At 42.0% G+C, this 69,182-nt stretch overlaps 1 protein-coding gene across 1 annotated transcript; it reads right to left on the bottom strand.

Annotated features, from left to right (window-relative positions):
• Nucleotides 1-21,981: 21,981 nt before the first annotated feature.
• LOC136520714 (achilleol B synthase-like) lies at nt 21,982-46,877 on the bottom strand. Its single transcript, XM_066514359.1, has 18 exons — nt 46,680-46,877; nt 46,310-46,498; nt 46,073-46,162; nt 45,680-45,865; nt 36,340-36,424; nt 35,324-35,490; nt 33,650-33,838; nt 32,293-32,406; nt 28,864-28,986; nt 28,663-28,785; nt 28,457-28,549; nt 27,885-27,941; nt 26,160-26,206; nt 25,928-26,071; nt 25,672-25,849; nt 22,955-23,029; nt 22,634-22,717; nt 21,982-22,098 (listed from the first exon to the last, which is right to left on the bottom strand). Exons 1-18 carry the CDS (start codon nt 46,875-46,877, stop codon nt 21,982-21,984), a joined length of 2,259 nt encoding a protein of 752 aa, XP_066370456.1.
• Between the last annotated feature and the right edge of the window lie 22,305 nt (nt 46,878-69,182).

Here is a 69,182-nt window from a genome sequence, read left to right as displayed (position 1 = left end):
GTCAAATCTCATATATAGTTACAAATAAGGGTAATATTATAAGATAATGCTTATTACATAGCGTATTAGTATAAAGAATACAACCTCAGAGTATAGACAGCGGAAAGACAACTCCGATCTCTAGGTGAAGACTCCAATTCCACAGGAACAACTGACTGGTTGACTGTAACACCCAAAAATTTCAGTCTTTTGAAATAAGAAAATTTGATTTAATTATGTTATTATGTGTGCATTCAAATATATAGGAAATTAATAATTTTTTGGGAAATTAAAATCAAATATAAGGTTAGTAACCTTTTTATGCATACATACTGCTGCACTTTCATCTTTGTAATGATTGGTTTTGATCAAATTTGAATTTGGATACAAAACCAATTTGAAAATGGTTTGCTAAAACTTTGGAAAATAAAAAGAAAAAGGCTTCTTCATTTCTCTCCCCTCTCTTCCTCATTCGGCCCGCAGGCCATTTTCCCGCTGGCCTAGCTCCCCTTTTCTCCCTCCGCGCCAGCCCAGCTCGGCATCCTCCCTTGCGCACTGCGCCAGCCCAGCTCAGCATCCTCCCTTGCGCACCGCGCCAGCCCAGCAAGGCGCCGGCCCACTCGGGCGAGCTGGTAACCGCCACCGCACCCTTCCCGTGCCTCAGCCGCTGATGGCTCGGGCCCACCTATCAGCGCCGCCCCCTCCTCCCGCGCGTCTCGCGTCCGCTCCCGGTCAAGGCAGAACTGCCTCCACACCCACGTCTCGCGCCGTCGTGGGAGCATCCTCCGCGCCCCTGCCTCTACAAAAAGGAAGCCCTGCCTGAGCCGCTCCCCCTGCTGTGTTCCCTGCTCCCTCTCGCGTTCACCCGTGCCTGTAGAAGCAACAACCGCCGCATCGGAGAGTGCCGTGGTTCGCCGTTCGCCCCTCCGCGCGACCCGCCGTCCCTGAGCCTCCTCCGTCTTCATTTTCATCCGTGGTGAGCTCCGTTGTCCTCCCCTCCATCTTCCCGTGCTTTCAATTTCTTGTTTCACGGTCTCTAGGGTTCTATCCGCGAGCGCCATCGACCTTCCGGCCGCCGGCCATGGCCACCACCGCCACGGCCGCACCCTCTGTCCGCGCTCTAGGCCTGGCCGAGTTCGCCTGTCCCCTCTCTCTCCCGGTGCTCTCGGTTCATCGAACCATGGCCCGTAGATCGAGTTCCGCGCGCGCCGGTGACCTCTATGTCACCGACCATGGCTGCGCCGCCACCAGAGTTACTGTTCCCGGCCGGCTCCTTCTCTCTTCCCCCAGATTCTAATCTGATCCACCCGTTTTTGATCCAACGGTTCACTTAAGCCGGTACCCCTTCGCGTGGTGATCTTGTTAAAGAACCCCTGGGTTATTCCAAAATCCCGCCCGCAGTCCATAGCGTACACCGGGTTTCTGAAAGCGCGGATCTCCTTTATTAGTTTCAAAATACGTTTTTAGTATTTACAGAAATGCCATTGCACTGTTTTGCTCATAGAATCGTCGTTTTAGCTCCGAATCGACCCGTTCAAATTGCGTTAGTTTCGTAATTTCATAATATACGTGTTAGTACTACTGTTAATCATGTTTGCAACTTTTAAATTTCATGGTTAGATTTAATTAAATAAATTGCTATAGGAAATCCCGTTTAAATCATAACTTTCGCGTTTTAGCTCCGTTTTTTGTGAACTTCGCGTTGTCGTGATCGTAGCGAGACGTAGATTCTTTTCATAAACATTTTAATTTGTTTTCTATACTGCTGGTGTACTGTTCTAACTATAGGATTATTGGCTTTGCATGAATGTTCCTAGAATGTTGTATGTTGCCGTGTTGGTCGTGTTCAGACGGTGAGGAACACGTTGGTGACCAAGAGTACTTTGACGACCAGCAGGATCAGCAGGAGTTTGCTAACCAAGGCAAGTATAGCATGGGATCTACCTTGATGTCCTATTCACTTTAATCATTCACTCATGTGCATGTGTCCAACTTTGATAACCATAAGGACATCCTAGTTATTTGATGACATGTTTCCTTGACTCCTATGGGTTAATTGCATATGGGTAGATTGCTAGTGCTCTAATTGAACATGATCTATACAATGGTTAATGGTTCTATGGAACTAAAAGTAAAACATGCTTTATAACAACTGATCCATAGGGCGAAGGTGCAAATGACTTTTGATCATGATGCTCCCGGCCCTCCATAAGGACTTATCTGTTGACAAAAGCTAGGACTGACAGTGCAACCATGAGGGTCACATGGCTCTGACTTTAGCTCAGTAATAGGACATTTTCTAGCTTGTTAGAGGTTACCTTTATGGCGCAAAAGGGGCTTGCCACGTTGGGTATAGGGCTGCCTCTATTCCTATGTGTATAGCCGCGATGGATATGTGCCATAGGAAAGGAGGGTTCCTACATCTGCCTGCCGAGGAAACCTAGCGGCCCTAACTTGTTAGAGAAACCTTTGAAATGACTTCATAGTGTACCCTGCCCGCTCACCTTGGCAGTGATATGGGAGTAATTAACCCGGGCATATGGGAATCACGACTCGCGGTGAATGTGCACCACCTCTGCAGAGGGTTACAAACTATTATAACAGCCGTGCTCACGGACATGAGCGGCCTGGAAAACTCACAGAATAATTGGTTACTCATTGTTGTTCATTTATGATGGTATACGATGATAATATGATGCAAATGATTCCGATATCTGATTATGTGAGTATAAATGGGAGCTTAAGCATAACTTGATAATACTTGATAATAAAATCTTGACTTACTAAAAGTGCTAACTGCAGTAAACCCGTGTCATCCTTTTTAAGCTACATAACCCCATGTTATCTTGTTAAGTACGGGAAGTACTTACGCTTGTTTACTTTCTATATTTGGATAAAAGTCCCGGATGGATAACAGATGACAACGTGTATGAGGAGTTTCCTAAGGACTTTTAGGCTTGTGGTCAACCAGTTGACCTTCCCTGTGATGGAGTTCCATGAGAGAGTTATCTTTTTATCTTCCGCTGTGTTGTGTAAGACCATGTGATGTTATTAATCGTGATGTAAGATACACCGTGATGATACTTTATATAATTTGTCAACTTGTGTGTGTGACTGATCCCTGGGCACACATGAGTTTTGTGCATTCAATTTTATCCTTAAAATTGGGTGTGACAAATTGGTATCAGAGCCGTGTTGACTGTAGGACGCAAGCCTAGTTAGAAATGGTCGTTTTAGCATCTTTGCTTCTCTGGTTTCATGCTTACTGTCTCATTCTTGTTATTTTATTAAAATATTTGTGCTTTTCATACCTTAATCTATTATATAAAATTATTGATTCTAATTCTATCTCACTTTAAATCTATAGATGTCTCATAACCCGAAGACCGCCCGCCTCAGCACTGCAGACTACCGTGCTATGTTCACCCCCCATGCTCCTTAGGTGGAGAAGGAGATCGTGGTCATCTCTGATGATGAGGAGTGGATGGCTACCCCGACACCTACACCTGCTCCTACTCCAGCTGTTGCACCTGTCTATCCTACTATAGCTACCCCAGCGGAGTCATCAGCTACTTCACCTACGCCTGTGCCATCCCCAGCTGTTCCTATGGTGGATGAGGAGATAGACTGGAAGTGCAAATACTACTTCAAGCCAGCCCCAAAGACGGCCTACTACCACACCCTCCTTACTCATGTGCTAGATGACTACTACCCTGATCTGCACGCCTCCATCAGCTATCATTGTGTAGAGTACCAACATCCTTTGGAGGCAACCTTTTGGAAGGTAGAGCTAGTTGTCACTGCTTAGAATGACATAAATAATGGACATGAGGTGGATATTGTCCACCGTGCCACTGTCAGACGGGCCCATGCATTGGATGGCATGGAAGATGCAGCGCAGGACGCCTACATCTACTACCATGGTCGTCGTTTTGAGGCCATGAAGGAGGATCATTTTAGGTACCTTCCTCGCAATGATCATGAGGGTAACTGGCAGGTCCTGGCTCCACCAGAAAGTGATCCAACTCTGGAAGCAACAGTGCAACATGTCCATGCCATGCAGGGGGTAGATGAAGAGGTCAAGGGAGAGCTACGTGCATCACAGAGGGCCGAGAGGCGCCTCCAGAAGCAAGTTGATGAACTATGTGCTCAACTTGGGCTACCACCGATCTACAAGAAGAAGCGCCGGTCGTTCACCATGATTGACACCGCCCCCATAGGTGTTAGGTGCCTTGTTTAAAGTTACTACGTTGTTAGTGCGTGGGTCATGTCTAGTCTTGTTTGGTCTTGTGAACTTTAATGATTAGATGTTTTTAATTGTGAACTTGGATGATTTGGAGTTGTTTGATTGCTGGAGGTTTGTGGGTATGTCCACAACTTCCTTAGGTTTGAACCTTAAGCTTAGATGATGGTCTTAATGTAGATGGGTTTGCTTTATCTTATCTCTGCTGTGCTGTTTTATGGAGCATCCTATGTTCTTTATCGTGTATCTCGAGATCTGGGCTGTCAAAAATTCTGAAATTTTTGTGGAGATATCTAGACTTCTGTATCTTTTCAATGTCTTTGGAATCACGTCAATATATGTTCAGGTTTGTGAGATCTAGCTGTCACAAGTTGATGTTCCTGTGCAGACTGGAACCCAGAACAGATTCGGTTTAGCTATGTTTTTGACCATGTGTACGTCAGAATCTGTAAAAGTGATCTAAATAAAAGTTGTAGCTGATCTCCTAAGCTTTCCAACCGTTCTTGGTACATCTCTGTGGGATCTCTAAAACTCAAGTTATGACAGATTTACCGAACTGCTGTAATTGAGTCTTGTCGAGAAAGTTTTCAGCATTGTTCATTATCTTTCATAAGCTTTTTATAAATTGGAAATCTCTAAAATTTTGCGCATTTGTTGGAAAACAGATGGCCGTAAGAGGAGGAAGAGGCAGAGGCCATGGTTGTGGATGTGATGCTCTCATAAATCCACCACCACCGCCACCAGTGACTATGGAACAATTGATGGGAATGCAAGCGCAGTTGATGCAAGCTATGATGCAACGCTTGGATAAGGAACCTGCAAGAGGACCACCGCCTGTTCAGGTCAGAGATAAGCGTGGAGAGTTTATGAAGGGTCGCCCATAGGTGTTCACCCATGCCTCAGACCCTATGGAGGCAGATGATTGGTTGCGTGCTGTGGAGAAGCAACTTAACATAGCACAATGCAATGATCTTGAGAAGGTGTTGTATGCTTCTGGTCAACTCTAGGGAGCAACTCAGGATTGGTGGGATTCTTTCCAGTATGGATGCCCCAACAATGCTCCTGCTATCACCTGGCAGGAATTCAAGGATAACTTCTAGTCATATCATATCCCCGATGGACTGGTGGAATTAAAGCAAGAGGAATTTAGATCCCTTAAGCAAGGATCCATGACTGTGGTGGAGTATCATGACAAGTTTGCTCAACTGTCACGCTATGCTCCAAATGATGTAGCTGAGGATAAGGAGAAGCAATGCCATTTCCTCAAGGGACTTTATGATGGCCTACAGCTCCAGCTGATGTCCAACACCAACCCTAACTTCCTATCCTTGGTGAACCGTGCTATTGTGATTGATGATAAGTGCAAAGAGATGGAAGCCAAGAAGAGGAGGCTCCAAGGGCAAGCTTCTGGAAGCAACACCCATCCACGTGCCTATCCCTAGTAGGGTTTTCAGCAGAGGAATCAAGGACCATCTAACCAGGGAAATCATGGTTAGTATCCTCAGCGTAACCAGTTCCAGCAACGCCCTCAGTACCAGCAACAGTATGGTAATCAGCGTCCCCCGCAACATACCGGCAATCTGGCAACACGCCAGGGAATGCCCAACAATGCTCCTATGAAGAGTGGTGCACCCAATAACCCCAATGCATGCTACCATTGTGGAGAAGTAGGCCACTATGCTCATCAGTGTCCAAAGAAGCAGAACTAGCAAGCTCCTCAGAACCAGAGTGGCAATCAGAAGTTCAACGCCCGACCACCTCACACTGCGAAGGTGAACTATGTGTCATTTGATGTAGTTTAGGAGATGCCTGAGGCCATGTTGGGTACATTCAGTGTCAACTCAATCTCTGCTACCATACTTTTTGATTCTGGTGCTTCGCATTCTTTTATTTCCCAAGCTTTTGTTAGAATGCATAGCATACCTTTATGTGCCATGAAAACCCCATACTAGTAAATTTACCAGGAGGTAGTATGCCAGCTTCTTATTGGAGTCCCTCAGCTAGTATTTCCTTAAGGGGGGTAGACTTCAAAGTGAAATCTATTGTGTTGAGAACAATGGGAATTGATCTTATTCTGGGAATGGATTGGATGAAACAACACCGGGCAGTGATTCAGTGTCAGGAGAAATCTGTTGTTGTGACATCATCCAATGGAGATAGAATCTGTGTAGAAGTGGTAGTGCAAGCTCAGCCAACAACCACTATGAATCAGTTGGATGGTGATGCCAATGAACAAGATCGGGTTGTGGAGGAGTTCCCGGATGTCTTCCCCGATGACTTGCCAGGTATGCCACCTAACCGAGACATTGAAATTATTATTGAATTTTTACCTAGAACTGCACCAATAGCTAAACGTCCATATAGAATGGGGGTTAATGAATTAGAAGAGCTTAAGAAACAACTAAAAGAGTTGCAAGAAAAAGGTTTCATACGCCCCAGTTCTTCCCCATGGGGGGCACCTGTGATCTTTGTGGATAAGAAGGATGGTAGCCAATGGATGTGTGTGGATTACCGCTCACTTAATGAGGTTACTATCAAGAATAAATACCCTTTGCCTAGGATTAATGATTTGTTTGATCAGTTGAGAGGAGCCTATGTGTTCTCCAAGATTGATCTCTGCTTAGGTTATCATCAGTTTAAGATTCGAAACTCGGACATACCTAAGACATCATTCACTACACGGTATGGCTTGTATGAGTATACCGTTATGTCTTTTGGATTGACCAATGCACCTGCATACTTTATGTATCTAATGAATAAGGTGTTCATAGAGTTTCTTGATAAATTTGTGGTGGTATTCATTGATGACATACTAGTATTCTCTAAGACCAAAGAAGAACATGCTGAACATATAAGGTTAGTCTTGCAAAAGCTTAGAGAACATAAGTTGTACGCTAAGCGGAGTAAGTTTGAGTTTTGGTTGAAGGAGGTCTCTTTTCTGGGTCATGTTGTCTCCAATGGTGGAATAACAGTGGATCCAGGCAAAGTACAAGATGTGTTGAATTGGAAACCACCAATCAATGTAAGTGAGATTCATAGCTTTTTGGGATTGGCTGGATAATACAGGAGGTTCATTGAAGGTTTTTCCAAGCTTGCTAAGCCTATGACAGCACTGTTGGAAAAGAATGCTAAATATGTATGGTCTGATAAACCAGGCAAACTTTGATGAGCTAAAGAAAAGATTGACTACAACTCCGGTGTTGATTTTGCCAGATTTAAGCAAGAACTTCTCTATATATTATGATGCATCTCGTTTGGGCCTTGGATGTGTGCTTATGCAAGAAAGAAGAGTGGTGGCATATGCATCTAGACAATTGAGGAAGCATGAGTTGAATTACCCTACTCATGACTTGGAATTGGCAGCTGCGGTTCACGCTTTGAAAATCTGGAGACATTATCTAATTGGGCATAAGAGTGATATCTATACAGATCATAAGAGTTTGAAGTATATCTTTACCCAGTCAGATCTGAATCTGAGACAATGTCGTTGGTTGGAATTGATCAAAGACTATGATTTGGAAGTGCATTATCATCCGGGAAAAGCAAATGTCATAGCTGATGCACTTAGCAGGAAAAGTTATGCCAATGGACTTCGGATGACATTTATGCCAGCAGAGTTGTGTGCTGAAATGGAGCATCTCAACTTGAGCTTTATCACTAATGCAATGGAATTGGTGATAGAGCCTACCTTGGAGCAAGAGATACACAAAGGTCAATTGGAGGATGAAAAACTTAAGGAGATAGTAGAGAATAAAGTGCTTGGAAAGGCACCAGGATTCAAGATGGATGAGAATGGTACTCTTTGGTTCAAGAAAAGGATATGTGTACCTGAAGTGAAGGCTATCCATGATGCAATTCTACAAGAGGCCCATGAGTCTGCTTATTCTATACACCCCGAAAGTATGAATATGTATTTAGATCTCAAAGAGAAGTATTGGTGGTATGGTTTGAAGAGAGATGTGGCAGAGTATGTGGCTTTGTGTGACACTTGTCAAAGAGTGAAAGCTGAGCATCAATGACCTGTAGGGTTGCTACAACTAATGAAGATTCCTGAATGGAAATGGGAAGAAGTTGGTATGGATTTTATCGTAGGTTTGCCCCGCACTCAAAGAGGTTATGATTCAATATGGGTAATAGTGGATCGACTCACCAAGGTTGCTCACTTTCTACCAATCAAGACTACCTATATAGGTGCAAGGTTAGCAGAGTTGTACATGGAAAGGATAGTGTGCCTACATGGTGTTCCCAAGAAAATTATGTCTAATAGAGGCACTCAGTTTACATCGCAATTCTAGCAGAAAGTACATAGATCTTTGGGGACAAAGTTGAATTTTAGTTCTACTTACCACCCACAAACTGATGGACAGACTGAAAGGATCAACCAGATTTTGGAAGATATGTTGAGAGCTTGTGCACTACAGTATGGTAATAGTTGGGATAAGAGTCTGCCATATGCGGAGTTCTCGTACAACAACAATTACCAGAAGAGTCTTAAGATGGCACCTTTTGAGGCGCTATATGGACGTAAATGTAGAACGCCCTTGTTCTAAAATCAGACTGGTGAAACTCAAGTGTTTGGACCCGATATCCTTAGAGACACAGAAGAACAAGTGAGAATGATTAGAGACAACTTGAGAGTGGCTCAGTCCCGATAGAAGAGTTACGCTGATACTCGTAGAAGAGAGATGACTTTCAAAGTTGGTGATTATGTGTACCTGAAGGTGTCACCAATGAGAAGTATGAAAAGATTCAATATGAAGGGAAAGTTGGCACTGAGGTATATTGGACCTTTTAAGATCCTAGAGAGATGTGGAGAAGTAGCCTATCAGTTGGAACTGCTTGAGAGTTTGTTAGGTGTACACGATGTGTTTCATGTTTCTCAGTTAAAGAAGTGTTTGTGAGTACCAGAAGAGCAAATTCCTTTAGAAGAACTTGCTGTTAAGGAAGATCTCACATATGAAGAGTATCCAATAAAGATCTTACAGACGACAGAAAGAGTTACAAGGAGCCGAGTTATAAAAATATGCAAGGTATAGTGGAATCGGTATACAGAGGATGATGCTACTTGGGAAAGAGAATAGGAGTTGCGAAAGTCTTATCCCCAACTGTTTGAGTAAGGAATCACCCGAATCTCGAGGACGAGATTCATCTTAAGGGGGGTAGAATTGTAACACCCAAAAATTTCAGTCTTTTGAAATAGGAAAATTTGATTTAATTATGTTATTATGTGTGCATTCAAATATAGGAAATTAATAATTTTTTGGGAAATTAAAATCAAATATAAGGTTAGTAACCTTTTTATGCATACATGCTGCTGCACTTTCATCTTTGTAATGATTGGTTTTGATCAAATTTGAATTTGGATACAAAACCAATTTGAAAATGGTTTGCTAAAACTTTGGAAAATAAAAAGAAAAAGGCTTCTTCATTTCTCTCCCCTCTCTTCCTCATTTGGCCCGCATGCCATTTCCCTGCTGGCCTAGCTCCCCTTTTCTCCCTCCGCGCTAGCCCAGCTCGACATCCTCCCTTGCATACCACGCCAGCCTAGCAAGGCACCGGCCCACTCGGGCGAGCTGGTAACCGCCACCGCGCCCTTCCCGCGCCTCAGCCGTTGACGGCTCGAGCCCACCTGTCGGCGCCGTCCCCGTCCTCCCGCACGTCCCGCGTCCGCTCCCGGTCAAGGCGGAACTGCCTTCGCACCCACGTCTCACCGGCCACGCTCTAGGCCTAGCCGAGTTCGCCTGTCCCCTCTCTCTCTCTCGGTGCTCTCGGTTCATCAAACCGTGGCCCGTAGGTCGAGTTCCACGCGCGTCGGTGACCTCTATGCCGCCAGCCATGGCTGCGCCGCCACCGGAGTTACTGTTCCCGGTCGGCTCCTTCTCTCTTCCCCCCAGATCTAATCTGATCCACCCGTTTTGGATCCAACGGTTCACTTAAGCCGGTACCCCTTCGCGTGGTGATCTTGTTAAAGAACCCCTGTGTTATTCCAAAATCCCGCCCGCAGTCCATAGCGTACACTGGGTTTACGCTTTCACTTTCGAAAAGCGCGGATCTCCTTTATTAGTTTCAAAATATGTTTTCAGTATTTATAGAAATGCCATTGCACTGTTTTGCTCATAGAATCGTCGTTTAGCTCCGAATCGACCCGTTCAAATTGTGTTAGTTTCGTAATTTCATAATCTACGTGTTAGTACTACTATTAATCATGTTTGCAACTTTTAAATTTCATGGTTAGATTTAATTAAATAAATTGCTATAGGAAATCCCGTTTAAATCATAACTTTCGCGTTTTAGCTCCGTTTTTCATGAACTTCACGTTGCCGTGATCATAGTGAGACGTAGATTCTTTTCATAAACATTTTAATTTGTTTTCTATACTGCTGGTGTACTGTTCTAACTATAGGATTGTTGGCTTTGCATGAATGTTCCTGGAATGTTGTATGTTGCCGTGTTGGTCGTGTTCAGACGGTGAGGAACACGTTGGTGACCAAGAGTACTTTGACGACCAGCAGGATCAGCAGGAGTTTGCTAACCAAGGCAAGTATAGCATGGGATCTACCTTGATGTCCTATTCACTTTAATCATTCACTCATGTGCATGTGTCTAACTTTGATAACCATAAGGACATCCTAGTTATTTGATGACATGTTTCCTTGACTCCTATGGGTTAATTGCATATGGGTAGATTGCTAGCGCTCTAACTGAACATGATCTATACAATGGTTAATGGTTCTATGGAACTAAAAGAAAACATGCTTTATAACAACTGATCCATAGGGCGAAGGTGCAAATGACTTTTGATCATGATGCTCCTGGCCCTCCATAAGGACTTATCTATCGGCAAAAGCTAGGATTGACAGTGCAACCGTGAGGGTCACATGGCTCTGACTTTAGCTCAATAATAGGACCTTTTCTAGCTTGTTAGAGGTTACCTTTATGGCGCAAAAGGGGCTTGCCACGTTGGGTATAGTGCTGCCTCTGTTCTTATGTGTATAGCCATGATGGATATGTGCCATAGGAAAGGGGGGTTCCTACATCTATCGGTCGAGGAAACCTAGCGGCCCTAACTTGTTAGAGAAACCTATGAAATGGCTTCATAGTGTACCCTGCCCGCTCACCTTGGCAGTGATATGGGAGTAATTAACCCGGGCATATGGGAATCATGACTCATGGTGAATGTGCACCACCTCTACAGAGGGTTACAAACTATTATAACAGTCGTGCTCATAGACACGAGCGGCCTAGAAAACTCACAGAATAATTGGTTACTCATTGTTGTTCATTTATGATGGTATACGATGATAATATGATGCAAATGATTCTAATATCTGATTATATGAGTATAAATGGGAGCTTAAGCATAACTTGATAATACTTGATAATAAAATCTTGACTTACTAAAAGTGCTAACTACAGTAAACCTGTGTCATCCTTTTTGAGCTACATAACCCCATGTTATCTTGTTAAGTACGGGAAGTACTTACGCTTGTTTACTTTCTATATTTGGATAAAAATCCCGGATGGGTAATAGATGACAACGTGTATGAGGAGTTTCCTATGGACTTTTAGGCTTGTGGTCAACCAGTTGACCTTCCCTATGATGGTGTTCCACGAGAGAGTTATCTTTTTATCTTCCGCTGTGTTGTGTAAGACTATGTGATGTTATTAATTGTGATGTAAGATACACCATGATGATACTTTATATAATTTGTCAACTTGTGTGTGTGACTGATCCCTGGGCACACATGAGTTTTGTGCATTCAATTTTATCCTTAAAATTGGGTGTGACATTGATCACAAGCCTAATTTCTCCAAACTCTAGCAATCTGGTACCCATCTGGGATTTTTCCAAAGATTTAAAAAATAAAGCAAGCGTAAGCACATGTCATACTCAACAAATATAACATAGGGTTCATGAGGCTCAAAAGGCTAACACTGGTTTAACTACAATTAACTTTTAATGAGTTATCTTTTAGCAATTGGGTGGCAACAAGTTTATCACAAGCCCATAAACACATGATCAGGTAATCATGAATAATGAATAGCATAAACAATTAACCATTAGTGAGCATCTTCATCATCCATATCATTAGTGTTCATCATCTATTCCATAAGGGTTCCAAGGCCACTCGTGACTGTGAGCACGACTGATATATCAATTTTACACTCTATAGAGGTTGTACACTTTCACCATGAGTCGTGATACCCATATGTCCGGGTTTGCAACTCCTAAAACACTTTCAAGGTGAGCAGGCAGGGTACACTATGAAACTTTTCCCCGGTCGTTCTAATAAGGAGCAGCCATTAAGGATTCCATCTCCCAAGTGTTATGGAGTCATCTCCAGAAGTGGCACTTATATGCGCAGTATAGTACACACCCTGGGGATGAGGCCCATACCCAGCCTGGTATGCCCCTCTTGCCCTTTCGGTAAACTGCTACAAACTCGAAAGAGCAAGGTACTAGACTAAGACCAGAGCCACATAGTTCTCATGGTTGTACTGTAAGTCCCGGATGATCACTTACAGATAAGTCCTTAGGGAGGGGAATCTAGAGCACCATAAAATAGCCCAATGCTCTAGCCTCCTTGTTCCATGTTACTAAAAAACATCTTTTAATGTTTATTGCATATACCATTAGTGAAGTTACAAGATCATGGTTGTAGTTGAGCACTAGCATCATACTACCCAATGCAATACCCTATAAGTATCAAGGCACAAGGTACAAAGTACTAGGGAATCCTTAGTGGTAATCAAGGTAGACACATGCAGTATGATAAGTGATTAATGGTGTATAGGACAAGAAGGAAGATTACATGCTATACTTGCCTTAAAATTAGATCCTTCTTCAAGTCTAAAACTTCAAAGATCTGCTTCTTGATTCACCACGTATAACTCACCGATTGGACAAGATCATAAAGCACCACACAAGCATCCATGCAATCATACATGAAGCAAACAATAGATCTAAATTAGAATAATACATCAATCATAGAAAAATAAGTAAAAGAGTTTGATATAAAGCCGATCTAGATCAATTCCAATCGGGCGAAGTGATATTGCTATAATTAAATAAATAATGGAAGCAATAAGCAATATCGGTAACTTAATGAATCTATCCGAAGGAATGCCACTCTTAGATAGAGCCGATAACTTGACCTTAATCTAGTTCAAGCAGTGGAGGTCGACCGGATTGATGCGGCCGTACTTGAACTAAACAAGAGTCGATAACTAGCTTATACCAGAGTCACAGTGGAGGTCGACCGGATCGATGCAGCCGTATGAACAGAAGCATAAGCCATGATGGTACTTACAGACAAGACAAAGGTCAGCCGGATTGATGCAGCCCTGCTCGCTAAAGAACTCGCCGAGATCTACTCTACTCCTACTCCTAAGGGGTGTCCGGAGCCGAAAAAAGTAAGGAACTTATATTTGATTGATTGTGTGTCCTCTTACAATAGCCGAGGTTCGATATTTATACCTGGGACCTACGTATGACTCCTACTTAAGCACGACTCATCACAATTTTGGGCCTAAGAGAAAACATTCCGAATTTAAGATAACTTGGACCCTAATCTTTCCATTTTTGTAGAGTCCAACATGTTTTTCCCAGCACCGATCGTAGCCTTTGTCGTTATCTGTTGGCGCTATCTGAGGAAAGCTGATTCCAGTGTTGCATTCGAATAAGCTGACACCGACCTGCATGCAATTGATTCCTTGATGATATGATCTTAGGGGCTTTCGAGTCCCTACAAGTCTTCTTCCAAATTTTGGTGTAAACATCTCCACGCCACCACGGACCCACACTCCTCCGCGGGAAGCAGTTAGGTGAGCTCGCCGTTCTCTTCTCCACTTCCCCAATCCTTTCGTTGAAGCAATCGACACTAGAATCACTGTTCCGACGAAGCTCTATCGCCATCAATGGCCACCACCGCCGCCGTCTTCTCTTTCCGACGGCCAGCTCTCTCTCTCCCCCACTGATCCAATCTGAGCCACTCCTCTCTAATCTAACGGTCCAGATCTCCTCGTACCCCTTTGCTGCTAGATTTGTAAAAGATCCCTTATAAATATTTGAGACTTAACCCACAGTCCAAAACATCTTTTCAGATTTTGTTTTCTTCTTTTGAAAACATATTTTGTTTTGGTTAAGTCTAAAATACTTTTTTAGCTATTTATAGATTTGCCACTGATTTTGTTTTAGCCATAATTTCTCTGTTTTAACTCTGATTTGACCCGTTCAACTCGCGTTAGGTTTGTAATTTCATAATATACATGTGCATACTATTATTAAGTATGTTTTAAACTTTAAAATTCATGATTAGATTTAATCTATTATTTTATTAAAGGAAATCTTGTTTATTTCATATCTTCTGTGTTTTAGCTCCATTTTGACCCATTCAAGTTGTGTTAGATTCATAGCAATGAGATCTACGTGTTAGTAACAATGTTTATCATATTACTATTTCTAGAATTTCATGGTTTAAATCATATCTTGATTAATAATTATGCAACTAGATTTTAAAGATAAAATATGATTTATTTTACTTTAGTTTTATAATTCGAATCTAAATTTGATTTAATTCAATTTATATAATCTTTTATATAGTTAAAATAAATGAAGCCTATAGTTTTCTTTTCCGCGTATAAAGCAGATCTATCGGTAGATGTATCTTTTTCACCGAAGCTCCGATTAGCGTGCTTTTCGCGTCTATGTGTTCATAGCGAGATGTAGATTCGTTTTACAAACCTTTCATCTTGATTTTATGTTTGGTGTACTGTTCTAATTTAGTTCTATTGTTTGCTTTGTGTATGATTGCATGGATGCTTGTGTGGTGCTTTATGATCATGTCCAGTCGGTGAGCTATACGTGGTAAATGAAGAAGCAGATCTTTGAAGGTTTGGACTAGAAGGATCAGAGTTTTAAGGCAAGTATAGCATGAGATCTTCCTTGTTGTCCTATACACCTTTAATCATTTAATTCATACTACATGTGTCTACCTTGACTACCACTAAGGATTTCCTAGTACTTTGTACCTTATGCCTTGATACCTATGGGGTATTGCATTGGGTAGTATGATGCTAGTGCTCAATTAAAGACCATGATCTTGTAACTTGACTAATGGTATATGTAATAAACACTAAAAGATGCTTTTAGCAACATAGAACAAGGGGGCTAGAGCATTGTGCTGTTTTTATGGTGTTCTAGATTCCTCTCCCTAAGGACTTATCTACAAGTGATCATCTAGGACTTATAGTACAACTGTGAGGGCTATATGGCTTTGACTTTAGCTCAGTATAAGGACCTTTTCTAGCTTGTTAGTGGTTACCTTTATTGGCGTAAGAATGGCTTGATGAATCAGGTATAGTGCGGCCTCTGTCCCCTTGAGTATAGGCTACGCGTCATTGTGCCATCAGGAAGGGGGGCTCTATATCTGTTTGATGAGTGAATCTAATGGCCCTAACTTGTTAGACAAACCTTTGAAAGGCTTCATAGTGGACCCTACCAACCTTCCTTGCTAGTGGGTTAAGAGGCTCGCGACCTTGGGCGAAAGGGTAAATCATAACTCATAGTGAAAGTGTATAACCTCTGCAGAGTGTAAAACTGGTATATTAGCCGTGCTCACGATCACAAGCAGCCTTGGAACCCTTACGGAATAGATGATGAACACCAATGATATGGATGATGAAGATGCTCACTAATGGTTAATTGTTTATGCTATTCATTATTCATGTTTACCTGATCATGTGTTTACATAGGCTTGTGGATAAACATGTTGCTACTCAATTGCTAAAATCATGACTCATTAAAAGCTAATCGCAGTTAAACCAGTGTCAGCCTTTTAAGCCTCATGAACCCCATGTTTTATTTGTTGAGTACAACATGTACTTATGCTTGCTTTACTTTTCTAATATTTGGATAAAAATCATGGATGGGTACCAGATTACTAGAGTTGGAGGAATTAGGCTTGTGATCAACCAGTCAGTTGTCCCTGTGGGATTGGAGTCTTCGCCCGAAGATCAGAGTTGTCTTTCCGCTGTTTGCTGTCTAAGGTTATATTCTTTATATTAAGTACATTATATATTGAGCATTGTCTTTCGATATTACCCTTATTTGTAGCTATATGTGAGATTTGACTTCCTGGGCTCACATATGGTGTGTATCTGGTTTTGTCCGTAAAATCGGGTGCTACAGAGTCAAAAACGGCGCAGACACGACCTTCATTAGCAGCGATGGGGTCCGGTGCGGCAACGTCGCATGGTGGAAGATGACTGACGGTGGGACCAAGCTATCAGCGAGAAAGGGGAGGAAAGAGGAGACACGCGGCGCGACGGGGAAACTGGGCTGCCTGCTTGCCGGGCCGTGTGGAGGGGAAAGAGTGGGTCGGTGCTGCTGCTGGGCTGCAAGCGGAAGAAGTGGGGTTGGGCTACGGGGCTGAGGGAGAACTGGGCTGGGAGAGGGAGAACAGGCCGGCTGGGCTAGAAACCGAGAAGGAGAGAGTTTTCTTCTTTCGCTTTTCTATTTTCTTTTCCAAAACCAAATTCAAATGTAAAACAAATCAAATTTGAATATGTTTTTAAATAAACCTTTCAACTCAAACATAAATGAGCAATTTTAGTAAGTTTTCAAAAATAAATTTCACACCTTTTTAAATCCTTTTATTTTCAAATTTTCTTGTCTTTTATTTCAAAGCCATTTTTAATTTCATTTTGCAAAAGAAATTTATACCATTTTGAATTTTCAATCGAAGCCACTCAACCAAATAAATCAAATGCAATGGCGTGTATGCTCAAACATGTTGCTACCTTATCATGAATTTTAATGTAATTAAAAATTTTATTTTTCCTATATTTTATCAGCATAAAATTCAGAAATAAATCATTTTAAACCTATTTTCAAAAGAGGCAAATTTTAGGGTGTTACACATGTGTGTGATACTTAAATAAAGTTGGAAATACAAACTTTGTAGATGACAATAAAATAATTGCTGTTGAAAAATAATATTGCTTAGTAATATTTTCGATGGCTTAGAAATGCAATTTGAAATAGAGTTCAACTCAAAAAACTTAAAAAATTTCAAGCTTGTGTACAGCTGGACATTACCAAGTTTAGCAATTTATTTAGAGAGATTGGGTTAGTGGGTGATGCAGTGTTTTAGCTTGGCTGAGCAGCCTCATGTATCAGTTTGACCATGGTGACTCGATTTCGGTTTAGAGGCAATGGTTTAGTCGTAGTTGCTGCTTTAAAATCCATGCACAACATGTTCTCAGGCTAGCCCTCTGGGCTGGGCGCGGTCACCAAGCCACGGGGGCATGCCGTAGCGGCGTTGGCGCGCTCTACATGCGCATGCGTGCTGTAGCGCTTGGCCGGCCTGGTCACCCGTGCCGTGGCGTTGGTCGGCTCTGGCCCGACTGACTGTCGCTGCTGCTGCCACGCTACAGCGCTCTGTGCCGCTGCCGCTGTCATCACTATGGTGTTGCTACACTGCTCTCTCTCCTTCCCTCTCTCTCTCTCTCTCCCTTCACCGTAGCATGCCCTGTTCGTTGTGCGCATCGCTGTGCTATCGTGCCACGGCCTTGGGGCCGTGCTGCTGCTGCTGGCTCCGTGCCCACGCTACATCGACGCCGCTGCTGCTACCGTCGCATCGCCATGCTGCTCGCCTACCGCTACACCGCGCTGCATTGTTGGGATGCTTTGATGCCAAGTGCACGAGGCCATGTCACCGTCACCTTGCCATTTATGGCACTACGACACGCGGGTCATGTCGGCAGCGAGCGCGTGGCCGTTGGCTATGCGCCAGGCCAGGCTTGGCCTCCACTGCACCACGTCATGTGCACGTACTGCCAAGTCACGCACAGGACTGCACTCTACCTTCTCTATCACCTTGCATCGCCCTGTAGCGCATGTTCTTAGCCGCTCACCTCACCTACCCAGTTTTGGCTCATACCACCCCTACCGCATCGTGACGCCACGCTGCTGCATACACATGACTGCACAAGCACTCCTAAAGGCTCCACCCGAGCATTAAACACACAACTACTACCCTCGCTTGTGAGGTTGTGTCCTCGTGCTGCCATGCCTTGTCGTGTCTTGGCCAATCCACGTTAAGTCGAGGCCGTTGTCCACAATGTAGCAGCGGTAACACTCCATTCCTTCCTTTCAAATTCACCAGCTCGGGCTTCGCAACACAATTCCCCGCACCAGTGGGTGGCATGGGTAGTCAGCTACGTGCCCTATTCTCCTCAAGCTCGATCGATCACTACCGACAGGCAATTTGGCGTTTTGCTCGCCGCCGGCCGTGGGTGCTGCTAAATCAGTAGGTTGGGAGGTAAGGCATGTAGGAGTGGTAGCAGTTCAATTGCTCGTAACCCTTCACTCGCCTTGACTCCCTCTATCCGGTGCTCGCATTGTTTTGGCTAGGGAACTCGTCGGCGACGTGGTGACGTGCCGATGTCCAGCGTAGAGCACCGCCGCCCCGCTCGGTCACATGTGGCTAGACCGCCACAATGCTTCCTAGCTTCAACCATCAGTAGGGCATACACCACGGTGAGCTACGGATGCTTCTCCACCATCTCTACCTTGCCGTGAGGGCGTAGGCTTGCCGAAACAGTCGCGCCGCCACCGCGGATAGCCGCTCGCTGCTACAACCCACGACAGTGTGCCTCTGAGTCCATAACTGCCACCTATCCTTGCACGTTTAGCTATAGATGGTGGTCGGCCCTTTAATACCGTCGTAGTGAGCCTAGGTTGCTCGGCGTAACTGTCGTTGCCGCAGGTGTGCCACGCCGCCGCGCGCGGGTACACCGAGGACTGCACAGTTGCAAAGGTAACAAATCCTAGGGTCTTTAATTCAAAGCGTGAGTCTGTAGTAATCGTGTTCCGTTGCTTCGTGTGATTATCCAAAAGCCCCAGCCCTCTTTTGCAAAATGCGAGCGCACGCGGGTGCCCCCGGCCTTGGGCTGTTGCTGGGCCACCATGCCGCACGCGTAGCTGCGCCACGCTGGGCTACCGGGCCAAAATGGTCGCCACCGGCCCTTTTTCTTTTCTAAGCATTTTCTAATTTAGCTTCTAAGGTAAATTTGTAAATTTAATATAAAATTGTGTAGTTAACCAAAAATTGTGAAACCAATTTTGTTAAGTTCCTAAAATCATGATCTATCTGCTAGTATATTTTATTCACATAGTTTTATAATATTTTCAGAAGTGATCTAATTAAATTGAGATGCTTAATATTATTAAAATATAAACTTGTAGGAATTGTTGTGATAAATTGGTGATAGTGTTGGATCTAAAACTTTCACAGTAAATTCTTAACATTATTAGGTGCTCACTGTAATTTTTGTAGCTCCATAATATTTAGTTTGCTAGGTAGCTAAATGAGCTCTAGTTCGAAAATATAGGTTTAATCAATAGAATGCCAAAACACCTTGGGATTTTAAAACTAGAACATTTTTTTGGAGACAAAGCCTTACTTGGCGACATGGATACATAGACCAGTACGTTACTCATTAAATATGGCTCGTTAGCTTGCAGAGTGTAATTGTATATTTAAGAGTTGCGGTTACTATTGATTAATTGTGCCTCTGCGTTGTATCCTTGTATATCATAATAGGAACAATGATGGATCATGGAGTCGACTGAGGTAGCGGAAAAGATGATGCCTTGATGATTGTGTCACTATGATGGAATGCTAACTTTTGGTTATATCTTACTCAGGTAAGCCCCGGTGCATAACCCCTATTATTCTACACTTTATCTTATGCTTGTGCATTAAGTTTTAAGGAGTTGAATGAAAACCACTTGCATATATATATCGTTATCCTATGAGTAATACTAGTATGTCAGGATCATGTAAATTGCTATGCTATAGGATCTGGTAGGAGTCGAGTGATTACCTGTCACTCACGAGAGATATGAAAGATATTATTGTTGTTATTATATTACTATCACATGGAATATATATATGAATGATAATTGGAGACCGGGCGGAATGGTACTTTGGATCTGGACTTGGTTAGACATTCGAGCGAGGCTTGGATTGCACTTGTTCTGCCTGTGTCGATTGAGGACCGTCCATTGCTGTGGATGGTAGTCAGGTCACAAACTTATTATCCTGAGCACATACTTGCTTATGGGAGCGGGAAGGCTTGTTGCTCTTTTGTCATGGGTTCTAGCTCTTTTCGGACCGACTGATTGGAGGCAGGGATGGTGGAGGTCTAAGCACCACACTGAGTCTAGGACTCAGGAGTGGGGGCTTGGAGTCCAAGTTTGGACGGGGACCAAGACCCCTTGACAGGAGAGTGGTGATCTTGCTTGTGCCTGGGGTACAAACAGGGCGTGTGTTTCAAGGTACCCAGCTAGGATACATTGGTTCATGAATCGCCATGTGATACGGTACGACTTGGCTATGATCTAGCACCGTAGTAAGAACTAGAATATGGAAGATGGTAAAATGGTTCTAATTGCTTACCACTGCTTGAAAGTAGCACAAGTGCTTACATAGAATGGTTAGTTAATGAACTAATGATGACTGCTAATGAAATTGAATATAAGGACGCATATTTAGTAATGTCCCCGCAGATGCAATAACCCACAAGCCAGATAGCCTTGCATATCCTTGGAGTCTTTTATTTTCCTCCTGTCGGGTAAGTCTTGCTGAGTACAATCGAGTACTCAGGGTTTTATTTCTCCTATTGCAAGTGATCGAATGATACTTAGAGCTGACTCTTGTGTGGGGAAACCTCCTAGTGGGCTCAGCGGGGATTCCTTTCGTGGTACGATCGTAGTGTTTATTTATAACCCTCATGAAAGGTTTTTCTAAGAAAAGATGTAAAATCTATTAGCATCTCTTGTATATAAATGTCTGCTATGTTAATACTCCACCATGTCATTAAATTAATCCTGCTTCCTCCATAACTCTGATAACATTGTTATAATAAATTGAGGTAATATTTTGGTACCATAATAAAGTGATGTAAGAAATGACTTAAGAATGTTGTAAGCTTTATTCTCTCATTTATGATCCTGATGGAAAAATGTGGATTTTCCAGTTCTCCCTTGGGGTGTGCTCGACGAAACTACATAGTTGAGTGTCCTCTCTTGAGTACTTAGTGTCTAATAGAAGACAAGTACTCCTGGGAGGTATTGGATTAGGCGGTTTTGCCACAATCGCTTGACTAGGTAATAGGTTTGTAATAACGCTGGGGCACAAAAATCATGCAAGACCAACATAAAGTACGGAACAGACCGACAATTCAAATAAATATTGATCAGGGACATGAGCAATAAAACACTAGCAACAGGAACAAGATCCAAAGAACTCTAAATAGAGCACCAATAAATAGATGAATTAGATATATGCTTTTTATAGATTTTATCATATTTTCTAAAATAATATTAACTACAAATTCATTCATATGGCATCATATTTATGAAGTATAGAAAATGTATATTGCTATGAAACTATTGGTAGAGGAACTCAACAATTTTAAACATTTAAGCCAAACTATAACTGAAAGTATAGATAGTGTGATTGTATAGAAACAAAATTTTCACTTATCTATGACCAAAGGAGTAGTTAATATCATGTATTTTCATAGATAAAATAGAATTTAGTCATTTATGGGGGCCACCATATTCTTGTATGTGCTATACAAAATTACAAACCATGATAGAAAGTATAAGGATTTCATCTATTGCAATCAGTATATTTCACTTGTGTGACATAAAGTTGTGTATGCTATTTGCTTTGCATGAGTCGCCTTTAGTTAATATTGGTAAGTAGTCTACAACGATACTCCCCAAGGGCCCAAATAGGGAATAAAGTGCGGTAGTTAGGGTAGTTGAAGTAAACGGAAGAGTTGGTGTTGCCAGCATGTTCCTATAATCAAAATGCATGCGCACGGTTAGTAATGGTAGTTTATGTGACAATGTAACTATGCATCTTTTGTCTTACTATGTAGTAATTCAAGAGAAAGATGTCCATAATAAGGTGTAAATGCATAAAACAAAATATAAAGCTACAAAGTACTAACTAGATGAACATATTGTACACGAACACTTCTAGCATATGTAGAACACAAAGATGCAATTATAACCTCTTTAAAGAATGCTTTAAAGAATGCATCTTTCTAACTTTAATGCTACAACTACATATCTAAATGGGCAATACATAGACATGTGACACTAAAACAGAATAATGAACTAGAAAAAGACCTAGCATATGCATAGCATGACCAAAGTATGAGTAGAAATCACCTTGTTACTTATTTGAGCCATGAAATTAATATATAGGTTTTTTCTCATAAAATCTAATGGGAGAAAGAGTTGCATAGTCAACTGAACAAAGAGAGACTGTTCAAACAAACTTTATAAAATGTATTGGTTGTATCACTAGATTATTTGAAAAAACTAACTTGCTGAGGATAGTCGCCTGTCTCCAACTGCATATTAATCAATACTTTTGCCGCACGATGTAATGGTGTTGGGTCCCGTTCCATCTATTAATTACACAAATTAGAATAATAAGGTGGATGCAATCAACATATATTTATAAATGCTATTCCTACTAGTCATTGACAAGCTAGTGACATTTTAGATAATAAAATGATGTATCCAAAACATAAACTTCATATTCATAAATGTTGCAACGATTGATTACATATATTCAAAACATCACTTTTTATATCTAGGGAATATTCCTTTGGAGTAACTGATATTTGATGTACAAATCAAACCTGTCCAGCATGAAGCAAAGCTAGCATTGCCCAAGCAGTCTGTACCGCATGCGTACTATGACCCTCTACATAGATCTGCACATGTTACATTTTTTCTCTGATTAGGACCACAACTAGCTAGCTAGGCAACATACAATAAATAGATAAACCCTACAAACTCTAGGTAACTTAGTTCATTCCTTTGGCCAGCTGTAGTTATAAGTTAACTCTCATATATTTAGGCAATACATTTCTTTATTTGTAACATCAGTAGCATTGGTAGAACTGTAATAACATGTGTCCAAATCTGCTTATGATCTAGCTCATGGAACGAGTGGGCATATGTGTAGCACCTCTCTTAAACCTGAGGTGCTACATTAATTTGGCGCGATCGGGATTATAACCTAGCCATAATCTCCCTCCTAAACTTCCAAAGCGGTATTAAACCAACCAACTACAGCCACATATGGGCCACATGGACCATATTCACTACTACGAGTATTACATTCACCCCCTCTTTAAGTGCGAATGCCCTCGGCTGCTCACCGCATATGCAGGAGACACCAAGAATCACCTCTTGGTACAAGGTTGTGCCATTCTTACCCTTCCACGGGTATGCAAGAGTGTGCATTGTACCCCGTACAATGCAACGCTCCATGGGCAATGTACAACGCAGCCCTTCATGGGCACACTCACAACACAAGAGTGTTCATTGTACCCCTCCATGGGCAACGTGCAACGCAGCCCTCCACAGGTACACATGAGTGTGCATTGTACCCCTCAACGAAACGTACAACACAACGCATATCACATACAACAAGGGTTGACACTCTGCATCCAAATTTGCTTACAACCTAGCTCCTCAAGTGGAATAGGCCACATATGCATAGCTATCAGAGGTGCTATGTTTGGAGTGATAAGAATTATAAGCTAGCTATTAGCCTTCTAAACTTTCAAAGTGGTACTAAACCAGCCAACTATAACCACACATGAGCCACATGGACCAACTTCACTACTAACAGGCTAGGGTATTACGAGAACATTAAGATGACTTACCTTCAAAATAGTTGAGAAGGCCAAAATGGTCTATACTTGAAGGGGCTATTGCGTTCTTGCCCCTATTTTGAACCCCAATTGTGTTTTTACCCTTATTTTCTTTCACTTTGTGTTTTTACCCCTGCTTTTCCAAAACGAAGGTTCAGTTTACCCCTACTCCGTGAACAGCAGGTAACGGTGTTAAAAAAGTTGAAAGATGACAAGTTTGCCATTCCGAATATTGTGTTTTTGCCCCTATTTCAAACCCCAATTGTGATTTTACCCCCACTTTCTTTCACTTTGTGTTTTTACCCCTACTTTTCTAAAACGAAAGCTCCGTTTACCCCAATTCTTAACTCAGTTATCTACATCCGGATCAAAGCAATTAAAAATTAACAAAAGCCCTGTGAAAAGACAAACTTACCCCTTATCTCTCGGTCATCTCTCTCAGGGTCGTCCCTCTCAACGCTAGCAGGCAGCGGGCGGCTGGGTGCGGCGGCGGTGGCGGCGGAAGGGCAGCGTCGGGCCGTCGGGCGGGCGTGGCGAGCGGGCGCGTGCGGCCAGACGGAGGAAGCGGCGCGGGCGCGCGCGACTTAGCCTGACGTGGGCGCGCAGCCAGGCACGCAGCTCTGCTTGGCGTGGGCGCGCGCGGCTTGCCCAGCGTCGGGAGCACGCGTCTCGTGAAAGCAGCCGACCATGGAGCCGAAGACCCGCCTCTCTCTCAACTCTAGCGGATGGCTGGGTGCGGCGGCGGCGGGAGGCCAACAGCGGGCCCGTCGGGCGGTGTGCGCTGTTGGCCTCCCACCACCGCCGCACCCAGCCATCCGCTAGAGTTGAGAGAGAGGCGGGTCTTCGGCTCCATGGTCGACTGCTTTCACGAGATGCTCGCTCGCGACGCCGGCCAAGCCGCGCGCGCCCGCGCCAAGCAGAGCCGCGTGCCTGGCTGCGCGCGCCCGCGCCAAGCAGAGCCTCGTGCCTGGCGGTGCGCCCATGTCAGGCTAAGCTGCGCGTGCCAGCGCCGCTTCCTCCGCCTGGCCGCACGCGCCCGCTCGCCACGCCCGCCCGATGGCCCGACGCTGCCCTTCCGCCGCCACCGCCGCCGCACCCAGCCGCCCGCTGCCTGCTAGCGTTGAGAGGGACGACCCTGAGAGAGACGACCGAGAGATAAGGGGTAAGTTTGTCTTTTCACAGGGCTTTTGTTAATTTTTAATTGCTTTGATCCGGATGTAGATAACTGAGTTAAGAATTGGGGTAAACGGAGCCTTCGTTTTGAAAAAGTAGGGGTAAAAACACAAAGTGGAAGCAAGTGGGGGTAAAATCACAATTGGGGTTTGAAATAGGGGCAAAAACGCAATATTCGGAAGGGCAAACTTGTCATCTTTCAACTTTTTTAACACCGTTACCTGCTGTTCACGGAGTAGGGGTAAACTGAACCTTCATTTTGGAAAAACAGGAGTAAAAACACAAAGTGGAAGAAAATAGGGGTAAAATCACAATTGGGGTTCAAAAATAGGGGCAAGAACGCAATAGCCCCATAATAGCCCCATACTTGAAATCATAGGGTGCATAAGTTGAGGAAGCTAGTAACAAAGTTAGACATTTTTGTGACCTTTTCTCAACAAACATGCATGGTTGTTACAATACATGACAATTAATAACTAAACTTATATATAGAACGGGAAAAAACAAGTATACACATTTACCTCTCGTTCACATGATAGATAGCTTTCCCCCCATCCACCTATTTTGAGCTGTGTTGACAACAAAAAGTTGCAAGCTTTCCTAATGCAAGCGCTGTTTTGGTAAGTTCTACCGGCTGCAATTAAGCCTTTTAGTGCAAAGAAGGTTCCATAGATAAAACATATGCCCCAAGTTCCATACCTAGATGAAAATTGATTTAAATATTAATAAAGAACATAATATACATTGTACAAAAATAAAAGATGTATTTATACAAACCAGGATCCATCCTTCTTTTGATTGTTCTCAATATATTTGGTAGCTTTGTTTACATATTCTTTTATCTGTTCACTGCGGTAACCAGGATAACTCTCTCCAAAGAGTATCAGAGCATGCATTATTGAGGAAGTACATTCGACCGTCCTGTTATTGGACTCATTCAGTTACAAAGTTCATCCTAGTACAATATTCGATCAAGTTCATATTGAGAAAATGTTGTCCAAGTTCTTACGGGTAATCGACGACAAGATTTCGAAAACTCTCCAAAGGATTCAAAATCTAGGTTGTTAAACAAAACAATTATATCAGTGCATATGTAGCTAAAAATGTGGAAAATCAGTACTTAAATTGAAGATTAATTTTCAAATAAGATATCAACAACATTATTATACTGAGTAAAAAGCACTAACTAGGAGGTTAGTAGAGGTGATTATATCTCCTTCCCCTCTAGGATCAAACACTATGTTAGACGTCCTTTGTGCCTTACCAATCCATCTATTTATGAGGTGCCTACATTCACTTTGTCTATCTTAAGTTCTACCGGCACAATCCCTCATAGGCTTTTGTAGGTGAGGGCGTGCATGTGTGCTGTTGTAATACATAATTGATTTGTAGAGGTGGCTAGATTTTCATATGTAAACTTAAGACTACCTCTAGAAATCGATTGGTAGAGGCGGTTGGTGTTTTTGCCACCTCCAAAAATTGATATGTACAGGTGACGGTTAGTAACATGGCATGCATCTAAAAACCATTTTCCAAAAAAATGAAAATTGGTCTAAAGATCACAGGTCAAGTGTTTTTTCATGCGAAATATGTGCACTTGAGGTTCCTAGGATCTCATTGAGCACTATAACTCAGGTATACGACATATCTCCATCTAGGGCCATTTCAAAAAAGTTTGGGCTCTAATCAATTTCAAATAAACAGTTACTATTTTTTGCAGCATCTATTTTTTGAGGCAGGTCAAATCACCTACCATGACTAAAAATATAGTTCAATTCCAACTGTCTTTAGAAATGCCTCTACTTCTAGAGGTGGTTCGTAACACCAACCACCACTAAAAATGGAGGGCTTTTTAGGGGCCACTCGGAACACCAATTGATTGTTGGAGGTGTGGCCCATTTCTAGATTTTTTTAGAGGCAAGGTTTTGATCCAAACACGAGAAAAAATGAGACGCCTAAAGATCTCATTTCGATATTTTTTATATGTGTATCTATATGAGCGTTTGCATATATACTATATTCCTAAAAACAGCATTATTATATTATTTGGACTATCAATTATTATAATGGTTGTGATTTTGTTGTAACTAGTTTCTACTGAAATCAATTCAATAATGGTTGAAGAACGCAAAATTTGAAATAAATGTGTACTTAAAGACAGATGTTCTTTTATGTATCCATTTACCTGGTAGCTACAAATGTGACATATTAATACTATCCTCACCCGAAGTGACTTTTCTTTACTAACCTTATCAAAAATATGACATTGCAAACATTACAATTTTATAGCAGCTAGGTTAGTGGCGATTGGCGAGAGGAATGGTACATGTCATCAGCTAATGGTACAAAAATATGACATTGCAAACATTACAATCTGATAACATTACTCAATATACTATCTTATCTGATCCACCAGTTCTTGGGATGTTCAATTTAAAAGTGATTTAGTTAGTTCCAAGATTTAAAAATACACTAAATAATAAAGTGATTAGGTTGCAACACCATTTTCAAAAAACATTTCGTAAATTGGGAGTGATATCCCGCTAACAATTCCTTCCTCAAATCTTTGTGTGCATGTGTTAGCAGCTGTTTGCACTTAATTAGTTATTAAAGGTAGTTCCACAAATGGTTTTGTCTGTTCTTATTAAAGCAAATGTCAACAGCCTCATGTAGTCCAATGCTATACATTCCTGGTGAGATGGATAAGGTTGCATCTTAACTATTGGTACATTACCTCCAGCCATGAATAAGTTCTTTGGCACTCAAATGAAGAGAATGAACCGTCTTTGTTCTTCAAAGGACAAAAATAAAGTTTGTTAAATAAACTTCGCAGTTAAGTAAATTGAGAAGCCATTGCAAGTCTAGAAGTCAATGAAAACCATGGATGACATAAATGGCACTAAAATTCATTTTGAAGCAAACAAGTGGAAGCAACCAAATATTTGAAATGGGTGCAACAAAAATTGGAGCAGCTAATACATAAAAATGAGAAAATATATTTTAGTTGCATGCGGTGCAGAATATTACTCATGTTCTCCAACAACCCTTTTGTAATTTTGCTAGGTATAATTTTGCTAGTTCACAGTCTTCTTGCTGATTTGCAATGCAACTGTTAAAAAAGATTGTGATCGTATAATTTTGGACATATCCCATGAAATTTTGAACATTTAATGTTAAGATCTGTTCATTTTATATATATTATGGTATGAACTATCGCAACTTTTAAGTTCTTATTACTAAAAGAATTTGACATGTGCAGTTTAACTTGTTCTGAAAATAGAAATTCATAACATATTAAAATCATACCCTGAAGGTAAGAAGGCAATCAATAGCATCGAATAGCCATTCTTTTGAGTTCCCAATAAGGTTAGGAGACACCTTTGACAGCAGCAGTATAGCCTGAAGGTATACAGAATAATTGAAGTCAGAGAAATAATTGTTTGACATGCTTGTACAAGGAAAACAATTATTCTAACTCATGTACATTGAAGAAGAAACAAACTTCTGCTAACCTTAATTACTTCAGCAGAACTATCACTTGAGGCCCAGCTATTGTCTACAGTTGAAAGTGTCCACGAACCTTTTGATCTATGCCGAAACCAATATCTTGGGTCGCCAGGGGGGTTTCGTGTAACCTTATTATATTGTAAAAAATTAAAATTCAAGTTAATCAAATTTGATAATATATTAATTGAAGAGGAAGAGCAACATACTTGTGCTTTCTTGATATATCTGAGGGCCTTATCCATTTCTGGCACATATTTGTCAATAATGTCCGCTGACAAGAAGGCTTGAATAATAAGGGCTATCTCCCAGTTTTGGGTACCATCGTATATCTATATTGAGAATCGCACATCAAATTTGTCTCAGTTTCTCTCTTAAATGAAGGTTCCCTTGAGTCACTTGAGGAAAACAAATACTAGCACTGTATGACTATTTCACGATGAGGTACCATTTGATTAAAAAGGAAATATATAGTATAATATAGCGGACAATGAACCCAAAAAACAGTAGTGTTTTACATATCATCCCAGCACTTTCAAGAGAACAGTTCTATATATAAACTAAGAAAAAGAAAATACCACAATTCCTAGTACATTTATGCAGATTAGTTCCAAAAAGCAAAGAATCGATCACTAATCAATTACTTACTTGTCAAGATGTTAGTTCAATTGCATCCATAATAGAAATGAAATGAATGATCTATCAACTAATTATTGAGAAAAATGAAAATAAGTAGTACGTGTGTGTGTGTCTATATATATATATATATATATATATATATATATATATATATATATATATATTATTCACACTAGGTTGTCTTCAAAATTGATTTAAATTGTTAAATTGAGAAGCCATTGCTAGGAATGTTAAATTAATTAACTGAGTATATGGCCACAATATGCATGAGTTATCTCTTGAGTGGTGTTTTCTATATCGTGGTTTTACTAAGAAATAGTATCCATTCTAGGAAACTTGCTAGCAGGAAGTTTTAATAGAGCAAGACATTTCTTTTGCGCGAGTTTAGACTTTATATATAGTGTACTCCTTTTGTCCAAAAAAGAATATTATTCTCACCTTTTAAAGAGTCAATAAACATTAGAGGTTTATCAAATATATAAAAAGTACAAATATTCATATTTCATAACAAATATCATTAAATAAATTATGCAATATTTTCATAATAAACTATTTAGAGATACAAATATTTTTATAAACTTAGTTAAACTCAAAAACTAAATTAGTCTAAATCTAAAATAAAAGGCTTTTTGGAACGGGGGAGTATGTATTCGTGCTCGACCAGCCCCTCCTCATATCGAAGGGTCTTTTCGCATGGCTAACTCAGACTCCAGCTTATTACTATGGTGGTGCAGGAGAAGTGAGAGTTAGTGAAAGTGAAACAAAAAAAAAAAAACTGACATTGTCTTAGTTCATTTTTTTTAAAAAATGATTCCTTATGGTATTGCCTTAAAGAGTCGGATTCAATAGTTTTTGCCCACACAAGTCTGACTCGATGTTTATGCAGCCCACGAAGGATGCATAAGAGCATCTCTAACAGTTCCAATCTTATTTTTTAAATATAAATATACTCATTCCAACAATTTCTTATTATAACTCCTATTTATCTGCTTTTGAGAAAGCAGAGGCATCCACGTGAAAATATACTAGGATAGTCTCGATACTCCCTATCCGTTTTTTTGTCCTCGACACACTCCGTTGCCTATGATTGTGCCACCAACGCCTGGAGTTTTTATTGGAATTGGATCTCTCGCAACTATTTTTAGAGCTAAATATGTTGCTAGGATGGCCAGCTATGTCCCGACGACTGCCTGGGAGGTTCGTCAAAATTGGATCTCTGACCACTAATTTTACGTATAAAAATACTAGGAGGTATAGCAAGCAATGACGATTCTGTTTTAAGGGTTTAGGAATGAGGTAGGGTGTCGGGATGACTGACCAGGGCAGCAAGTTATTTCGTCCAAGTTAGTATATATGGGAGATGACAACATGTATGTTTTTATGAACGAAGAAAATGGAACTAATTGGTGAAGTATATGTTTCCATAACCAATGATTTTTAGAAATGTTCCAAAACTAGACTTTTACAGCATCTGCAAGTTTCTTTCCTAAGTCGTTCTCTAACTCATGATTTGGAGTCATTTGAATAAAAATTACTCTCTATATCTTTTCACCCTCCAACTTCTCTATATCATAACTCCAGAGCATCAACCCCACCCTCTATCTTTGACTAGTGAGAAATCCAGAATAGATAATGACAATATTTGCATTGGAGATCAAATTAAAGAAGCAATTGGAGGGCATTCTTTTTACCAAAATGTCTATTCCTATCAATAAAGAAAGGTACCAAGAGGCTCTTGGAGTTGCTCTTAGGACTCAATTTTTTTAGATATGTTAGAGATGCTCTTACGTTAAGTTCCAATTCCTCCTATTACATTTTATTGTTCGACTCTCAATAACTCAGTAAAGAAACATTTTATACTTATTTTTGCTTCTCTTGTCCATTTTTGCTCATATTTGAAAGCTCACTAGTCAAACAGTTATTTGTTCCGCATGTTGAAGTTTTGTTACACTTGAAACATTTGTCATTTGTTCGTTCAAAAACTATAACGGTGGTTATTTCAATTCTCAAACCTTGCTTTCGTCTCAATTTCATCCATCAACTATTAAAATAGATGGTTCAGCCCTGAAACCTTTTCTTTTAGGCTCATCCTTGCTACTCATCCTATGTGGCACGCCATGTTATGATGCCCCGTCATGATCAACATCACCACCGCAAGCAGGGGAGGCTAGGATAGGCATGCTTGACATAGCTGGCCGGTTCGATGATTAGTTTAGATGGTGTAGTGTTGTGGTAGAGGAGGCCTTTGAGCTACAACGCTTTTGGGATTTTCTTAAGAAAAGTAAACGTGGTGGTGCCACATATATATATAGGATGAGAAATGGTGCTGGAGTTACTGAGGCACGAAAAGCATAGCAAACCACATAGGATGAGGAGTGGCGATTAGACCAAAAGAAAAGTTCAAGGGTTGAACGACCACTTCAATAGTTTATAGATGAAATTGAGCCGAAAAGTAAATTTGAGAAGTGAATTAGCCACTTTGATATTCAAGGAGGAAATTAAGCCTAAAAGTAAACTCTGACAACCGAAATGGCCATTTTGGCAGTTCAAGGGTAAAATTGAGCACAAGTAATAGTTTAGGGACAAAATGGCTATTCTGCTATATCATTTCACTAAGAAGCCGTAAGTAGTGCAATTGGCAAATAGTCTCCAAGTGAGGAGCCAGCTGCCTTGAGGGTAAGAAGCCGTAATATTGATTTTCTGTATTTACTAACAAAAGCTGTAATATTGATTCACAAAAGGGAAAACAAAAGGACTGCATGACTAAAAACCTATGTCAAATCAAAATTCTTACTTAATAAGACTTCATGGCACACCGTGTTTAAACCAGATGTATGATGTTTTAACACAAAAAATGTATATGTGTTTCAAAATGGCCTTTGTGTCCAGTTCAATTTTAAAATGCTTAGGTACGGTCAGTCAAGTGCTAGTAATTGCAAATGCTTGAAATATATAGTGCAAGAAGGGGTAAAGATAGCAGGAGTAGGGCAGAATTGTACTTTGGTCTTCATGCCATCTTCAGCAATCCACAGGTAATCATGTATCCTTGAAAGATGTCGTTTGAGTACATCTGAAGTGGGATTTTCCACCCAACAACAAATCATGTTCAATGCCTGATTGTCAATGTTTGTAGATATTTTAGTTCTAAGGTCCTACGATCAGGATGAACATTTATAAAAACAGGAATATGCAACTAGTAAAGAGTAACATAATACAGAGGTGAAGCCCTATGCTTACTAATATTATGAAGATACGGACCATTGGTGTGTGGCCTCTGCAATGGTTTTCATGCTTAATGTATTCTTGATGGAAAATCTAGGGTATACTTTGCACCTCTATATTCCTGTTATACTACATTGGCAAAACTCATACTCCCTCTCCACTTTTGAATATATGACACATTTAATTGATCCTTTCTTTTCATTCATTTGACTATTCATTTTTTCTATAAATACTTGCACAAATAAACAAACATGCAAGGCATGCTTAATTAATGTACGTTTGATGAAGAATCTAGGGGGTACTGTTTTCACTTTACATAACTAAGTACTCCGCCCAGTCCAGTTTATAAGACATTTCGAGTAGTTTAAGAGTCAAACTTTATAATATTTGATCAATCATTTGGCCAGCATGTTTTAACTACTGCAATACAAACTTGATACTATTAAATTTATAATCAAATGTACTATATGATAATGATAAGTTTATTATCATAAATAAAATAAAATAGATGGTCAAAATATAATTTATAAGATCATGCTATGTTAGATTACGCCTTATAAACTGGACTAGAGGGAATTGAACAAATGTTGTTGGTCAAATAAGTTTAGGCAAAAAGGTTCAATGGCTTCATATATATTTTAAAAAATAGAGCAAGGGAGTAGGTGGATACAATGCTAGTGCATTTTAGTACTGATGGGTCTCGGGTGGAAAATTAAGGCTAGATGGTTTCCTTCTGGTTTGCTAACAAGACATAGTCTACTCTTATGTCATGTGTCTCCTTGATTTATTTCTATCGACTTGTATACCTACGTGATGTAATGATGGTATACTGTGAATATTTTCTCATGCATGTTTTTTTCTATAAATAGATTAATAAGTGATAGATGTATGTGATAACCAAAGTATCTTGGGACTATCACAGGTACAGACATGAAATTCCAGTAAGGAATTTTAGTATGTTTCTACCATGGTCCATTAGCTAGGTGGCTCCACAAGGTCGTCTCATCCATGCATATACCAGCACATTCATGATTTCATCGGCTCATTCATGCATAAACGTTTATGAGTAGAACGAAAATTAAATGCATTACTTCGAGAGAGTATATGTGAGAGAAAATCAGAGAAGCAGGCAACCTTTGTAACAGGACATAAGCCAATGTATTGAGTAGTTTCATCTTCATAGTGGATATGTTCCAATATGTGGTTCAAAGCTCTCTCTCTTAGCTTATTCATCGGCCAACTGTTCAACATTGGCTCCACAAACGTGTTCAAAAATTTTGAAATAGTTTTGTATATTGCTGAAGGTCTGTAGCGCATGTCCTCCTATGAAATGAAAAGCTAGATTAATATAAAGAAATAATGTCGTCAAATCACAAGCAAATTAAATGTTGGAAGAATTCACCTACGGCAAAAGCAATGTCTGAGTGCATACATGCATTTTTAATCGGAAAGAAATGTGTTGAGTACGTGGGCATGAATAAGTAAAAAAAAGTTAACACACACGATCGCGATACAAAATCTCCAAATCTTAGATGTGATAGTAATTTTAGGTAATGGTGTAACACATTTCTTATAACTATATTTTAGCAATATTTAATCTATGTGTAGTAGCAAGTATGTCCATCAATTACAATAAAAGAAACACTACCAAAATGGTGGAGTTCTCCTTGTGTTTTTAAGTAGTAATAATAACACTACTACCGATCATAGCACATGAGAATCCTTACTAGGAAGTATTTGGTAGGAAAAAACTTATACTAAATATTGAATGCTAAACACTAGGAGAACACCACGTCACCAAGAGAAGTTTCATATTCTTGTTGTGAAAAATCCCTAGCATGCCCATAGCCAATAGATCGACATGGCCCAAAACTATACATCGTTGTTAGACAATAATATTTATTTGTATATTTAAAACAGTAATCTAAAAACTATAGAATTAAGCTCATAACTCAGTTTGGCAAACTATTCCTTTTTCCGTTCCCAATGGCTTAAATAAAAAGAAAAAAAAGCAACTTCACGAACCAGGCTATATTAGGCCTAAACCCAGTAGAACACGTAAAACCTAGGCGTAGAGAGTGAATTTGCCGTGATGTAAGGGCCTTGCAGCAACTCATATAGTGGCTATTTGATCATGAACAAAAGGCTGTTAATTAAATGATAGTAGTAATAAAATAAAAGTGTTAGTGGAGTCCTGTCCACCTGTCGTTGGGTGGAAGGAACGATGTACGGAGGAAAAATGCTCCTGCTTTTGGTATTGGGTACGTAGAGATAGAGATATTTCCTTGCAATTTTGTTTTGTCATTATTAATTCTAGAACTTTGGAGCCCCAATTAAACAATCAAGTAATACTACCTTGTTTCAGATGGTGTTTGGAGCTATATATCAATTTGTTTTTGTATTGTGAAGTGAGAAATATCCTCTTTGACCAGAATTTATGTGTATATTTTTTGTGCTTAACTGGTCGATAAAGTTCCACCAATTTGATGTTAGTGATGAAAGAATGATATACTCGCGCCTTTGTAAAATATAAGTGGTTTTGACTTTTCTAGGCATAGTTTTTTTATGTGTATCTAGACATAATATATACCTAGGAGTGTAGCAAAAGATATATATACCTAGAAGAAACAAAAAAATGACTTCTAATTTGTAATGGACGGAGTAAAATCTTTAAAACTTAGTACTAAATTCACAAAGGATTTATACATGGTCATTTGAGGTAGGATATGATCCATAGACGCTACAAAAGGATAAATGTCACATGGGCTTGCAATAATATTTATACAACTATGAAGGATAGTGGCTAACCTTGGCACAAGTATTACGAGCCTTATTCCAATCAATCTCATCATAAGGCAAATCATAAATTTCATTCCTCAGTGCTAATATAGTTGGTGTAATTGGACCAACAAATCTTTTAGCATAAAGAAAAGCTATTGACATGTAAGTAATCCTTGTGAAGCACCAGAACCGGCCTGCGAGGGAAGCACATTTCACATGAGATGCATTATATGAATGTAGATGCGCACCAAATACAACTATTGTGAGGGCATTTTATATGCTCCTTGTAATTTATTTACCACTAAATGATTGGTACGTAAACCTAATGAAGTAAATTTCATAAAACGACAACTTGCCCCTCTTATGTCACGGTTACATATATGCATGAGGCACTTCGATTACCTTCAAATGTCCTCTTAAGATGTCACTGTCTTGAAGATTGATGAGTTCCTTTTATGTTAGCAAGATGCAGGCATAAGCCTTATGATAGTCGTTTTGTTGGATTGTTTGCCTTGGCCAATGCTATTTACTAAAAGACTTAGGCATACAAGGGACAACTTGATGAGGATGCAATTCAAGACTATGCAGATTGTGAAGTAACTACTAATACCAGACTCCTCAAGTCACTCATGTGTTTTGAAAGATCATGCCTTCTCAAACTTTGTGGCAGGGACTTCTATGTCTCTACGTTAGACTTTGTTTATTGTGGATGTTTGTGTTGTTTTGTGTTAATTCTTTCTAGATGTTTGGTAATATAGTTATCGTCCTTCGGTCACTTCTCTTGTTGTCCCTCTTGTTGTTGGATATATATGGCCTAGTATGGGTTTAATTTTCTCTTCATCTTTATCGATATAAAAAGAAACTTTGTTGACTGCCTCCCGAGCCAAATATCACCTCTTGGTGCGTTCTCCTGTGGACTAATTCCCGTTACTCTGAAGTTATCCCATCCTCATTGTTGATGTAGTATTTGAAATTCATAGTGTTTTCTTGTAAATAGTATAATCTTGACAATAATCAAAGGAACTAGCAGGAAGGATAAGTACCTGGATGAATGGGGAGAAACCGTGGGACCAACCAAAGTTCAGGAATCACTGGATCATTTCCAGACCAATCATACACGCCGATAACCTTCAGTTAAGCAGAAGAGTTGAGTTATATAAATGTAGCTGGTACATGCATCACCTATTAGAATGTTAATCATTAGAAATTCGATAAAATAACATATCACACCTCTAAAATTGATTTCTATATACACCTCCATTTTTTCCACGTGGTTGTGAAAATGAACTATATCTAGGCCTATCTTACAAACCAATCTAAAATCAGTTTCTATGGGAAGTTTGTAAGGTCGCGCATCTCTAGAAATACGATTAGAAATGTGAATGTCTAGTAGTGGTCCATTAGGTGTCTATCTCTAGAAATATGAGCAGTTTTAGAGGACTACCTTATGCATTGCACCTAATCAATTTTTGAAGGGTAGTTAGTAAGGTGGCCCATCTCTACAAATATTTACAGCGCGAAAGCTTTTTCCAAATGAAGTAGGATGAAGATAAACTTTATACTCAAAGTAAAATACAAAATTATTCCCTAAACTTGCCCTTGGTATCATTTTGGTCCCCAATCATAGAAAATGTACTTTTGGGTCCCTAAACATGTCCTATAGTGCCATTCAGGCCTCAATGTCCCAAAAATACAATTTTAGGTCCCTAAACTTGTCTTAGTATGTCATCAAGGTCTCCAATGGTGCCAAAGGATGTCGTCTAGGTCCGAACAAGCCCTGACCCACTCCACGCCAGATGTTGCATGTGTTGGTATATTGTCTATGCCTTAGCTCTTGACCTTGGGTTCCGCTTTCCATAGGCGGGCGCCTAGCTCATCTTTGGTAAGATGTATGTGTTAATAAGAAGCAACATAAGTAGGGTGCATGCCTGCCTCTATAAATCGATAAAAATAACTCCATGTGGGCCAGACCACGAGGTTCTCATCACCATGTCGGGTCCACACGGGCCACCACCAATGGTGTGGATGTCACAGACAGTTGGACCACCTCTTCCACGCCTCTACATCTCCTCCATGTGTAGAGCATAGCACCCAAGCCATAGATTTATACTGGTTTAGGTATAGTGCACTCTACTTACAGTGTAGATGGTGATCTTTAATGCATATGTGCCATGTGCTCAGAGTCAGTTGCGAGTAGGGGATAGCAACAATGTGTCTATTAGTGAAAATATCTAGAGGATGTTCTCAATCTAATCGGGGTGATCTGGGACAACCGATTAGAGGCTATATGAACAATGTATCTATGGGTTTGGTGTTTGGTGTTTGATGAACAACATGAACATTTGGACTAGTGATATTTGCTAGTATACAAGGTATAGGTCAAATGGATACAAGGTGGACTTGAACTAAGGCAAAGTGATGATCCAGATGATCAATACCTCAAGCAAGACACTATAAGACATGTTGAAGACCTACAAGTGATGCAAGAAGTCAAATGGTATTATTTAAGCACCACTAGATTAGTCTAGTGCTCACAGCAGGACAACACCGGACCATGCAGTCAATAGGGCAGTAGCTAGGGTTTTGAAGTTTCATCGGATTAGTCCGAGTGCTCACAAGAAGCTTTCACTGAATCAAGCATGGGCACTATTCACTAGGGGAACCACTACTCACCAGATTAGTCCGGAGTGAACAGTTGAAGACCACTGGATCAATAGGTCGCCACCAGAGAGGTTCCAGAGAGCAAAAACTGAGCACCGATTAGTCCGGTGTAAGGCACCGGATCACTAGATCATGTTTGGTGAATGTAGAAGACTAGGACCGAGAGGAGTTGTACTCATTGGATTATTCCGTCGGTACTAGGAGTTGGCACACTAGACTATGCGCGACACCAATGATCGGCAATGCTAGTTTCCAATGGCTACTTCAGGGGACAAGAACTAGATTAGTCCGGTGGTACCACACTACTACAGAAATACTTAACCGAGGCATTTCATTTTGGAGCTCGGAGGTGGGCGGGCTGGTTGCCCGCCTCCATTATTCGGTGGCCGACAGCATGCCTAGCAACCGCCTCGGTTAATCATTAACGGAGGCGGGCAACCTAACGTGCCCTGCCTCGGTTAATATAGATTAATCGAGGTAGTCATCCTAACGCAACTGCCTCGGTAAATCATTAACCGAGGTGGGCATTCTAACTCAACCGCCTCGGTAAATTAGGCCCAGCCCGCTACCCCACACCAGCCCACTATCATCTCCAATATATAAATGAAATCAGAAACCCTAAAACACTCTCTCCCTTACCCGTCTAACTCCCTCAGCCGCACTCTCTCTCTTCTCTCTCTCTCCCCCGCGATCCTCCCTCAGCCGTAGCCCTCTCTCTTCCCTCGTGTTCCTCCCTCCCCAACTCGACCGCGCTCTCCTCAATGCCCTGCGTGCTCCCTCTATCTTTTAGCCCCACACGCTCTCCCTCTCTCTCTCTCTCTCAGCGCCGCCCTTCCCTTTGTCGCACCCGCACGCAGTGCCCCTTCCTTTCCTCTTCCACCGTGACGGCGCCCCTTCCCTTCCATCACTGTGATGGCACCCCTTCCCTTCCTCCACTGCGATGGCGCTTCTCTCTCTCTGAGCAAGGGGCTGGCGGCAGAGAGCTCCTCTGCCTCCACCTTGGTGCCACCTCAGCGTCTCTACCTTGGGTGCGGGCGGATCCGGTGCAAGATGCGAACGGTGGCGCGGATGAGGCGAATCTAGTGGAGGGCTAGGCCAGCAGCGCAGGCGCTACGGATCCGATGGAGGCTCCTCGAGTGGCAGATCTGTGAGTAGCGAATTCGGTGGAGGGCACGACAGATCTGGTGGAGGCACCCCGAGTGGTGGATCTACAAGGAATCTGGTGGCGGGGAGAGGAATTCGGTGGTAAGGAGGCCAGATTCGGTGGCCGGGAGGCCGGATCCAGTGGTGGTGCTCCTCCTGGTGGTGGACCCGGCAAGCAACGACGGCGGTGACATGTGGATGGACTCGGTGGGCCCATGGGTCATTGGGCTTGTCCACGGGTTTTCATTTTTTGTTTTTTTATTTGATTTACCGAGGTGGGTGACCAACCGCCTCCATTAAGGCCGGATTAACCGTGACCTTTTTGCGGAGGCGGATGGGATGCCCATCTCGGTTAAGTTTTCTATAGTAGTGGCACTGGATCATCTAGTTTTTTGAGTAGAATAGACCATTATTATTCTTCATAAGAAGTACAGACGCCATTAGGCGGAGATACAAACCAAACATGTCTCCCTAAATTAGCATAGATACAACTCCTAGCAAGATGATGAGCATCCACATTTGATCATCTCCCCTCATGGATGAACTCAATAAATCTAAAATCATTCGATCTAGCTCTAATTTCTTGGACAATGTGCCCATAAGAGCCCATACTACCTTCATGTATACTTGCAACAACTCCAGCATTGTCACATGCCACTCTGAAGTCCTAAAGTAGCAAGTCGCTAGCAAGAGCCAGGCCTTCTTTACATGATATTGCCTCCACTGCCTCTGGCTCCAAGCTTCCTTCCATCACTACCACCGAGGCCCCAAGAAGCGTCCAGCAAAGTTGCATGCAACAGCTGCAGCAACGACAATTCCTGAGTTCTTAGCCACGGCTACATCAACGTTAATCTTCATTAGCCTAGCTAGGGGAGGAATCCAGCGAGTGTTGCTGCTCTGAACAGCGGGTCGACCCTTCACTTTTGGTTGCATGAATTGAAGGTCGGCCACAAAACTAGTGACAAAATTATGAGTCAAGAGCGGGCTTTGATAAATATCTTCATGAATAGCTTTCCTTCTAGCATATCAAATAGCCCAAAGGGTCACGGTGACCCGGACTAGGTCCTCATGCTTCAGGGATTGCATCACTACTGCCAACCAGCCCTTTGCATCCTGATCATCAATACGACAAATGTGCTCAGTTATCTCATCCTTCTCTAGTGCCCAGACACAACGAGCCATATTACACTCAAGGTGAGAGTGCTGCCATGAATCTCTAGCACCACCAATGGAGCACGCACTGCTATCAGACATGTTCCTGTGGAGGAGAACATCTTTTGATGGCAGAGAACACCTAGCAAGTCTCCACAAAAACACCCACACTTTGGAGGGAACTTTGATTCCCCACAGCATAGACCACTCCTTCTGCACAGCCTATCTATCCGAGGCACCCGCTGATCTAGCTAGAGACTTACGGTGTGCAAGCATTCTATATGCCGAACGGACCGAGAAGAGACCACACTTCTCAAAGTGCTAGGCCTAGAAATCCTATTGTCACCTTGTACTGAGTGGAATGCTTGTGATCACAACCATATCCGCCGTTGTAAAGAATTCCATCAGCTTCTCCCGATCCTAGGACGCCGATGTTGAGTCTATAAGTTCACTGACCAATTGAGGAGGGTTAACCCAATTGGTGGGAACCAGCCTCCTCAATCAAGCTAATGGTAGCCAATCCATCGACCAAATGTTGGTCTATTTCTCCTGTCCCTATCCTGCCTTATTAGGCCTCCATTCAACACCTCTCGGCCTTCAAGAATTGAGCACCAAATACTGAGAGGGTGATGATCCGATCTCAGCTGCCAGAAAGTCTCTGTCTGGGAAGTAGACCGATTTTAACACCCTGGCACTCAGCGAGTTACCATCATGTAACATCCTCCATGCTTGTTTCGCTAAGAGTGCAAGGTTGAACAATTCCATGTCTCTAAAACCTAAGACCACCGAGGCCCTTTGGTTGAGTCATGTCATCCCATGCCACCCAACATGTCTTTCGCTTACCGTCTTTGCATCCCCACTAAAATTTTGCGCAACAAACCATCTATATGTTGGCATAGTCCGCGGGGCAATTTCAAGCAGGGCATGGAGAATGTCGGAATAGCTTGAGCAACTGATTTGATGAGAACCTCTTTCCCACCAGCCAAAAGGCATTGATCCATCCATCCTTGAACTTTGTCCCAAACCCCATCCTTTAAGTATTTGAAAGCTCCGTTTATCGATGAGCCCACATCCGATGGCATGCCTAAATATTTCTTATTTAATGTTTCGGTCTGTACCTCAAGAATATCCTTGATCTCTTCCCTCAAGCTTTGGCCGCAACCCTTAGCAAAATGGATTGAGGATTTTTCCATATTAATTTGCTGGCCTGAAGCTTGACAATAAATGCTCAACACATCCTTCACCGCTAGAGCATTTGCCCCATCCGCCTTGAAAAATAGCAGGCTATCATCTGCAAAGAGTAGGTGGTTAACCATCGGAGCTGACGGTGACACCCTAATGCCATTGAGTGCTGATGATTGATTCCTTGATCTTAAGAGGCACGAAAGTCCCTCTGCTGCTAACAAGAAAAGATACGGTGAAATTGGGTCGCCTTGTCTAATTCCTCGTGTTGGCACAAAAGATTCTAGGCAGTCACCATTGAGCTGAACTGAGAACAAAACTGACATGACCAGCTTCATAAACCTTTGTTGCAGTGCTAGACAACTTATTAGATTTTGATGTGAAGTGTGTTTGATACCTTATGTGTGAGTTGTGCGTGTGCTAGACAACTTATTAGATTTGGATGATTTTATTAATGATTTATACAAACAAAGCATATTTTGGTTTAATGGTTGTCTAAATGCTTTATGTACCATATATTGTTGTTCTAAAAATTAATTGCGTGCAAATATTGTTTCATGCTACTAAAAGCGTTGCAATATCAACTATTGGAATAATCATTTGCTATGGCAATATATGCTATAGCAACAAATGGGTGTGGTAAAAGACTAACAACGCAACAATACACTGTGACAATAGAGGGTTCAACTATAGCAACTAAATATTTAGTGTGGCAATATAAGACTCCATCTATAGCAACCAAGCATTGATCGTGGCAATAGAGGCTTCAACCTATGGCAGACAAGCATTGATCGTGGCAATAGAGAGTGCACCTATAGCAACCAAAACATTTAGTGTGGCAATAGAGGGTTTTGCTTATAGCAACCAAATATTTGTCGTGGCAATAGAGGGTTCCATCTATAGCAACCACAGAGATAGTGTGGCAATAGACGGTCCATCTATTGCAATGTTAATGATGCGTGGTAATAAGGTCTATTGCAACACCTACTTGTCGTTGCTAGTGCACCTATTGCCACTCTGATGGGTATGTGGTAACAGGTATCTCTGGCAACACTGGGTAGTGTTGCAATAGTTACTATTGCAACAACCACGTTGGTTGCTTATGCTATGGCTTGCAATACTATATGGTGTTGCAACAACACTCCATTGTGTTGCAATAGGGAAAAACTTATTGCAACACCAGAATAAACTGTTGTGCAAACTTTAGACCACAGTTACTGCTGGCAACGCCTCCCAACCAAATTTTTATGTTGTAATTTTGTCTATTGCAACCATTTTTAGGCATATTAGCAACACTTTTAGGCCTGTTGTATCAGGGGTAAATCCTTGTAGTGGCCGTCGAGGTCGCGTAACCCTAGGAAAGCCCCAGGTCAGTATCATACGCTAGAGCTATACTGAATAATAACCACTGGATCATCTGGTGACTATACAGGACTGCAGCTGCGTTTGCCCAATGGCTAGTTTCCTTTTGGGGGCCTATTTATACCCCCATGGTCGACCCTTTTAATGGTGTTAGAGTGTGCTGAAGATATTGGAGTGTAGAGGACACTCTCCCAAGTGCTCTAGCCACCACGAGTGCTTAATAGAAGATTAGATTATTAGTGTAGGTGATTTGCAAAGTTCTTAGGCTAGTTAGACACCATATTAATGCTTGTTCTATGTTTAAGCCTAGTGTTTAGCGAGGTTTTCATACCTCTTGCCACTCGATGTTTGTGCGCGTCATTGCTATACATCAGAGGGACTTGTAGTCTTGCGAGACCACACCAACCACGTTTGTGGTGTGGCCGCCATTGTGGACCAGATGGAACAAGGCCTATGGTGGTTTGGCCAGAAGATCGATAGTGAAGACGACCTGGGAGCAGTCTGGAAGAGGCCATCTTGGAAGGCTCAGGGGATATCTATGGAGTTACCCAACCTGAAGCTTGGCCCTTGTGAGGGCATTCTTGTGAGGGGCTCCAAAGAGGACAAGTGGGAAGTGAGGAGCTTCTCGATACCTCAGTAAAAATATCGGAATCATCAACGGGAGTTTGCATCTCTTCTCAATTAAGCTTCCACATTTATATTGTGTACTTAGGTTGTGTGCTTTACATTCCTAGTTTAGCTTGCTAGACTAGTGATAGGATTGGAACCTAGGAATGCATATGTCTTTTGCATCAGAGACAGCTACACACTTAGCAAAACTTAGTTCCACATCTAGATAGATTACTTTATTACATATATTTTAATAATTGGAGTTTAAAGGTTGTTGTAGGCTCCTGACGAGGGCCATCATGGGATGATGAAGATTGTGGTGGGCTACCGATGAGGGCCACCGTAAGACGACAAAGGTCACGACGGTCTGCCAACGACGGCTATCGTAGGACAACAAAGGTCGTGGTAAGCTGCCAACGAGGGCCGCTGTGAGATGATGATCGATGACATAGTTTGGGCTATCAAAGGTCCAAAGCCCTCTGATCTGTATGATCTGCGCATGATGGTCCCCTACCTAGCACGCAAAATTTCATAGAATTTTGCATCCGACTTGGTAATTTGTGTATCACGACAATAGCTTAGAGGAATTAGTACATGGGACACATATTTATACTAGTTCAGGTACAGGTACAGGGTACCCTATGTTTAGTTTAGATGATGACTTTATTTCTTAAATTACACACCGTGCACTTGAAGCCGGTTTCGAGTAGAGGATCATAACAATATGTCTATGGGTGGAGCTATATGGAGGATGATCTCGATCTATTCGGGTTCAGGATGATCTGAGATGACCAATCAGCTTGTCCCAACCCCTCCTTATATAGTCTAGGGGTAGGGTTACAAATAGAGTGTTGATTGGTTTATAGGTTGGTTTCCTAGTTTGTCACAACAAAATCTGGTTGAATGGAGTTGGTTTCTAAGTACATCTTGCCATGCCTTGTACACCAAGTAGATGTCTGTTTTGGGCCTCTTACATAGCTTGCTCGGTGCACCATGTCCCACTTGGGTGTTTACCCTAATGAAGAGGGTACCCAAGGTCCAAGATAACGACACCACCTTGTTGCTAGATCCAGCCTTTGCCCATGCCGGTTGCCCTAATCCTTGCCATCGGCATTGACAAGTTGTTGAGGGGAAATAGAGAAAATTGCACTTGTCTATTTGTGTCGCGCCACGCCACTAGATATGTACCACCATCACCCTAGATTAGCTTTAGATCTGCTGGCCACATATCAAAGACCTAGCACGAATTAGTGCCCACTGGCCCCTAGTTGGTGCTCGCATACTTGGGCCCCACAAGAAAGGTCATAGTGGAGGTTGCAGCTGCGAGACGGCTAGGGGGGCAGCATTACTTGCGAAAGGGCAGAGGGGGCCATAGTGGGAGGGAAGATGGGACGTCGATAGTCCTCGCGGAGGGGGCCACGCCAGGCTATCTGTCACATGCGCTTACCATCAGACGATCTTGCTATCACTTCACCAAAACTGGCCATCATCAGAGCATGCAGGCGCGGGCACGGGGACACACATGCACGAGTAAGAAAGAGGCCATGGGGAAAGGAGATGAGGAATAAAGAGAGATGGGGGGAAAGGGCATTATAGTCATTTTATTCTTTTCTTTAATTTGTCTATCATGAGAAGTTTTGTCAAACAACTTCAGCTCTACTGGTAGAGTTGCTCATGATACTGAAGCAACTGAGTTGTGCCAAAAATGGCCTAATTAAATCCTGAAGAAGTGAAAATCATGTAAGTTGTGAATACCACTCCACATCCAACATATTCATCAAAATGTCTACTAACCGTGCCACTGAGATGCTCTCAGTACATCAAGGGCCTGTTCTGCAGGGCTTCTCCTCGGATCTAGCTCCGACTCCTCCGGAGGAGTCCTACCAATGTTTTGTAAGAGGAGCCGTTTTCCAATGAAAAGCAGAGGAGTCGGAGCTGTTTTTGAAAAGCCACAATGGCTCCTTCGAAGGTGTCCCTCGGGAGGAGCCTGCCAAACATCCCCTAAATAGTTGCATTTTATTTTTGACGATGCCAATAAAAAGGGAAAATAATTGGTATTAAAGATAAGCATTACGCGTCACAGCATATACCACCCCTGGTTACGCTTCATGTTTTTTTATTATATTGTATGAGATATAATTTAGATTAGGGTCCTTCAGAAGATAAAATCCTGCTTTTATAGAGGGAAAAAAGATAACACACAACGACGCTTTAAAAAAGAACACACACACACAAGTATATGACAGTACTATTTACAGAAGCATCAAGGCATACCGATAGTAAGATCTTTGCCCATTGTGGCGCTGCAGTTGCAGTGCCATGGGACAAGATCCATGCGCGACCTTTTGCTAATCCATCGTTTTCCACCTCACCGAGAAGCCTCAAGGTGGCGTAGTTTAAGCAAGTTCCAAACATGGCGCTCTCGTCCAAGATGTTAAAGCCCCATCCGCCGTCCTCGTTCTAATTAAGCAAGAACAAAAAAAAGGAGTAGTATACTTGATGTGATGGAGTATATACTTAATTAGTAATTAGGTGAAGCGAGCTGCGTCTTATGGTTTCTTTCGTGATGATTGTAATAATGGTTTGTTTTATTGTTTTAATATATATATGATGATTTCTTATAAAAAGAATAATGTATTCTATTATGTTATAATAGTCTTGTTATACCTGATGGTTGTAGATATGACGGCATATCTCACGTATATGCTCTCTGGATAGGACAGCATCGATTGATCTTGTGATGTGCAAAGCGAAAATCTGTAAAACAAAAGAGAGAGAAAAAAGGAAATTACAACAGAGCTCCCTTTAATTAATTTCTTTTATAGGCAGAGCCATATTATATAAGCAAGTGTGTGCATGCATATGTGAAAAAGTTGTGAACGGTTGAGGCACAGATACACGAACCCAGAACGGCAGCAGGTACATAATCCCACTGTAATCACCAGGCCAATGGCCATCTTCAGCTTGGAGAGCAGACATCCAGTCAAGCGCTCGTGTCAGCGACTGCAGCAGAATCTCTTCCGTCACCTCGTCTCCATCTTCTAGCTTCGCGGCGGCAGGCATATCCGCGAGCAGATGTTTTTGTCCCGTGAACTGTGCTCGTTACATCAATCATACTACATGAGCTCATGATCAGCGTAATACCTTTCTCTTAATGAAATACGTGCCTCATGTTACGGTCGAGAAAAAATAACAACATAACACGCAGTATCAACTATACTAGGTACGCGCGGACGTGTCATCTACCAACGGTTTTAGCTGGATATGTAGGTACCTGCATGCGCATGAGGAGGTCCTGAGATTCCCTCCTTCGGAAGCGGTTCTCGGTGAACTGCCGACGAAGCTCCTCCACCTTGGCGCGCTCTTGGTCAGTGCCGGCGTCGGGGTCGAACTCCCACACCTGCCGGCCATGGAAGCCACTCACCGTCTGCATCCACGGCCCTCCACCCTCTGAGATCTTTAGCCTCCACATGGTTCACGGCCTAGCTCATCACTGAAACCTTCTGCAACAGCTTTAAAGGTTGGTTCATCTATCAGACTACTGATATTTTTTGATATGATATTTGTCATCTCGCGCCGACGATATAATTTAAAGAGGGCCTAATTAAGAGGTAGTTGGACTGGACGAACAGATTCTATCCCTCGGATGGGCACATCATGGCCGGGTCCTGGCTCATTGAAGTGCATGTAGCTAGGATCCTGCACTCCTGCTCCCTCTTTACTTTTTTTTCTCCAAAAGATTTGCGTATCATTGTAACTAAGAAGAATAGTTTAACTATACACACAACATGCTTCTAATGAGTACCCTAGGAGATCTTACAGTTGTGACTGGACCTTCCTAGCAAACTGTTTCGAACTTCGATATTACATAAAAGTAAACCACCGAACTAAGAGCAGCGCACAAACCTACGGTCTCCGCTGCTGGCCGCACGACCCTGCTCCGTTATCCGAGAAGGGTCTTCTACCCGTCCTAGTATTAGTCGCCGAGAAACGTCAAGTTCACTGTAAATAAGTCGTCGTATGCTTAGACACGGATGAAATTGAAGCTGCGGCGCTCCCTCTGTACTGTTTTAAGGTGTACTGTCACTATATCTGTTTGAAGCCCATGACATGTGCATACATCCGCTGAAGCATCATGTCGCTCCATGCATGTGTCGCCCACATCCATAGCTCCTTGCCGTAAGCGTGCCTTGCAGCCACGACCGGAAACTGAAATTTCCTGTTGGTGCGAAACCGACAGGAAAACACCAAATATCGATAGGTAGAAAATCAATTTCCCTGTCAGGACACCGAGAGGGGATAACAAGAGGAATACACCGACAGGCAAAAGTGACAAATAGAAAATTTTGTTGTGAGTGGATAAATTTCCCTGTGCAGGAACTTCGTTATCGACACAACATCGACAGGAAAATTCTCAGCTCTATCGCTGTCGATCCATGTCATCCAATTATTTAGTTCAGAAATGACACCAACAATTACAGATATCATGTGAAATTGGGAAAATTCTCAGCCAACCAGGTCTAGAATTTTATCGCTATCAATCCATGTCATCAAATTATTCAGTTCAGAAATGACACCAACAATTAGAAATATCATGTGAAATTGGGACAAATATTTCGTCCAAAAAGAGTAATAATCTACTCTATAATCTATAAAAAAAAATATTGAAGCTTCACTCCACTGATGTTTCAGCAAACAATCTGGCAGCTGTATATCACTAAGGCTATATATACAAACGTTTGCGTATCTTGCACTAGTCGTCTTTGAAGACTTGGATCTGCAGGGTTCATCCTCGTTGAACAAAACCTGCAGTGGAACATTATGCTATTAGAGATCCTACAAATTATGAGTTGGATAATCATGACAACAATTAGGAGCAGATATACTCGTCAGGCGAAAATAATTTCTAGAAAAAATAACTAAGTAATACTTCCTCCAATTCAAATTATAAGTTATTCTAACTTTCTTGAAGAATCAAAGCATTTCAAGTTTAACCAAATTATAGAGAATCAAAATCATAGAGAATTACAAAAAAATATGACATCAAATAGGTAAACTATAAAACTATAATTAATGAAGAATCTAATGATAAATATTTGGTACCATAAATATTATTATTGTATTATATAAATTTGGTCAAAATCTTGAAAATATGTTTTTTTGTCAAAATTAGTTTTAAGATGTTATATTTGGTCAAAGTATTGGCAAAGTTCAAAAAAACGCTAAGCGCTAAGCGAGCGGTGACCCGCTGCTTAGAGCTTAAGCGGGCTTAAGCGTCCATAGCGTCGCTTAAGCGTTTTGTACTGTAGCAAATCAGATTCATGTAATAGGCTGTGAACTTGAGAAGTATAAATAAAAACATACCTTATTTGATCTTATTTCTAGACTCGTAGAGCTGAGCAATTGTTGGACTTGTACAGGTACAGCTCAGCCATTGTTGGTTTCATGTTGTAATGTTCCTAACAGTCACAGATATGGGAAACATCAAATGTTGATTAAGTTCATAAAACAAAAAATATACCTCATGATTAAATATTTATAAACAGATATGGCAAATAGTAATGTCAATAACACTACTACTTAGTTCATAAGAACATAACATTGCATCTGAAGTTCATAAACCATAGTTTGAGGTCCTACTTAGTTCCAAATTAAAAGATACATATTATAGCCCACTCATGAGCATGATAGTACAACACAACTGATAAATTGATAAAACATCAATGATGGCAATGCATAGATAGACATAACAAATGACGCCATCATTCCAGCTGACTCATTCATCTTCATCCATGCCATCCAGCCCATCCTTGTTGTCAAATTCCTCTTCTTCAGAATCAAATTCCTCTTCTGCATAGAGCTCTCTTATTCTTGAACTTCGACGCAGCTCTAGTTGTTCACTTGCTCCCATTGCTTCTCCAATAACAGTCCAACGTATCCCTGTACCGGGCATTTCTTCTTCATCATCATCCTCATAGACAACTGTTGCACACTCATCTCCACCATCAAACATGAAACCTTGAGCTTGCATGACATCATTGGATAAGTGAACATCAGTAATCTTCTTTGACTTAATCTGTTGTCTCCTGCTCATGAGTTTGGAATTGAATTGTATGAAGACAAGAGAGTTTAGGCGGGCTGTAGTTAGCCGATTTCTTTTCTTAGTATGTACCTACAAATAAACATAAGAATTAAGAACATAAGCAAATCAGGTTGGAGAATAAACTGAATATTTAGACTTGAGATTACAGGTTACTGACCAAATAAAGAACACTCCAGTTTCTTTCGCAACCTGAGAAGCTTGAAGTTAGTGAAAGAATTCTCATAGCCATCCTTTGTAGAACAGGTGTTTCATTTCCATAGAGTTTCCACCAAGATGCCGAAACAAACACTAAGAGAACTAAGTTTTGCTGAAATAAATAAAAAATGCAGGAAACAAACCTTGTTACTCGTGGCCTGACTATATCTCTACGCTCTATGAAGTGTCTCATGCATTCCAAGGTTCTTGTGTGCCCATACACAAAGGTAGTGAATGCCTTTGCTTGGTCAATTACCTTCTAGAACCTCTTTTGGCTGCCAATTCCTTGCGGCATCAAGTTGATTGTGTGAGTTGCACATGAGGTCCAAAATATGTTTGGTCTCTTCTCATGCAACAACTTCTTTGCACCCATGTTATTAGAAGCATTATCAGTCACTACTTGCACTACATCATCAGGGCTAATTTCTTTAATTGCTTTGTCCACTAGTTCAAAGATGACTTCACTTGTGTGTGACACATCTGACATCTCCTTTGAGCTGATAAAACTTGTTCCATCAACACAATTCGTGCACAAGTTCATTATGCTTCTCTTCTTATCAGACCAGGCATCAGTCATGATAGAGCATCCATTCTTCACCAGCATCACATTCCTGCAGCAAACTCTTGGTTCTTGCATATTCCTCATTCAACAAAACCCCCCTTAAATGATCTTGAGAAGGTGGTTCAAATCCAACACCAAATTGACCAATTGCTTCACACATTTGTACAAACTCATCATTGTCAATAGCATTAAATGGTATGGCTGTGAAATAGAGAAAAGAATACAAGTTAATTACCATGTGTATTTTCAAACAATAATGTACATGAAGAATACTGGAATAGTATATGCAAGGGAGGTGATTAGTGAATTACCATTTGTATACATCCATCTTGCAACATACTGCTGCACCTCATGTGTTCTCTGTTTCCAAAGTTCCTTGTTTATCTTTTGTTGCTTCAAGGCTTCAGCTTGTGTTGATTTAGGATCAATTGGCCTTGTCCACTTATCAATGGGACCTAACTTGTGAGGCTCTGAGCTGCCAAGATAGGATCCTTCTTTCTCTCCTTCTCCTAAAACTCGAGAAACAGACACTTCTTCTCTAAGATTGAGCTCACGAATAGCCTTTTCATTCCTCTTATTTGCTGCTGCATCTAGTGCTTTCTTACACTTTGCTTTATCTTCTTCTATGCTCTTTTCACATTTAGCCACAGAATTCCCAACACCTTCTATGTGTTACTTCATACGAAACCCCCCTTGCTCACATGTTTACATAGCTTGCACTTCAACTTGTTAAGATTGGTAGGATCACATAGATACCCATATTCCCATCCTACATCATCTGACTTCCTCTTGAGAGACAAAGTTTTCTCTACTGCTGACTGGGGTTCTCCTACTGCTTGTGTCCCAGCAACCTCCATCCTATAATTACTTAATTAGTATTCTATTAATCTAGACAAGGACAAGAAGCAAAGGAATTAGGCATAGACTAACTAATCACTAATTTGTAATGCTGCACAACACAACAAGAAATCTAAAAGCACAAAACAAAACAAGAAATCTGTATTCTACTAATCTGTACAACAAAAGTAGGGAAGGAATTAGGCATAAACTAATCTAGCAATCTGAGACTGCACATGCGCACACCTATATGGAACTGGAGCCTAGCAGTGTAGCACACATTAGGACTCAAAGGAGGGGGAGGGAGGAGAAGGGAAGGGAGAACTAGAGTGGAGAATGGAGAAGCAGAGGAGACAGGAGCAGATAGTGAAGAAGTCAAGCAGAGGCAGAGGAGCTCACCTTGCCGAGTGTGGGGAAGAGAATCGAGAGGACAACACCGGAGATGGGGGTGGCTCAAGCTCGACCTTGGGGAAGAGACCAATGAGCTCGACCTCCTCCAGCGACGACTTGAATCAGTAGTCGGCGGGTGTCGAGCGTCGGTCTGGCATCGATGGGCGTCCCACGTTGGTCTACGGGCGTCAGTTGGCGCGCGGCGGCGGGAAGTCTCTTCTGTTTTTATCCCCTCCTCTCCCGTGCCCCTAATCGGGTTCCACACGGCGCGTGCCCAATTGGAACTTCTACACGGCGCGCGCATCCATCTCCTGCGCTGCATTCCCGCGCTACCTTTCCTGCCCGGTCGCTGGCTCGCTGAGCAGCCGTGGAGCAGGGCTTCCACGACACCTTTCTCTGCCTCAGCGGCTTCCGTGCGCGTCCGCATCCGCTGAAGCACCGGCGCCGCTTAGGGGCCGCTTATGGCCCGAAGCGAAGCGGCAGCCTCCCACATAGCACTGTTTACTACTGTTTCATTGTACATCTTTGCCCTATGCCAGCTAAGGTACATTCATAGAATATCCTAAGACTAGTTCAAATCTTTAGGGGCATCGCAGATCTTTTCCTTCTGCACTACCTTTGCCTCTTGGGCCTTGGCTGCAGGCTCGTGGGAGGCCCATTTCTGACTCTGGGCCATAGTGTGGTAAGAGCTCCCTTCTCCTAGGCGGGGATCACATGGCCTTCGCCTGAACCGCCAGAGCCTCCGCCTGCGCTCTATGACCTTCGCCGAGGAGCTCCTCCGGGCACCTTTGGGGTCTACGCTTGGACCTTCACCTTTCAGGTGGTCAGAGGCGAAGGCTTTCCTTGGCGTTCCTGCGCTTTGACCTTCGCCACGCCAGTGGTCGGACCCGAAGGCTCCTCCTGGTATACCTGCGCACCATGGAACATGTAATCAGTTGTTGTTACATAGGGGCCTCCGCTACTCATATGTCTATGTCCCAATAGTTCCCCCCTTGAGGGTATGGTCGGATGCGAGCGGGCCATGACCCTCAATTTTCACATTTGATATTGAGTTGCGGAGGCTTCCCCCCTTTCCCCCTAGGTCGCCCGTATCAGACCGTTGTTGCCGTGACATGTCACTTTCTTATTGGTTACGGTGGCTCTAGAACCGACGTGTTGCTGAGCGGACGTGACCGTTGGGTCCAGAAGTTGAAGCGTCCGTCCATGGCCTATATAAGGGGGTGGTGGGTGAAGACCCCCCATGCCTACCTGAGCAATCACTTTCATTTCTTTCGCTGTCTAAGCCTTCTTTCGCATTTAGCCTTCACTTGGTTTGCAACTTGCCTCTGCTTTTTCTTTGGTCTTCTTAGCATTTTAGTGGTGGCTTCTGTTGTCAGCCCCTCTCCCCACTGGGCTACCATTTTTGGTCCTTACTCCGACCTCCTTGGTGTTAGGGCAAGTGGGTGGTCCATGCACTTTGAGGAGTGTATGGTTGCTATTACGGAGGCCTAGGAGCTTGAGGAGGATCTAGCTAGTGTTGAGGTCTCACTTGGTGATTTGGTTAGGGCGGAAGAAGTAGAGGTTATGGCCGGCAAGACCTAGGATTTTGGGCCTTCACTCATGACCAAGAAGATGATTCTTGAACTCAAGAAGGATGGCTATATTCCCATAGGCAGGTCTAAACTTTCGCAGGGCAAGACTGTCCCAACGCCCGGTAAGGATTATGCTGTTGTCTTTAAGGATTACTTTTCCTACGGCCTTCGCCTTCCCTCTTTCTGATTTCTTTGTGAAGTGCTGGAGGAGTTCTATGTGCAGATCCATCATCTTACTCCTAATGGCTTCCTTGCTTTGAGTATGTTTTGCTGGGCTTGTGAGTCCTATGGTGCGGAGCTGGATCTGGACACCTTCTGTTAGTATTACGAGCTTCAGCACCAGCCCAATAAGGTTAGTGATGACGTGCTTATAGCTCAGTATGGGAGCTGCACATTTATGGCGAAGAGGTAGCAGGGGGATTCTAGGCTGGAAATCTTGTATTGACAGAACAAGTGGGATAAGGATTGGATGCGCTATTGGTTTTACGTGCAGACCTTCTGATGAGGACATAACCTCCATACATATGACCATGCTTGAAGAACCATATGGATACCAAGGAGATCAGCGAGGGTGTCCAAGTCAAGAAGGAGGTCCAAGGCTAATTCGGTTCGAGTCTCCGAGGTGGAGGCCCAAAGCAACTCAAGTTCGAGCCCATCTCGGGTTTCAGGATCAGTCTGCCTTAAACTGGTCACCCAGGACGCATCCGGACTCCGTTTTTGATGATCCATATATGGATGGAAAGATAATTGGATAAGGAAGCCAACCCAATTGGTTTCACGTCAAAAGACCTTCGGAATCAACGGGAATCGTCGAAATAATTCAGCGTCTAGAATCTGCCAGGGTGCTGCGACACCGTCTTTTGGTCCGTTGGACCGTGTATCGTGTTTGGGCCCATTAGGGGGCACGTCCAGGGGGGGTGACGCCCAAGACTCTATAAATAGCAGCCGTCGCTCTCCTTAGGGTGTGGGTTTTGTTTAGTTCTTGATTTCCTCGTGAAACAGACGTCGTTTTGCTGCAACTGTCGCCGCCAAGGCCGCTTGCTGTGAACCAGGGCCCCAGTTCTTGATCTTGTTCGCCTGTGGTGATTAGTCCTTTCGAATAAAGACTTGAACCCTTTCTCATTATCATAAGCCTCATATTTATTTGCAATTTCAAATTGCGTTTATCTCGTTCTTGCTTGTGTTCTCAATTTGTTTGTAGGAAAGCCTTCTCGGCGAGGTCAATCACGTTCGCGTGGTTGATAAACAACGGAGCAGTGGTGTAACGGTTGCGGGGGACCGAATCAGTCTTGGTTCGAAGCCTAGATCGTGAACGTCGAGTCTCCACCAATCGACGCTATCATACCTTTCGGAAGATCGGGCCTAGTCTACATCAAGTGGTATCAGAGACCTTGTTGCCCGTTAGGTATAACTTTGTTTCCCCCTTTAGATTGTTACTGTTTTTGCATTACCTACAGTCCACAAAAAGCTAAAAAATATACATCGTCACATATTCTCTGTCCTATAGCCTCATTGTGCTGTGCAATTTCGTCTCTGTTTCGCGTTGTTGAGTTTGTGCCCTAGGTCAAGTTCTTGTTGCTAGTTTTAGATCGTTTTTGAGTCCAGTTTGTGTTTTCCCCTTTGTTTTTCATCATAATCCGTGAACATCTCCAAGTCTTGTTGAGTTTCCTTTGTATTCATCAAATCCTAGTCCATGCCATCTTATTTGTTATACTTGTCTTCACTGTTTCCATCAAATCCTTGCTGCCGTGACCAATTTTGCGCGCATTGTTCCTGTTTTGTCCTCTAATTCGGAGTCCGTTCTTAAAACTAGTCTAGTTTTCGCATACGAACTCGGATTTCGACGTTCCATATATCAAAATCGATCAGAACAAATTTTCGGATCAGTCCATCCCCTGCATTGCTGGGGTTGGAGATTTTTATTTTGGTAAAAAAGTGGTCACAAGATCCTCTTTTCGTGGTCACAAGGTCTTTGTCGATTTCGAGCACGTCTTCTGGAAATTCCACGGGCCACGTCTTTCACTTGTTTAAGCTCATATTTTCTGTGGTTACTTCTTTTGTGCTCCTAAGTGAAGAAAAAATATCAAAAAAATAAAAAGAAAAAGTCAAAGAATCCAAAAAAAAACAACGACAGCCAAAAAATAGAGAAAAAAGAGGGGCAAAAGTGGAACAATATCTAGAGGAGCACATAGAGAGCGCCATTTGAGTTGTGTTTGTGTGTGCTGATTTCTACCTTGTTCCTAATCATATTCTTGCTGTTCACATCACTTGATACATCTGGTACTTGGAACGTGAGTAGGCCAGCAACTAAGACAAGTACTTAGGATACTTATTCAGCTTTGCTATTCAGTTGTGAATTTTGCTATTCCTTGCTACTATATTGTGCCTGTTCGAGCTTCACTTTCTTCTAACCAAGTACAGGTTCACCTTGCAACTGTTACACTCAAGCTACAACGGTATCACAGTCACCGACCGATTGCACCGCCTGTTGCTTTGGTAAGAACACTTGTAAGACCGTGGTAAGACGCTTGAGAGTGTATGACTTTACTCCTTGACCACATCCTATAGTAGTTCATAGGAAAATACATACTTGTGTGTTTTCTTGTTTGATTCTAACAATGATAGGTTGTTCATATCCACCGACTTATGATGGTATAGGTGCTGATGAGTACATGGAGTGGGAAATTGCCATAGATAACATATTTGCTACTCGCTTTATGTGTCCAAGGAGGAAGGTAAAAATGCATCTAGTGTTTTGCGACATTCTGCTTTATCTTGGTGGGAGTCTTTAGATCCTTCTGATAAACCTCAAACTTGGAATGATATGAAAGATCTTATGAGAGAAAATTTTGTTAATCCATCTCTTGTAATTAATTCAAATGATGAGGTGCATCAACTAGATCAATCTCTTATTATTCCTCATGCTATGCCTAACCTTTTGTAGGACAATGTACAAAAGAGCGAGGATGACATGATAGAAAATGAGATGCTTACAGTCTCATGTGACAATTAAGAACCATCAACTGTTACTCCTGCTGAACATGAGAGCAAAGGTAAAGCCCACGATGCTAAACTCATGGAAGGTGAGAGTTCTCTTGATGTGCTGAATTTTTTCACCAATCATGCTATGATAGAGCAAATTTTAGTGGAGCCTTCGCTTGATTTACCTTTGTCACAAGATGATTTGCTTGATGTTTCTTGTGATGAAGATGACTTGCATGATGATATTTATGTTATACCCATGCAATCATTGAAGAATGATCATGCTATATGTGTGCTGAAATCGAGCACTTATGCTGAAAATAGACTTGTTATTCATAATGCTAGTGAAGTTGATGAACTGAAATTGTTGTCTTCTTTAAATACTTTGGGTTACATTGAATTTCATGTTTCGTGTAATCTTAGTTCTTTAGAGGAGAAACTTTATGCATATGCTGATTTGCCATGGTTCTCTAGACATACATATTATGTTTTTGGTAAATATAACAACCAAGGGCAATATTTGATACGAGTTTACATTTGTACAAATCTGAATTCTCCTTTTGTTGTACAAATTAATGATCAACTAGAGGACAGTAAAATCAACACTGTTGTTATGCCATATTCCTCTAGTTTTGCTTTTCGAACACAAGTGGAATTCAAAAAAAGGGAGCATATATTTCTTGTTAGTACTAATCTTTTGCAGGATAGTATTGGCAAAGATCGTGTGTATTTCAATCGAGCAGACTACATGTCTGTAGGACAAGACATGCTACAAATCTAGACATGTGGTCATATTCTTTCTCACAACATTGTCCATTCCCATTATTTTGGAAACATCGTTTGTCCTCATATTGTGCAGGATCGCCTTCAAACAAAATCGACGCCGAGGACGGCTTTTCGTCAAGAAAGGGAGGATGATGAGGACATGACCTCCATACATATGACCATGCTTGGAGAACTATATGGAGACCAAGGAGATCAGCGAGGGTGTACAAGTCAAGAAGGAGGTCCGAGGCTAATTCGGTTCGAGTCCTCGAGGTGGAGGCCCAAAGCAACTCAAGTTCGAGCCCATCTCGGGTTCCAGGACCAGTCTGTCTTAAACTGGTCACCCAGAACGCATCCAGACTCTATTCTCGATGATCCACATATGGATGGAAAGCTAATTGGATAAGGAAGCCAACCCAATTGGTTTCACGTCAAAAGACCTTTGGAATCAACAGGAATCTCAAAACAAGTCAGCGTCCAAAATCTGTCAGGGTGCTGCGACACCGTCTTTTGGTCCGTTGGACCGTGTATCGTGTTTGGGCCCATTAGGGGGCGCGTCTAAGGGGGTGATGCCCAAGACTCTTTAAATAGCAGTCGTCGCTCTCCTTAGGGTTTGGGTTTTGTTTAGTTCTTGATTTCCTCGTGAAACAGACATCGTTTTGCTTCAACTGTCGCCGCCAAGGCCGCTTGCTGTGAACCAGGGCCCCAGTTCTTGATCTTTTTCGCCTGTGGCGATTTGTCCTTTCGAATAAAGACTTGAACTCTTTCTTATTATCATAAGCCTCATATTTATTTGCAATTTCAGATTGCGTTTATCTCATTCTTGCTTGTGTTCTCGATTCGCTTGCAGGAAAGCCTTCTCGGCGAGGTCAATCGCGTTCGCGTGGTTGATAACCAATGGAGCAGTGGTGTAACGGTTGCGGGGGTCCAAATTAGTCTTGGTTCGAAGCCTAGATCGTGAACGTTGAGTCTCCACCAATTGACGCTGTCATACCTTTTGGAAGATCGGGCCTAGTCTACATCACCTTCGGCGTTACTTCTACTCATGAGGATGGGAAGAAGGTTACTAGGTATCCTCTTGCCTCTATTATGACAAATATGAAGCCTTTAACGAAAGTGGCACCTAGCAGCGAGGTTACCCCTCATCGACAGGCTTGTGACAAGTCCTTCATTTTGGCTTGCCGGCACACCGGAGGCCATGATCTTGTGGAGGAGATGGTGGTTGCCAGGTTCTGGCATCTTGGTAAGTCTAGGCCTTCGTTCAATGTGGAGATGGTGAATCTCCCTGTTTATGGTGAAGCAAGTGGGGTTCCTTTTCCTTGTTTTGGGATAGAGCTGTCGGAGGATGAAACTCCTAAAGATTTTGTTGCTGTCGTGGAACAAGAGGCGCGGGGGATTGTTGGGGATATCTCTGATAAGGAGTTTCTCACTAGGAGGGCTGTTGTAGGCATGATGCCTTAGCTTAACCAAGTGTTTGAGGAGTTGGGGATACACCACGTGGAACACAAGGTTCCTACGAAGGTGTTGAAGTCCCTTGAGGACAAGGCCAAGAAGGCTGCTACGAAGAAAAACACCACAGCGGTCGAGTCTAAGAAGAGGAGGGGTACTGGCACGGCGAAGGCCGTCAGCAAGAAACAGAAGGTTGGGGCCACCTCCGCTGTTGCTTCTACCGGCTTTGATGAAGAAGTCACGAAGGGCATTCATGGGGGCTCTGCTTCTGCGGCGGTCGGCATGGGGGGCAAACACTCTGTGACATCTGCTAACCTCTAGGGGATGCGTGCTGGTTGTATTGCTGAGCCCTCCATTGTGGTGCCTATGCCCGATGTCTTGGGTGATGAGTCATCCGACTTCGAGGGCGAAGACATTGGTGGTGGTGGTGCTTCCCTGCCTAAAGATGTGGAGGTAGGGAGTGTGAACCGCCATCATGTTGCGGGTGCTTTGGAAGTGTCTGAGGACGAGGCAGAGGAGCGCCCTCCGCCTACTCAATTCCATAGTGTGGCGTTTCGGGCCATAGCGCAGTGCACCGAAGATGCTGGTACTATGAAGGTTGTTCCCAGCACTCTGTTTCTTAGTGAGTTGTTCTTTAATCTTTCGTTGTGTGTGGTCTTTTTTCTTTGTGTTTTCTAAAGTTTGCTTAATTTGGCTGCTTTAGCTGATTTGACAAAGGCTATCGGGAACCCTATCGAGCCTGTTAACCAAGATCTTGCTCAGGTCGGTTTGGGAGCTCCCCCGAGGCCGCCACTTGCTGGGGTGACTCCTAGTCCTTTTGGGTTAGGCCAGGCTAGTGGCGAAGGTTACATTCACTTCTAGCCTTTGTTTAAGTGCTATCTCATTTTTATGCGAGTTTTTTATGATGTTTGGTTGCTATTCTAGGGACTTTGGATAGCATAATAAGTGGGTGGGCGGAGTGCCTTGAGGCTATTTACAATGATATAGGAGGTTGTTTTTTTCTATATTTTTTCTTATTTTTTGGTCTTACCTTTCTTACGTTTTGTTTGTTGTTAGGCCACCTTCACCACCATTTGAGGCATGTACACTACTTCAAGCTGCTGAGGTACAACTTGGAGCAGCAATGCGTGGTGTGTATTATCATTGCGGCTTTTGTCTCTCTCTTGTTTTTCCATGGTTTATGTAATGCTAGTGACCTTTGCTTCCATAGAGTCACCATCTCATGGAGGCTCTTAAGGAACGTGACACTCAGGAGGTGGTCAACCGGAACTTGGCCATTGAGGCCCTAAAGAAAGAGCTGGACAACCTAGAGGCCGAAAAGACCCGGCTTGCAGGGGAAACTATGGGCCTTCGAATGGTCCGTGCTGATCTTGAAGAATTGCAGGGAAAGGTGGAGTCCCTAGGCAAGGATCTTGAAGGCACTGAGCAACTTGCTACTGAGCATGCCCTAAAGGCCATTGAGACTGCCGAGAACCTTCGCAAGGAAGTAAATGTAGAAAGGGAGTTGAGCACGGCTTTGAAGGCGTAGGTGGATATGCTGGCCAAATGGTTGGAGGATGCCAAGGCTGTTGGGCTAGCCGCAACTGAAGTTTATATTGGTGTGCTTGGCTAGTTTGGGGGTGTTACCTCTTAGCTACCCCTTGAGCCCTTGGCGTTCATCATCCTCTCTTGGTTGAAGTCCAATTTTGTGAAGCTTCTAGATTTCATTGGTGGGGCTATTAATTTTGGAGCTCTTTCTGCTGCTACGAATCTATCGAAGATGCTGGCCTAGTCTGGTTGTACACACACCGGAGGCATTGTAAAGAAGGATATTGAGAGCCCGGCCACCCTTGGGGCGACTTCTCGAGCCCTAGCAAGATCGGTCCGTAATTTCATGAAGTCCTTCTAGGTGAAGTTTGGCCGTGCGGACGCTCGATTGATGGCGGAGGCTCGGTGTGCCACGGTTAGTCTTTTCTCCTTGGCTGATTTTTCCCTTATAGTTTTCTACTCTCTTTTTATGTTTTGTTTCTTATGTTGATGGCAGAGCGCATGGATACCACTGTAGCTTTCATCCGGGAGTATTCTAGAGTATCGTATTTATCCACAGGGAAACAATAGTTAAGGAACTTGATAGTTCACCATCATATATCTACTAACTAGTATACCGACTAAACTAAAGTGGGGGTAAGTGTTGATAATGATAAGAGTTATGAATAATAACACACACATAAGAGAGTCCCATGGTAAATTAAGTGAGCAGTCTAACTAAATTGAGAGGATAACGGGTGAGTTCAAGGTTCCTAAATACTTCTGGTATAACTAATTCATGGGTAGATATAGCAATCACATAAAATAACACTTTGGAGCAACAATACCTTTCCAACTCTCGAGGGGGTGAGAAAATGTAGTTAGGGGAAGTCTGCCTAAAGCTCTATGAACACCAATCCTAACATAGTGGATTACAACGGCCTAACAAAGCTGTCACCCCTGAGGCTTCCACAACTAACTGTAGGATTAAGCGCAATCTCAGGTAACCTATAGTCTAGACACCACATCTACACTATTTATTACTACTTTAGTCACATATAATAACTAAAGCACTCGATGTGAGCGGAGATCCCATGCTAAGGTATGATAACTATACTAACCATACACATGAAAGGCATAAAGTAGATAGAGAAGATAATTATATTAAAGCATAAGTCTTGCAAAGATGAGATACAAAGATATATCCAATCTTCGAAGATTTCTCCAGAACCTGAGCATGGCTCAACTCTCCCTAACTCTCAACTAGAGCTATTCTACTTCTACATCTTGAGAGCTAGCTCTGATCCTGATGAGGAGGATATGAATTAGGGTTTCAAGATGGCTCTCCTGGAGGGGGTACATGGCTGTATATATAGGGGATAGCATCAATTTTGGATGCTCGGATCAAGCCGACATAAAAGGACGGCGTAGATCCAATCTAGAAGGTGGTGGAGAACCAATATTCAAAGGGGAGCCTAACAGGTTGGACCCATAGGCTGGCTGGCCAATAGGTGGGGCCGGCCGGCCCCACCTGGCAGCCACCTGCCCTCCGCTTTGGTGGTTTGCCTCCTGGAGTCTTTTGGAACCTTCTAGAGTTATTTTCGTCATGGATAATTGCGATTAAATCTGACATTTTGGTCCACATTGACGGTTTTCTGAATAAATCCTCCTGCAAACACAGATTCCTCAAAACTCGTGGAATTTATTAGTTTAACCCCCTAGACCTATGTTTGGTGATGGAATTTAACATATATGCAGGTTATATTGATGGTTTATGATTGAGATTAACAACCATCAACAAGTTCCCCCACACTTACCCTTTGCTAGTCCCTGAGCAAAGCTAAACTTAGCAATAGATCAGGAGTTGCTACAATACTTTCATGCCTCAAAAGTACATATGCATTCAATCAAGAATTCTCCTCTGGATTAGAATAAACTGATCTGACTTTCAAACTTACCCATATTACCTTCAACCATGGGGCTTCTTAGCCTTCACTTGAGTCTTGAGCAGTTGAAAGACAGAATGATCAAGTCAAGCACTATGTCTCAAGTTTTTAGTTCCACCATTGTTCTAGAGTTTTTATAAATTTTCAAAATAAAACTCAGATATTCCTTTGTATGACACTCTCAAGTCTCTCAAAATATGTAGTATTTGTGGATCCTCACCAAGGCAAAAGTGATGTTATGCCTTTTCTCTTCCAACCACTAATGCTTATGTGGAGTTCATAGGTAGGGAGAAAGCTAGGGCATACTTGCAATGCATATATTGTAAAGTCAAACAACGGATCTAAAGAGAGATGAGTCATACAATCAAATCAAGATGTGCATGTGAAACGACCCTAATTTCCGCGAAGGGAAATCCACAGCGTCGAAGTGTAATAAGATCGTTGTAGATCATATTACCCAAATTCCAGTCGAATATCACATCCATACAACGATAATATCATAGTACAAATAGTGCGAAATTACATAATTTATTACATCGCCGCATTGGCGGAATCAAAAGTAACATTCATTCAGAATAGCTTGAAGATAAGATCGCCAAACTCGAGCGTAGGCACAAACCCCTCATCCGTCAAACTCCTCAGAGCTATACTCCTCAGCAGAACCTGTGTGCCAAAATTTATCAGTATGATTTGTACTGGCCACTCCCATCCCTATGAGCATTGCTTTGTGGAAATTGGATGCAAGTTGGGTATAAGCAAAGTGAACCTATAAAGCTGGGGTTTCCTATGCAATAGCATATCAAGTAAATAGTAATAGTTTGTCCAGTTTTAACACCATTCCCTCACCTATTCCACCCATTCCCATCCCAGAGCCAGGTTTCGATCCTGGGATCGACATACCACCATCTCCACACCATCACCATACCATACCATCGCTCAGTCGACAGACCAACTCCCTCTCGGCACTGTCTCAAGGCCCGTAGCCCCTGGCTACGACCGACACTCTCTCACGGGGGAAGAAGAGAAGGACTCATCTCACAATCTAGTTTAAGCGAAACCCAGGAAAGGTCCATAGCCGACAAGTCGGCACATGTATCGATCGATCAACCATACACTCTGTAGAGGTTTTACATAACCACAAGATCCGCCTTCCTCGCTGACCGTCATCAACTAGGCTGATTCCGACTGCTTGCTAGCCTAGGATAATGCCACTCTACCATTCAGCCCTGGTTCACCCCAAGTCAAATCTGGGGTGGCTGAAACTATGAGTCATGAGCCGGGTCCACAAGGTCTCCATGAAGTCTCGAAAGGGTGTGGGGGAAATCCTCGGTGCCCCGTACCTCCTTACACTGTCTGCTATCAACCTAGCAGTAGTGGCAATATCCTACCAAGTAGTCCAGCCGTCCCGCACCATATAGGGCGAGTGGTACATAAGGCTTCCCGGTGAATCTGAGTACTAGTAAGTCCTTAGGGGTGACCAAGCTAGAATGTCTCCATCAGGGTTTCCATTTACCGTGCCACCACAGCACCTCCATCCTGGGCTCCACCCGTTATAGGTTCACATCCAGGTCCACCTCATATACCATTTTACCCACCACAGGTATCCATTCCAGGGGTACCCAGGTAGCACCCCATGGTAAGACTTGCCCCAGGCTCATCGTATACTCCAACTTGGTCGACACATCCCTCACCCTCCACACACCCAAGTCACACACGCAGCACTCTCCCCATAGTCCAGGTAACACCAGTTCCCACCACGCACGTAGTATAAGCGTAGTAGAAGTATAAGCAATGAAATATATATAGCAAGCGCGTGTTTAGCCTAATAGCAGGGTATGCAGGGGTAAGGTTGTGTCAAGGTGAAGGCTTTCAAGCAAGCATACTACCATGCAAGTCCTAGCATAATATATTTGTAGCAGTAAAGTAAAGCGATAGCAGTTCTATATTAGCCATGCGTAATAGGTGCTACGAGATTGGGTGGGATGTGGCACCTTCAGTGTAGTCGTCTCTGTTCTCCTCACGGTACTCACGGTCCTCGTCCGTCAGATTCTCCTCTGAGTCTGCAAACGACCGCATTATAGTCGCGTTAGCGACGTCTATAGAATAGCACAAAGAAGCAATAAAAATTCAAAAGAACCGAATGCACTCAATCATGGGTCCATTGCATAGAGCTTGATTTTAGATGAATTTTGGTCCTAGTTTCGTATTTTTCCGAGGTCGTATGAATTAGTTATGAATTTCCGAAGATTAAATCTATTTCTGAAAATGCAAAAAGGCTGAATTAATCCTGGGCTGACACGTGTCATGCTGTGGTTGGTCCACGTGGCTTGCTGATGTCAGCATGACGTCAGCATCACGGTTCTAAGCTGACGGGTGGGTCCCAGCTGACGTCAGCATGACGTCATCAACGTCGTCCACACCGATAGGTGGGGCCAAAGTCTATTGGGTCACTCACAGGTGGGTCCGGTCAAAGTCAACACAAGTCAACGTTAGTCAACGGTCAATGGTCAATGGTCAATAGTCACGGTCACTGACATGTGGGCCTGGTCTGCTGACGTCAGTAGCTGATGTCAGCGTGACGTCAGCATGACGTCACCTCGGCTGTGCTGGCTTCTGACATGTGGGTCCCACGTGACGTCATCATGACGTCAGCATCTGACGTGTGGGTCTAGGGTGTCTGTGTCACTGACAGGTGGGGCCAGGTCAACGGTCAGCGTTGACCAGTCAACGGTCAATACGGGCCGGGTCCGAACTGGGCTGGTTGGGTTTCGGGTTGGGCCGGGCTGGGCCGAACACGTGGCACGCTGTGACGCGGCCACGTCATAGCCGTGGGCTCGTATTGGGCTGTGGTCCACGGTTGCGGTCTATGGTGGACCAATTGCTGTTGGTCCATGGACCACAGACTGGTCTACGGTGGACCGAGTCCACCCGTTGCCTCCGAGGCCTGGTCCAGGTACACCGGGTGCACTCGTGCGCGGGCCAGCGGAGGGGGAGAAGTGGAGGGCTGGGCCGATAGTTGGTCGCACGGGTTGGGCCGAGCAGCTGGCTAGGAGGCCTTCTTCTCCTTTTCTTTTTCCTGTTTTTCATTTCTTTTCCATTGTTTGAATTCAAATTTGGTTTAGAATTTGAATTTAAAACTGAGGTAACTTGTTCATTGGAGTTTAGGGAATTTTGTTTAATAATAACTTTATGGAATTGTTAAGCATAACATAAAGCAATGAGAATCCAAATCACAATTTAAGTTAACATTGTATGCAACATTTTATTTTGTTAGAAAATCAAATAATCATAATCAACAAATGACATGCCATGCTTATGTGTTGTCTTGGGTTGGGGTTATGCCTAATGCAACTCCTGGGTTGGGTTACTTTACATGACACTCATCATCACATGGGAGTTTTAAGAAAAATTTTGTAGTTGTGATTTTTGGTGTGTGGATTTCTGGGTTGTTACAGCATGTGTATGGATGTATATGGTGGATATATATGGTGGCTAATCTAATTCTACTCTGCTCCTTCAAAACATATCTCTCTTTGAAAACTTGGAAATTGTTGACACAAAAATGTGACGATGTGATCAACACACAGCAAGCCGGAAGATCTAAGCGGAATGAGACCAGAGATCTGCTTGGCTTCAACACAGAACCAACCGATTCTGAATACCCAATGACATGCTAGTCAATTTGACCTGCAATTGACAAGGAGAAGAAATCTTATCAATAATTTAAGGTGGAACATGTCGGTGTTGCTCCAGACAGTTCTAAATATGCGACTAAGTAGCCACTTCAATAAGGCTATCGACTAAATAGTCGATATCCAGCATATTCATGAAACAAAGATATTTAGATTAAGGATGATCGGCTAATGTTAAATGATGATGACGTAAATCAAAATAACCGATGCCCATGGATCATAGCATATTTATGGTGACTGATTAATCGAGACAAAAACTAGTACAATACACCCAAATACAAAATTTAGAAGATCCTTCCTTAAGATGCCAATATATACTACCAAATAGTCGATTGATGCAGTCTTTGATTACAAAATTTGTAACCAGCAAAGAAGCGATATAAGAAGACATCATCGGCTAAATGGAACATGATCGGTATAAAGCGTTGAGCCAATAAGTTTGATGAAAAGAGTATAACATATGAACAAATCAACTGTCTAATATAAATGAATCTACAAACAATCTGAATCTAATCTATTACCATCAACAGTGAGGTTCGATCGGATCGATGCAGCTATGATAATGATAACAAACTAAAGCCAAATAATCTATAAAACCATCTATATGTTGATAGATTCATGAAAACATGTTATATGCGTGAGAGTATAGGCAATTGGCTAAATAGCCGATGCAGTCATAGCAAATAAACAGAGTACATATCTTGATCATGAACAAAACCACTAATCGATGATTTCTAATCTAAATTCTTACCCATGAGGTTCGACCGGATCGATGCAGCTATGGTAGTGTCATTAGATTAGATCTCATTAACTAGTGAGTTTATTCAAGATTAAAACATGTCTTTAGATGCATACTATGTTTGATTGGAATAGAGATAAAACAACCGATCTAGTGGAATTAAGCCATCAATTATAAGATTTAAAGCGTGACCAGATCAAAGTACGACCAATTAAGATGATATGATGCTGATCTATCTCTATCTCAATTGGATGATTTGTTATAATTAATAAAACATTAATTATAACAAGATCGATAACTGGTGAATCAACCAAAAACAGCAAGAAAAATCTTACTAATCTTAGCAGATTCGATAACTGGTGATATTGTATTAAACAACAAGTTATTTAACGCAAGATCGATAACTTTGATCTATATTATGATTCATAAGAGATCAATCAGCTGATGCAGCCTTACACACAATGATATGGATCGATAACTAACTTATATTATAGCTCATAAAAGATCAATCAGCTAATGCAGCTTTACAAGCACAATACAAGTCGTGACGGTACTCACAAGCAAGCTGGAGGTCGATCAGTCGATGCAGCCCTGTTTGCTGAAGAACTTGCCAAGGTCTACAATACTCCTACTCCTAATGCGATGGCAAAAGCCAAAAAGATTCTATTGATTGAGTCTTCGTGTCCCTTGTACAATAACTTGGGTCTAATATTTAAACCCGGAACCTAAATATGAATCCTACTCAAATACGACTCATTACAATTCTTGGAATAAAAGAAAACTTTCTAACTTAACAATAACTTGGACCCTAATTTTTCTTTATTTGTAGAGTTCGACACATCTTTTGGACGCCATTCAAGCATAGCCCATGGATGTCGTTTGCTGACGTCATCTATAAAATAGCCGATTCCGATATCGCATCCAAATCAGGCCATACCGATTCACATCTAATCTATTCCTTGTTGACACAATCTTAGAAGCTTTGAGTTCCTACATTCTTCTTTCTAAATTTTGGTGTAAACAGAAACATTTGCTAGAGAGTAGGGGCTATCGTATTCATCTCTTCTTCTTTTTCAGGCGGTCGTCTAAGTACCCATTGTTTTAAATAACTCAGACATTTTTGTGTCCATTTTTTCAACCTTTTCTTCTCTCTTTTTTTATAAATAACTTTTGCATAGCCCATGCCTCTTTCCTATAACAAAACTTTTGAGAGATAGTAGCAAGAACTTGGAGCATTTATTTGGTGGATGGAAAACAGAGCAACTATTCATTATTTCCATTTGAAGAGATTATCTTTAGAATCCCTTTTTATTTTATTCAGCTCTCAAAAATAAATTAAAGCAAACTAGACACACACTCCTTATTTTATTTTCATTTTTTAGTTCATACATTATAACTATATATATTTCTTTAAAGATAACATTTTATTTCATTTTTAGTTATTCATCTTTTTTTTCTAATATATATAAAGCAAACTAAGAATAATAAAAGGAAAAGAAATACTTATCTAGATACACGGGGGATGCCTTCTCTCCTAAGTTGGTTGTTGTCGTGGTTGCTCAACGAGGTGGTCGGATATGGAGATGCTGGAACAGAGCCTTCCAATTTTGATTTTGCTACTGTTGTTGTTGCTGCTGGAGGCTGGCCATCTCATGTCCCATGCTTACCTCAGTTCACTCTTGAAGATGAGGATTCTTGAGGTGGTGCCTCCAGTAGTGGCACTTCCAATGGTGGTGCCACCTTCTTCTACCAAACCCATCTTGGTTTTGAGTTTGATTTAAGTTTGACAGGTGCTTCCTTACTTGACTTGTTCCTCCTCCTTGTTTAACATTTAGAAGTTAACATTAGTAGTAGAAACTGACGACATCTTATGCGCATCATTATTGCCGATTCAGAACTTTTACTTGTAGAATTTGGGGGATCAACTCCCCCACACTTTGCTCGAAGTGTGTTCTGCTTATAAAGACAAGGTAGAGATCAAGTGCATGGGCTCTGTTGGTGGGAAAACACCAACATAACCAAAACTTTATTTATTCTTCTCTAGCCTTAGGCACGTTGAATCATGTTACAGTTGATGTTATGTGCATTCATTCCTACAACATGGGTGATAAGATCAGAAGGATGAGTATTAATGTGGAATTTGAATGGATTTGTCAAAAAGAGTGGAGTTGCTTAACCTATGGAAGGATTGTCCATCTTGACAAAATGTATCAAACTTTACATGATTATAACTACCATCTTCCAAAGATAAGATATGCAAAATTTTAGCTCATTTGGTTAAAGACTATGAGATCAAGAAAGTGGTGGTATGAACAAACTTAAGGAACAAGACATGTTGAGTTAATCAGGTTGGATCAACCAAAGTTATAACTCAAACATGTTTGTTTCTTTCATTTATGTGATTAAAAAGATCAAAATTAAAGAAAGTTTTTTTAAATAATGACCACTTACCTTAAGATGTTACCTTCATCATTGGAGCGTGATGACACCCTATAATGAAGGGTAGATGACTTATGGTGATCTTTTCTTCATGCTTGAAGCTTTCCTTGCTTGAGCTGTTCATGAGCATCTTATCTCCTATATCACACTCCTTTCTCATTCTTTTATCATGTCATCCTTCTGTCCTTTCTTTTGTGGATCTCGACACTTTCTTTGGACCTTTTGCTCCTCTCATTCTTACAAAAGATTAGTGGACAACACATACCTGAAGGAGTATACAAAAATGATTTGAAGCAAGGGTAGTGTTATCGTAGAGCTGAAGGTCATCCTCTATGCTATAATAGAGTTGGTTTTAACATTTTAATTAGCATAGAACTTTTATCCCATCTTTTAAATAATGTGCCTCAATTGTTACAAAAACTTCTTCTCGCAAGAATTGATTTTATTTTGTATCTTAAGTTTGATATTTCATGTATGAAATTTGTAAACATATTCAAACTTCAAACTTATAGAAACAAAGCGATATTGAGCAAAGGGATTGCAAACCAGCGTGCCAGAGCAATGGGAGCCTGGGAGGAAGAAGAGCAGGATTGTATCAACT

The sequence above is a fragment of the Miscanthus floridulus genome, chromosome 18 (genome assembly GCF_019320115.1).
Source record: "Miscanthus floridulus cultivar M001 chromosome 18, ASM1932011v1, whole genome shotgun sequence".
NCBI lineage: Eukaryota > Viridiplantae > Streptophyta > Magnoliopsida > Poales > Poaceae > Miscanthus > Miscanthus floridulus.
This window is presented reverse-complemented; position numbering and strand designations above follow the sequence as displayed.

What these genes read in the sequence shown, in the direction of transcription:
- LOC136520714 (XM_066514359.1), bottom strand. Translation starts at nt 46,877, where the DNA reads ATGTGGAGGCTAAAGATCTCAGAGGGTGGAGGGCCGTGGATGCAGACG. An exon ending in GTTCTGCTGAAGTAATTAAG is followed by an intron (nt 28,550 to 28,662) that starts GTTAGCAGAAGT and finishes GTATACCTTCAG; the next exon opens with GCTATACTGCTGCTGTCAAA. An exon ending in GAACTTATTCATGGCTGGAG is followed by an intron (nt 26,207 to 27,884) that starts GTAATGTACCAA and finishes TTAACAACCTAG; the next exon opens with ATTTTGAATCCTTTGGAGAG.